Here is a 72089-nt window from a genome sequence, read left to right on the forward strand (position 1 = left end):
GAGCTGCGTCCTAGTGGAGCACAGGGCAAGCCTGGGCAGCTCGGCTCCTCGGAGGGCCATGGCCGCCCGCGCGACCTCGGGCGCCGACCCAGCGGTCAAGGTTGGGTGCAACCGGCGAGCCGTGGCAGCTGCGCATGCGCGCACACCGGCGACGGGAAGGGGCGGGGCTCCGCGAGTGACTGGCGTCTGGGCGGTCAAGGGGCAGAGGCGGGCGTGGTGGCTCTCAGCCTCTGACTGTGCGGGTTGGGCCGCCCTCGGCAAGTGCAGTGTCAGAGGCCATGGCGAGCTTGCTGGTGAGCCGGGGAACTTCCGGTCAGAGCCGCGCGTTGCCCGGGTGGCAGCGGCTAGGGCTTGCAGGAGGGTCCCTCTTGAGTTGGGCGTAGGCGGAGACGCGCGTGCGTGGCCGCCGCCCGTCCCAGCAGTGCGCACGCGCGGGCTGTTCCTTTGGGCGTGCGGCTCTGGCGCCGGCGGTGGGTGTCCCCGGCAGGCGGCGGGCGTGGTGGAGCGCGTAGGGGACCGGAGGGTGGTCCGGCGTCGCGGGTGAGGCCAGCGCTGCGGTCGTGGCCCGCCGGACGCAGGGGGCCTTTGAGCCACCCGAGCCCTAGAGGAAAGCCCTGCGGGGCGCGGAGCGCTGCTTGTATGGAAGCAGCTTGTAGAAATTCTAGTAGCCACTCTTCATCTTGCCACCTTGGCTTGTCTGCTTTTTTGACTTGTGTTTTCTCCCTAACTAATGCAAACACCTGTTTAAAGATGTTTATTCCAAGACTGTGATAGCCAAGACAAACAGCATTTTTTACTTTACACTTTTTTTTTTTGGTATTGGGTATTAGCCTAGGGATTCTTTACCATGGAGCTACACCCCCAGCGCTTTTTATTGTTATTATTTAAAATTTTAAGATGGGGGTCCAGTTGGTGAGGCTGGCCTCGAACAAATGAGTGATTCTCTTGCCAGTGTCCTCTCATTGTCTGGGGTTACAGGACTGTGCCACTGAAATCGAAGTTTTTGATTTGTCGAAGAGTTTTAATGGAACAGGAATTTCACAGCTCTGCGAGTTCTAAATATGGTTAATTCAAATTGGTGTTTTAGTAAATGTTGGTTATGACTGCGATATGCAAGTCAGCAAAGCACTCGTTTATAAAATCAGTTATGAGCCCACCGTGGCACACGGTGTAATCCCAGCATCTCTGCAGGCTGAGGCAGGAGGATCATAGGAGTTCAAAGCCAGCCTCACCAATAGAGAGGAGCTAAGCAACTCAGATTCTGTCTCTAAATAAAATACTGGAATGTGACTCAGTAGTCAAGTTCTCCTGGGTTCGATCCCTGTACCAGGAAAAAAAAAATTCTGTTTTCAGTTTCAGTAGCCACAATCGAAGTACTCAAGATTCACATGTGTCAGGGACTACTGTATTGGGCAGTCCAGAAATAAGGTATTTGTATCATTGCCCGAAAGTCTTTTGCACAGAGCTGATTCTAACTATGTTGCCCTTTCAAGGTGATTTTCCAATGGAAATTTTTAATGAGGTAATGATAAAGTATAAGAGGTTGCAAGAAAACAATAGAGATCTTACAGGTCACCAAAGCACCTGTTTATGAGCCAGGCATGGTGGCACACACCTGTATTCCCAGTGGCTCCAGAGGCTGGGGCAGGAGGATCTCTAGTTCAGAGCCAGCCTCAGCAACAGTTAAGATGCTAAGTAACTTATTGAGACTCTGCCTTAATGAAATACAAAAAAGGGCTTTAGTCCTCAATACCAAAAAAAAGAAAGAAATTATGAAGTTTTCTGTCATTAATCAACATTCATTAAGGCCTCAGGCTGAAATCGTTTCAGAGGGACCCATATGATGGGGTCTCCTTTATGGAAGAGATCTTGATTTAGCTCATGGGACAAGCATTTCCTGAACAAAAAGCACATTAGAGAAACAGCTTACCCAAGTGTATGTTTGCATATTCAGCAGTGCAAGGGTGGTGATTGTCATCCAGCTGGAAAGTAAGACAAAGACCTGCTTTGTATTTTAGGTTGGGCACCTACACAGAAACTCCAGTTTAGTATGCAGAAGGGAAGAGGGAGAACAAGCCGGATCAGGAGGCGAAAACACCTCAGAAGTTCTGAATCAAGAGGAGGTATGGTTTTGTTTTTTTATTAGTAAAACAGAACTTCTTTTTGTCTAGCGTCCAGTGATGTACATAGCTTTTCTCAAAGCCATGTAGATAGATATTGTTCCAAAGTGCTGTTTCTTTCTCTTTTTTTTTTTAAGAGAGAGAGAGAGAGAGAATTTTTATATATATATTTATTTTTTAGTTTTTGGCGGGCACAACATCTTTGTTTTTTGTATGTGGTGCTGAGGATCGAACCCGGGCCGCACGCATGCCAGGCGAGTGTGCCACCGCTTGAACCACATCCCCAGCCCGAAAGTACTGTTTCTTAAAGAGCATTTTTTTTAATGGTGCTCTTGTATTCTTTCCAACCCTGGGTGCCGCTATGAATATATTTCAGTTATTGCTTCAGTAGTTTTCTCTGGGATGACCCAGGATCTGTGGCTTGCCATGACCTTAGTTATGTGTAGTGTATAAAAGTGGGGGTGTAAATTCATCACTCCCAATCTATGTGAAAGTGCTTGGACAACTTAAAAGTGCTGTTTAAATGTAAATCGTTTCTGTATAAAATTAGTTACACTCTTCCTAGTTGACCCCAAGCATGTCAGCACCATTTTGAGGCCCTCCATAGCCTGTGGCCAACTAAATCTTTCTTAGCTTTGTTCCCATTCTACCTTTGCCCCCTGGGATGATTTCCACTGCTCCTTTGCCTCCATCCTCTTTTGCTGTCTACTTGTCACTGTTGGTGCAGCTTTCCTGAGGGATTGTGTCTGTGTTGCCTGTTTGGTTAGGTGTGTCGTGGGATCCTCATGCCTTTTGTGTGAGATCTTACCTCCTGCCTGGCACTCGTGTCTCTCACCAGTGGAGCTCCAATTTGGCTGCTCGATATCCTGGAAATACGTCATCTCTGCTCACCTCTTCTGGGGCCCACACTTCCAGCTCTGCCGATCTCTCTCCTTAGCCTAGAACGTCTCCTTTCCTTCTCCCAGCTTGTTTGCTTTCTCTCCTGTGCTCAGAACTGAGCTGAGGTCCTATATTTTTGATAATGCTCTTTCTACTAGTCATTGACATTAGTCTTTGCAATCATCCTTATTAGGTGTACTCTTCTTTGAGGATCTAATATTTTTCCAAGCTTTCTCATGAAACTCTTGTTTCCAAACCGTACTAGTTTTTGAGGGTCAGCAATATAGTGTATGTTTTTTCATAGAGGCTACCATAAAGCTGTGTCTTTATCTGTGTGTGTTTATGTATGTAAAGTTGCTCATTAAATTCTCATTTAAGGGCTGGGGTTGTGGCTCAGCGGTAGAGCGCTCTCCTAGCAAGTGCAAGGCTCTGGGTTCGATCCTCAGCACCACATAAAAATAAATAAAATAAAGGTATTGTGTCCAACTATAACTTAAAAAATATTTTAAAAAATTTCTCATTTAACCTGACATACTGGTGGGTACCTATAGTTCCAGCTGTTGGGAGGCTGAGTGGGTAACTACTTGAGCCCAGGAGCTCTAGTGCCAGTTTAGGCAACACAGTACTACCACATTTCAAAATAAACACATAAAAAATGATTATGCTTGTTAATTTATTGCTCTTACCACAAGATCTATTTCCTTGTTGTTGATTACATACGTTGGAAGGCTTATGCCTTTGCATTTTTTTTTTAGTTGTAGTTGGACATAATCTTTATTTATTTTTATGTGGTGCTGAGGATTGAACCTGTTCCTCACACATGCGAGGCAGACGCCTTACCACCGAGCTACAGCCCCAACCATGCCTGTGCATTTTTAAAAAAGATTTTACTGAGGTATAATTCTCATAATGAATATTGTATAATTAAAGTATATAATTTGGTATGTGTATCATAAATGAAGTCATTATGCTATAAAATTTCCATTTTTTAAAAAATATTCTTAGCTGTAGATGGACATAATACCTTTATTTATGTGGTGCTGAGGATGAAACCCAGTGCCTCACGTATGCGAGGCAAATGCTCTACCACTGAGCTACAACCCAGGCCCTTCATTTTTTTTTTTAAATAATCACTTCCTACCATCCCTGGCTGAACCCTCTGTACCCCACTTCTTGAGTAACTTCTTAAATACTTGCTGTCACAATGGATTAGTTTGCATTTTATAATGTTGTGTGTCACTAGAATCACACAGTGTGTCCTGTTCTTAAAAATGTGGTTTATTTTATTTAATTTTGAAATAATTTCACATTGTTATTTGCTTTTGTTCTCTTTTATTGTTGAATGCCTTTATTGTTTGTTCATCCTGTTGATGATGGAAGGATGTATAATATATTGTATATGTGTAAGTTTTCCTTTTTTCCTTGAGTTCATTCACTTGTTGTTTAAAATCAAAGCCTCTGAGTGGTGTTCACTGGTCATGATTCTGCCCAGAAGTTTTGGAAGTTGAGAAGATTGATTCCTATCACTAGAGATGAGAACCTGGCACTGGAATGAGAAGTCACCTTAATAAGGATCATCACAAGACTATCATATTTCTCATCTCTTCTGAGGGCCTGTGTCTTTCTAAGGCCATTCATTTCCCCATAAGTGCCTTCTCCCACACCAAAGTACCCTAATGAGATGGTACAGAAGCCCCACAATTTAACCACCTCCTTGAGTTGCATTTTTCTGTGAATATCTGTGTGTACAGGTGAATAAAATTCTGTCTTTATTTTCTTGGTAGTTGTCTTTTGCCAGAGTAATTGCAGATCCCCAGACCCTTACTGTAGAGCTCAAGTTTTGCTTCCCTCAAACTGGGCACTGTAGTCATTTGTGTTGTGGGCCATTGCAAGTGAAGCTGCAGCAAACACTTGTGTGCAAGTTTTTGCATGGACTTATGCCTTTGTTTCCTTGAATAACTACGTAGGTGGGAGTGGTAGTAGGAGTTTCTTTCTAACTTGTAAGAAACTGCAGCATGGGTGAGTTTCTCAAGTGATTGTATGTTTTATGCTCCCATAGCAGTTTGTGAGAGTCCCAGTTTTCCATGTGCTTGCCAACTTTTGTTGGTCTGTAATGTGATCTATCCAGAATGCTTCTTGTGCATTTAAGAGAAATGCACTTTCTGCTGCTGTGGGTAACGTGTTTAGCAGTTCTCCTTCCATTCTGCTGGGTCCTTGTGCTCTCTGTGCTTCCTTGTTGATCCTCTGCTTAACTACCCATTATTGAAAGCAGGATCTTCAAGTCTCTAGTGATTATTGTAGAATTGTCAACTGTTCCCTCTAATTCTTCCAGTTTTTGCTTCAATATTTGGGGCTCTGCTGTTTGGTTTCTATCTGTGTGTAATTGTTATGTCTTCCTGATGGATGAACCCCTTCCTTGTTATAAATGTCTCTCTCTACTGACTTTTGCTTGAAAGTCTTGCTGGTCTTTTGTTGGAGTAGTCACTTCTGCTTCCTAGGTGCTGAGCATCCTCTGGGGCTTTCTATCCTTTACTTGCATTATCTGAATGTCTCTGTTGACAGGATATACTTGAATTTTGTTTTTAATCTAGCCTACCAAACTCTGCTTTTCCCCAAATTTCCTAATCCACTGACATTTGCCACTTTGCATTTTGTTTTCTGTGTGTCTCCTATCTTTGCTTTTGTTCCAGTACTTCTTCTATACTGTTTTCTTTTGTATGAAATCAGCATTTTCTGGTGAACTGTTTTCATTTCTTTATTGTTTTTTCATTTTGTTGTTCTGGATTATTTCCTTAGTTATTGTTCTAGGGTGTACCATATGTGTCTTAACTTGATTAGAATCTATTTCATTCTTGGTCTTCATCAGCTTGGGTTACCATAACAACATACCATAGAATGGGCTTCAGCTATATAAATTTATATCTTAGTAGTAGAGGCTGGGAAACCTCAGGTGAAGGTGTTGCTGATTTGGTTCCTGGTGAGTGCTGTCTTCCTGGCTGGTGACCATTGCATCACCACTGTCTGCACATGGCAGACCATCTCTCTCCCTCCTTTTTAGTGTTGGGGGATGGAACCCATAGCCTCACACATGGTAAACGCACTCTGCCACTGAGCTACACCCTCAGTCCTCTTTCTTTGCTTCTTGTAAGAGCAGGGATCCCTTGGTAAAGGCCCCACCCTCACGACTTCCTGACCTCATAACCTGAACTCCCTAAGGCTCATCTTCAAATACTGTTGGACTAGGACTTTAACATACTCATTTTGGGAGGCCAATAATATTCAATTTATAAGAATCTATTTATTTATATATTTTTAATTGTAATATTTTGAAGTTCTTATTGTGCAGGTCTACATTTTTTTAGATTTATCTGTTTTTTAGGTTCTTGAATTATATATTTTTTGATGCTATTTCATATGATATTTTTAATATTCATTTTTGTTTATTGCTCATATGTAGAGATACCATTGAATTTTTATGAATTGATTTGATATGCTGCAACATAATATTTTGGTATTTGTATTTTATTATATTTCATAGTTTTGAGATTGTATCTCTTTGTATTGCCTAGGATGGCCTCAAACTTGCAATCCTCCCATCTCAGCCTCGATAGTAGCTGGGATTTTGGGTGTATGCTACCATGCCTGGCTGGTTGGTTGCTTTTTTGTAGACTCCCCTTAGATTTTTTCTATGGGTGCTCATGTCTTCTGAGAATAAGGAAAGGTTTACTACTTCTTTCCTGTTTCATTCCTTCGGTTTGTTTTTCTTATGTTTACTGGTGTTGATGAAAAGGGAGAGGTGAGATACACTTCTCTTGGTCTTGAAAGCACTGAGTTTGTCACCATTGTGTCCTTGTTAGATATTATTTCCTGGGCTGAGGAAGTTTCCTTGTGTTAGTTTGCTTAGAATTTTTATCAGGATGGATGTTGGACTTGATGAAATGCTTTTATGCATCTATGGAAATGATCATATAATGAATAGTCTTTCTGTTTTAGTTGATGTTAAACCTTTTATGATCAGTCCGTCTGATATTCTTGATTATAGGTGTTCTTAGTATACAGTAATTTTAATGAGCATGTTTTTTCCTCTCCCAACCAGTGAATGAGAGCTACAAGTCTGAATTTATAGAGCTAAAGAAGTGGCTGAAAAACAGGAAGTTTGAAGATAGGAACTTAACTCCTGCTCGTTTTCCAGGTAAGAGTTGTGCTTCAGCTCTGCTGACCTCTCTCAGATGGGAGTGGGTGGAGCGCTCTCTGACAGTACATCTGTTGCTGGGTGGTGGGCTTCTTGACTTGTCTACACTGTTTGTGCTTCACCTTGTTGTAAATATAAATGTACATGGTAGGTGAAGGGAAATGACAGAATGATGAAATCAAAAGGAAAAGGAGAATGAGAATATAAAAATAAGATGAAGTCTTGGACAGGGACATAAAAGACACATTACGATATGTTACACACCTGTGGGAGGGGAGCTACGAATTCAACTGAGCCAGATTCTCTGGTATTGACAGGACCAGTACCGTGACTCTGGGTCTCCTATGCACTAAATTTAGTTGTCTGTTCAGTGGAAGTGCAGGTGCCCTGGACCCCAACCTGCAGGGAATGCCTAGCTAGGCATCATAGGAAAGATACTGGGTGACCTGTGTGCTGGTCACCTTGCCTGTGGTGGTTTCCTGGGATTTTTCAAGCATGCAGGCTAATGGGATTGTCCCTGGCCCCAGTGAGTTGGCATAGTTTTCTGTAGGCGAGGGAGGGCCCTCAGTTCATATTGTCCCTCAGCTTGGTGTCAGGTGTGTAGTTCAGTGTCTTGGAGAAGGAGCTGATCAGTGCTACAGGCTGCACAGTCACCTGAGCTGAGGCATTTTAACCTCTGATATGGGAATTGAAGAGCTCATTGTAGAGGTTAGGTTGTAATTTTCTTCTGGAACATTCTGTCACAGAAGTTGGATAGCTTGCTATTAGTACACACCTGCATACAAGGATACCCTGCTGTGCCCATGGGTGGGCTAGAAATAATGGTAGAATACACCAGGATGCCCTTCAAAGGGACTTGGGGTCTGCCACAGTACAGAGAAGGAGTTGTGTGATAGAAGGGCCCTGAAATTCTATATCACAGGGCAGGATACAGACATTTTACCTTATAGAAAATGTAAAAGTATATGTTACTGAATGCTTCCTCTGGCCATTAACATTATCATTCAGTTTTAATTTGACTTTGAGCAAAATGAGTTCCTCCGTGTGTCCCAAGATAGATGATTTCCATGTGTGCCTCTGGCCAAGTGAAATGATATGTTATTCCCCAAGAATCAGCTACATGTGGTGAGTTTGGACTAAATTGCTTGATTTGAGTTAATAACAACAGAGAGGGGCTCCAAAACAGTGTACTCAGGAATGGCAGGCCATAGTGAACTACTGGCATGTCCAGGGAGGCAGAGGAAGATAAGGGTTTTTAAAGGTGAATGAGAAGGTTTGGGTAAGATAAATGAACAATGTTTGTTGGCTGTAAGGATCAATAACAAGGGTGGCATCATTCCAAGGTTGAACAGACAATTGCTGGCAATTATCCTCACAGAAGTATTTTTGTTTTAGATTGTGGTTGTGGCAGAATCTTTTGTGACAGTTGTTATTGTCAGGCAATCAAGTGTGAGGACCCTTCCTTCACGGCACAAGTTAACTCCATTTTGGTTCTGACAACTTTGACCTAGTTGTTTTGTATCAGGGTTTCTGCTAGCTCTAACAGAATGTTTAATTTTCTGTTTTTGGGAGTCAAAGAATGATCTGTGAAAGCCACATTATCAGATTGATTTTAATATAATAAGGAGTTCATGATGTTTTCTAGAACAGCTTCCTGACCTCCTCTCCCTTGGGAGTGGAGGGCTAAGGACACACATCTTCAGCTTTTTGTAATTTTGGAGCTCATTCACATTTTTCTTTCAAAATGGGCTCTCTAGGACCTTGAAGATACAGTTGAAGATATTCACCTCTTTTCCATGTTTGCTTTCTTAGGTACAGGAAGAGGGCTGATGAGCAGAACACCCCTGCGGGTGAGAACTTCTCTTTTGTCCTTGAAACCTAACACAGATTTTGGTGCTTTGTTTTTGTGGTTCAAATAAAGTGAATCAAAAGTACTTTACTTATAACTATTTCTCTTACGATTCCGTCAAGTAGGGTTAAGTTTGCTTCATATAAAAGACAAAACCGAGTGTCTCAGTGCTTAAAAACAGTGCAGAAGTGTATTTTGCTGTCATTTAATAAAGCCTAGAGGGGCCAGACCTGTGGCCTTCAGAGGCTCAGACTCCTTCTAGCTCTCTGTCCCTCCCTAAGCCTGTCTAGGCTCCTGGAGCAAAAGGAGGGAGCAAGGGGAAAAGGCAGTGCAGGGACCCTCCCTGGAAGGATGTTCCCAGTTCCGCCCCCATTGGCCAGTGTTCTGTTGCTCGGCCTGGCGGCTACTTGGGAGGCAAAAACCTGCTGCCTTTTCTTTGGCCCCTTGCTCTTTAAATGGGACTTTGTTAGGAGAAGAAAGAGAGAAGTCATTTTGGTGTAGGCCTCTTCCTAACGCTTCACCACATCAAGGTTTAAAAATCAGGTCATATTGTAGATGCGTGAGGGGTGCTGTTCGTGGTACGGGAGGAGAGCCTGAGCAAGTTGGGGACAAGGCCTGATCCAGGGGTTGCTGCCAACTCTGGGATTGGCAACGAGATTCCAGTCCTTCCTGCTTCTGTTTCCTTACCTGGTAAATAAGGAGATGATCTTTAGGTCCCTTTTAGTTTTTCTCTGTGGTATTTTAGAGCATTATGTGATGCATACTTTTCTTTAAAGTTAGAAATTAATTGCTTCCTTTACCTTAAGTTTATCTAAACTTTTTTTTTTGGTGTTGTGTATTTTTATATGCAAAGCCTCCCTCAACCCCTGAGCTACACCTTCCGACCCTAAATTTATTTTTAATTCCTTTATTTAATTTGTTTTAAACTCAGCTAAGAAAATGATACCTTTTGATGTTGTATTCTATTGTGCTGCTTTTATATTTTTATTAGTTTTCAATTTTAATGGTGGTAAGATACATAAAACTTAGTTTGCCATTTGGACCATTTTTTCATGTACAGTTCAGTAGTGTTAAGTATATTCACATTGTTGTGCAATATTTTGTATATTTTCAGAAAGGCATAATAAGTCAATTATGCCTTGACTTATTTGAAGCAGAATTTGAGTAGAAGAAATAGACCTCTCATATATATAGCAGTATCTATAAGTAGTTTTTGTTGAAATTATTAAACGATAATTGGTAGTTGCTTCACTTGTACTTTCAACTGTGACTTCTTAATTAAACTTTTTGAAAGTAGAGACATTTTACATGTAGTGAAATGCACAGATCTTAACTGTATAGCCTGGAGAATTTATTTGTTAAAGAGATATTTACCAATCAAGTTATAGGATGTTTTATTTATTTATTTTTTTAAAGTAGAAGATCATGGGATGTCTACACTGATCACCTGCTTTATAGATTCAGAAACCATAAATTGAACCTCAAAGAGCTTTGAGATAATTTGTTGACTGGTTAAATTACTGATGCTGGTTAAAATGAAGGCAGGTTCTTCTATCTGCTTCTTAGTGCTCTATTTGGTGATTGTTACTGGTTCCATAATGTTGTACACTACCAGTGTCTCCAGTGTCCAGTGCCTGTTTGTTACTTTTTGTCATAGTTTTTTCCTCTCCGTGGTTGTATCTTAGTAAGAGAAACGAAAATGTACACTTTTGCAAGTGGTATAATGAGAATCTGTGTGCTGGGCTGCCCTCTCTGGCACAGATCTCAGAGATTAGGCCATTGCCTGCTCACTTGGATTTCACTGGATAGTTTTTTTTTTTTAAGAGAAAGGGGTCTCATTATGTTGCACAGGCTGGTGCCAGACTCCTGGGCTCAGTTGATCCTTCTGTCTCTGCCTCCTGAATAGTTGAAACTAAGCAGCATGCTGCTGTGCCAGGCTTTGTTGGATGGAACTTTTTTGAGTGGTTTGTGCCTATGCCCCCAGGTATCACTGGTTCCTCAGATAAGAAATTAGAAGAACTATATGGTTTCAAGTGTTTCCATGTTTCCTTCCTGTGCTGGTTTGACGGGTGGGAGTCATTCCCATTCTGAATCTTTAATTCTGTGTGGTTGTTGAACCTAGTGTTGGAGAGAACTCATCTGCTGACTCAGGGAATTGGGAGTGAGCCTACTGTTGGGCTCATGTGGCAAGTAGTAGGGACTTTTGGGTAGATGATTGCAGGATCAGTGACTTCACAATATGTAAGTCCATCCCAAAATGCTGGCGTCCTAAACTTTACTTTTTTTTTGGCAAGGAGGGACAGATGATTATTTCGTTGCCTGAGAGTTGCCTGCTCACCACGGAAACAGTGATTCGAAGCTACTTAGGGGTGTACATTACTAAGTAAGTGGCCACATCATGTTGATCTGGTGCCAGTGTTTCTCCTGAATGCCTTTGTCATGGCAAATGTGTTATCCAAGGCACAATTCAGTAGAATCCAGATGCTTGTCTAGTAGATAAATATCTGACCTCAATTGAATGCAAATTGAAAGGTATATTCTGTCCTAGAAGTTTATTCTTCATGCACATAAACTGCATTTTGAAGTCTTTAATAGACTGCAGGGGACACAGGTGTGAGTCCTGACCCATCACCTAACTAGAAAGTGGAGGTTAAGTGGGACCATATATGTAAATCACAGCCAAGTGCCTTAATAGGTAGCAGTTGTTCCCTTGGTCATAGTAGGTACCCATGGGGGTTAGTTAACCCTTTTTTTAGTTTAACCCTTATTTTTATGTGCTTGAATTCTTCCTCAACTATGAAGAGCTTTAATATTTTGAAAGAATTAATTCTCTTTAGGTAGAGAGAGGAGGTGAAGTGGGAGTTAAGAAAGCTGAGAGTATTTTTGGCTTATTTCTGGTGGGCATTGGTTTGGGTGTACCTCAGCAGAAGGAGTTTCTACATTATGGGGTTGAAAGGTTGTGCTGTTGCTTAATCCCAAGGACAGCTCTGGGCACCCGCCCTTGCATCTTTGTATTGGCTGATTGGGGGCAAGGTTGCCCTTATGGTTAATCTTTTCTCATTCATTCTTTAGTTTTAGGTGGAATGCATCTCAGTATAAGAATCTGGATATTTGGATATTAAAAGATTAATGATAACTTTTTCTAAACACATTCATGCCACATGAGATATTTTATCAGTAATTATTTAACCAAAATTATGTAATTTCTAACAGAGCACGTAAGTTTAGTGAGTGTATTATGATTTCACTCAGTTTCCTGTCCAGGTTAGTACCGTTCTGTAGAATGTTGGGCAATGACAGAGGTGTTTTATTTTGCATTGTCTAAAATGGTAGCCACTGGCAGAAATGGCTTTTGAGTACTTGAAATGTGACTTACCATACTAAGGAACTGACTTTTAAATATTAATTTAATTCTAAATAAACAGCTACATATACTTAGTGGTCCGTATATTGGATGGTATACGTCTAGGTTTTTTTCCCACCAATTTTTTCCCCCACTGTATTTTATACCCTTATCCAGGTGAAACCAATGGCTTATGACAAAAGCTTTCAAACAGGAGAACAAAGTTGAAAGCAAAGAGGTGTTTTATTGATTTTTGTTTTCAAAAACATGTAAAAAATCTTGTAAACAGTCCTGGAATCTGTAGAGTCAGCTTTTCTGACACATAAATGTGGCTTTTTGAGGTCCCTGATCGGGATGTGCTTTGGAGAAGAGCCTTAAGGAAGGAGACAGTTCTCTTGGTATGTTAAGTCAACGTAGGGTGTGTTGACCATTTGAGCAAAATTCTTCCTGCAGCAAACCAAAGTACTTAGCTTATTCCATATTTCAAGTCAGAGTAACTCCTTCAATCTGACCTTAATTTTTCAAGGTGGAAGCCTCGTCCATCTCCTCTGCTGGCTCTGTGCACCTTTTTAGTGTCAGAAAGGCATGCTGGGGACCGGTCTCTCTGGAAGCTTTACTTGCAGATTTTACCCAAGACCTACACCTGCCCTGTTTGTTTGGAGCCAGAAGTGGTGAATCTTCTACCCAATGTGTTAAAAGCAAAGACTGGAGAGCAGCCAGCCCATGTGCAGAAGCTTTTCACCTCCTCCAGAGACTTTTTCTTTTCCCTGCAGCCTCTGTTTGCAGAGCCCATTGACAGCATCTTCAGCTACAGTGCCCTCCTGTGGGCCTGGTGCACTGTCAACACCAGAGCTGTGTACCTGAGGCCTAGGAAGCAGGAATGCCTTTCCGCAGAGCCGGATACCTGTGCGCTTGCTCCATACCTGGATTTGTTGAATCACAGCCCTCATGTCCAGGTGAGAAGCTGATGTGGTGACACATGTTCTGTTTTGATAGAAAGATTTCAATGTGTAGAATCTGTGACTTTGAATAGTGAGTGAGACCAATGGGGAAAGTGTAGCTGACTTCGGGTAAATCAATGGGACCCATCTGTCTTTCGTGCATTCTGGGTTTTTCTTTTTGACTCCATTGTCCTTCTGGAATGCTTTTTCTTTGCCCCATTTCTCCGTTTTGCTGTCCAGGCCTCAGGAGCCCCGGGCTCCATCCTCTAGGCTACCTTTACCAGCAGCTTGAGTCCTCCTTCCTTCATGCTCCTTCTAGACCGGGGCCAAGGTCTAGCTTCTTTCCTGTCCCATCCCTTTTGCACTTGGTGGCATGGCTGTCAGAGCATTAACCTTTGCTCTGATCACTGAGGGATTCCTCCTTCCTGAATTAAGCAGCAAAATCTTTGTGGATGGGGACTTTTTGTTCTCTTTGGAACCCCAGGGCTTAGGGCAGAGTTTGGCATATAATAGATGTTTGGTAAACTTTTATTAATTGGATGAATATTTGTGGGGAGAGGAGTCAGGAAATCATGAAGAATCCTGCTTTGGGAGATAGCCACAGAGTTACAGATACCCTCTTTCCCTGCCCTTTCTTTTGGTGGCAGGTATGGAAGATGGGTGTGTCTGCAGGGTAAATGGGTATGCTGAGGTAAAGGGCTGACTTTCAGGGTGGAGAGGAGTTCCCATCAGTGGGCTTGTCTGTGGGTGAGGGGTGCACGAGGGATGCGCTGTGCAGGCGAATGGCTGGCTCTGCTTGTGCTCTTCCCTTTATGTGACATGTGCCACGAGAACATCAGAGGTGCCAGTGAGAGGAGATTGGGGAGGCCTGCTGTGCTTGCTTAGGCCCAGGACAATGCCTGGCCTGTCCAATTATTCCTGCTACAGAAAGATGCCTTTTCCACAGTGTGACCCACAGAGGTCAGGGGTCAGAGGGGTATTTCTGTTGATACATACGAATAATGCCAGGGTGTGCAGTGCCGTAGGATGCAGTGATTTTTATAGACTACTGTAGGAAGATCACGAACTGCGGCCTGTGGGTGTGTGGCCTGGGTTCCTGAGCTTCTAAGAATGGTTAGTACAGTCTTAAAGAATTACCCAAAAATAACTTATGACAGAGGCCACAGCTCAGCTTTTTAGTTTTATATTTAAAATAATCTCTAACAAATTTCCATTCTAGGTAAAAGCAGCATTTAATGAGAAGACTCGTTGTTATGAAATTAGAACAGCTTCTGGTTGTAGAAAGCACGAGGAGGTATTCATCTGCTATGGTCCGCATGACAACCAGCGGCTGCTGCTGGAGTATGGCTTTGTTTCCCCCTGCAATCCTCATGCTTGTGTTTATGTCTCAAGAGGTTGGAATCAATTTTGCTTTTCTTATTAAGACAATTTCTTGTCCCACTTGGATATGTTGTTATTTTGAATTTTATTAAAAATAGTAAAACCTTGAAACATACCTATACATCATTTACTTCATCCTAGATAGAGCTAGCCTTATTGTTTCTAACTGTGCAGTTTCAATATTGAACTCAAAACAGCAAAGCTTTGGTTGATAAAGTGGATAAGAAGAACTGAGCAGAGTTTTATTGCACTAGATCAGAGGCCTATACTGGAAGAAACCTAGACCTACACTGTCCATACAGTGACCATTGGGTGCATGGAGCTGTTTCAATTTAAATTGCTTACAATTAAATTAATATTTAAAATTCATTCCTTAGTAAGGCAAGTCACATCTCAAGTGGTTGAAAGCCATTTCTGACTAGTGGCCACCATATTGGACAATGCAAAAGGAAAGGAAGATTGCTAAGGAGATAAGTATAGTATTATTAGATCTAAGGAAATGGAAATATTTGTACTGAAGCCTTGTTACTGAAGATAGGATTAGAAAGCAGGGAATGAAAATGTTAAGACATCTTTAAGACACAGTGCTAATCAAAGAGGTAAGTGTAATATGTAATCCTATGTTTGGAGATTAATGCCATGGTTTAAAAAAAAATTGATTTCGCTTGTGTTCTTTTGTGGTCTGCTAACTAGCCATGTCATTGATGATAATATTTTAAAATAATAATTTAGTCATTAAATTTATGATGTGAAAATTCCAAATTTAGTATTAGAAATAGTACATAGAAGGCTGATTTTTGTTTTTCTTCTGAAGTAGTAGAGGTGGTTTGGAGGTCATGAAGAAATGTCTAGAGATTTCCCCAGTGTATAATTTGAAGTGGTCATGTGTAAGTTGAAAGGGACATACAAATGGTCAAGGTTATATATTCATCCTTTACACAGACTAATAATACTCCTCAAAATATAAATAAAACGACTAAAATTGGGCCTTACAGAGTCTCTTGGAAAACTTGCTTTGAGATTGGCTCATGCTTCAGAATTCTGATAACTTTAATATTGATGGTTATGAAATGATAGTTGTCAAATAAATTAATTTGAAGAAAAGTCACCCTTTTGTTAAAAAATAAAGAAGGGGCTTTGGGTACAGTCCAGTAGTAGAGCACTTGCCTAATATGTGCTAGGCCCTACCACCATAGAAAGAAAAAACCCTTCTTACCCTGTCCTATTCTCCAAATAACTGTCAATTTTTACATATTTGCTTTTTTTTTTGTAATCGCAACTAGTCATTATTATGCTATTTGAATTCTGCCTTTTAAAAACTCTTGTTACAAGACTTCTCTGATGTTTTTAGAAGACTGTGTTTTGTTGGTTGTGGTTTTCCAAGTTATTATCATGCCTTAATGACCTGGTTTTGTTCATTGATTGACTTAATGGGAACATGAACTCAGCTTGTGGGTGTTCTGTCCTGAGGCCTTGGAATTCTTAGTTTTTCAGGGACTAAATAATGATCTCAGTGAATTGGACTTGAAGAGTAGATTTCCTTCGTGTGACTTAGGAAAAACTGTTTATACTTGATCCTAATGGGAAGGAAAGTAAGTGCAGATGGAGAGGGAAGATAACTTTTGTGTGAATTATACCCTAAATCTCTGTATGAATTTTTTTTTAATGCAGATACACTTGTTAAATATCTTCCATCAACTGATAAACAGATGAACAAAAAGATTTCCATTCTAAAAGATCATGGCTTTATAGAGTAAGTGTTTCCCTTTCCCTTTTGAAATTACTCTTTTAGGAAGTTTTCATGAAAAAATTGAGGGCTGGATTTTCCATGAGACACCTCCTAACTCCATCCGTCACTGGTAGGTGTTAGTTGAGCACTTACTGTGTGCAGAAAAGTGGTGCTCACTGTTGTGGAGGAGAGGACACAGGACTAAGACACTTTAAAGAAACTTATTTGAGGGGCTGGGATTGTGGCTCAGTGGTAGAGCGTTCGTCTAGCATGTGAGCGGCTCTGGGTTCGATCCTCAGCACCACGAAAAAATAATAAAATAAAGGTATTTCATCCAACTACAACTAAAAAGAAAAGAATAAAAAAAATAAAAAAAAACAAACTTGAACTATTCAATACTGTATTAAAAGAGAATCCCCTGCCTTTGCCATGTGGCAAGGTGGGATGGCCTTCAGGAAAACCAGTCACCAGCATCATGGTACAGGCTCTGGGGAAGGGGTGGTTGGTGGTTCCACACTACACGGGTAGATAGGCCTTTGGGTTTTCCCTTCCAAATTTTCTTTGAGGATAAAATTAAGATTTAAAATTAAGAGAGCTCTCACATAGCAATTGAGTGAGAGCTGTCTGGCTGTGGTAGCATCCAGATTCTTCCATCATTCATCACTATGAACTTTGTCCTGTGCCCCTTTGCTGTGTATCTCTTAACCAAGTTTTGCTTCTTACTAAAATTGATTGGAAGATAGCTTTTTATTCTCTTTCTCTTTTTTTTGTACCAGGGATTAAACCCAGGGGTGCTTAACCACTGAGCCACATCCCTGGACCTTTTATTTTTTATTTTGAAACAAGGTCTCACTAAGTTGCTTACGGCTTGGCTAAATTGCTCAGACTAGCCACAAACTTTCGATCTACCTGACTCAACCTCCTGAGCTGCTAGGAATACAGATGAGCGCCACCACACCCGGCAGCTTTTTATTCTTTAAAAAAATTTAAAAAGAGAATTTTCTGTTTCTTAGACTTTATTCTTAAGTATTATTAAGTATTTATTCTTAAGTATTGTTTTGACCAACATCATAGAGGTAACAATGTTCTGTGTGACCTCATTTTAAAAAAGTTTGGCTTATCAAACATTTGTCATGGTGTCATGAAATACTGAAATGACAGAAATGTCTTTGTTTTTCTACTTTTAGAAATTTGACATTTGGATGGGATGGGCCGTCTTGGAGGTTACTCACAGCTCTTAAGTTGTTATGTCTGGAAGCTGAAAAATTGTAAGTTCCACGTGTATTGGTCTGAATTTGTAGCCACAACCTAGACACAATTTGGGGGGGTTTTGGCTTTTATTTAAATAGCCAAACAGAGAAAAAAGAAAGGCCATTCTGTATGTAACTGACTCATCCAGGGCGTGTTTTACTGTTTCAACCGTTTCTGGCATTCTGGTTTTAGAGTCATAATCACGTACATGGCTCTGGAAGTTTTCATTCTCAACTCTTGGGTTTCTGTGCTGGTGACCTGATGGCTTTTGTGAGCAGTGTCACCATTCAGCATCAAGACTCAGAGTAGTTCTGCTTTTCCTGGGAGCAGCAGAGCTCCTCACACAACCCTGCCTGTCAGTTGCCAGGGCAGACCCAGAAGCTGTGTTAAGAGCCCTAGAGTTTTCCATGGGGAGACAGGTGGAGGAGCCCCGGCAGGCTCCCTCGCATTCCTGTGAAGCTGTCAGTGCCACTCGCAGCAGCCGCCTGTCAGCACCTTTGGGCATGTTCTGCCCAGCACAGGGCTGCTGCAGCCTGGGGCCTCCTCAGGGAAGCAGCCTTCATCTTGCTGCTGTCCAGCATGGAGGAAGGACTTCTTGAAGACGGTGAGGCCTGAGGAGTAAATGAATAATGCTTAGAAATTGCTCTTAGCACGGTGCTGGATGTAGTTGGTGCTCACACAGTGCTGCCTGCTGTGCATGATGCTGCCTTCTTCTCTTCCTTTAGGAACTTGGGAAATAGATGATCTCAACCATGGGCAGCACAGATTTGCACTGTGCGGGTCCTTATACATGGATTTTTTTGGAAATTTGCAGTAATTTGAAAAATCTTACAGATGAACTGCATCGCCTACAACTACTTTAAAAATTAAGAAAAAGTTAGCTATGTTATGAAAACATCAAATATGTATAGATAATAGTCTATTTTATCATTTGCCACCATAAATATACAGAAAGTTAAATTTTATCAAAATTTATGCACAAACACATCAGAAAGATGCAGTTTTAAATCGTTAACTGCATAAAAATTCAGTGAGTGAATGTTGTGTTACTATAATACTTTTGTACCCCTCCTGTTGATGTTTGGTGTTTAGAATGTCTGCTTAAAACTCTGCTGATCATCTCTGCCTGAGCATTTGTTTCTGCAGTAAGTTATATATCACAGTAAAAGCCATTTCTCGCAGCCTTTGTGTGTTTTTCGGCATGTATGATACACACAGCACACAACATATGTATTAATCGACTATATTATTGTTAAGGCTTCCAGTCACCAGAAGGCTAGTAATAGTTGAATTTTGGGGGAGTCAGCAGTTATCTGTGGCTGGGACAGTGGCACCTGTAATCCCAGCAACTAAACACAACCACACTTAGTAACCTTGCAAAACTGCATTTTATAGAACTTAGAGATTATCTTTAGAAATATACTTTCTTTATTTTATTTTTGGTATGTTGATAAGTAACCACAGGGCATCAATTCCTCTTATTCAATTTTTACAACAAGGCCATTGTGTTAGATACGATGCCTGTGGTGGAAAAACAGAGTAACCTCAAAGAGCACCACTCTTTATCCGACCTTTGTATATATTTTTAATTAGTTTTTATTGAGATAATTATAGTTTCACATGCAACTTAAGAATTAATACAGAGATCCCTTGCACATTTTGTCCAGTATCACCCAATTAGTAAAGTTTTCTATAAAGTTTATTTTAATATCACAACCAGAATGTCGACATTGATTCAGTCGACTGATCGTGTTCATATTTCCTTATTTTCACTTGCACAAATTTATCACCTGCGTGGATTCTTGGATTTACCACCAGATCAACATACTGAATGTTTCCAACAACCCAAGAATCTCTCATATTCCCTTTTTATAACCACATTCTCTTTCCAGCTCCCCCCTCCTCCGAGGCAGGTCTCTGAACACCAACAATGACTGACCTAGCCTTGGTGCCTAAAATGTTATTTCAGAATGCTATATAAATGGAATTAAACTTTCAAAACAGTGTGGAACTTTTTGAATGGTTTTATTTCACCCAACATAATTTCCTAGAGATTTATCTGAGTGACTGTATGTATAAATAGTTTATTTCTTTTTTATTACTGAGTAATAGATCACAATTTATTTAACCATTTACTTATTGAAGAACATGGGGGCTGATTCTAGATTTGAGATATTATAAAGAAAGCTGCTATGAAATTTGTACAGGATTTTTTTGTGAACCTAGATTCTCATTTCACTGGCATAAATGCCCAAGAGTGCAATTGCTGGGTATGGTAATTACATATTCAGCTTTGTATGAAACTGCTAAGCTGTTTTCCAGAGAGAACGTAACATATCTCATTCCCTCCAGCAATGTATGAATGGTCAAGTTTTTTCATATCCTCTTCAGCATTTGGTGTCACCAAATAGGTATGTCACTGTCAGGTATGCAATATTGTCTCCTTGTAGTTTTAATTTGCATTTCTCTGAATATCCCCTTCAATGTAATGTTTATTATCTACTTTTTACTTGGACTGTTTTTGTTGTTGTTGTTGTTGTTTGTTTGTTTGTTTTTTTACTGTTGAGTTTTAAGAGGTTTTTTTTGTTGTTGTTGTTGTTGTTGTTGTTTAATATTCTAGTCTTGTCAGATACATGATTGCAAATCCCCTGCACCCCACCACGGCCTCTGTCGCTTGTCTTTTCGTCCTCTTGACGTGGTTGTTGGCAGAACAAAGAGCTCTTGATTTAGAGGATGTCCCGTTTATCAGCATTTCCTTTTGTGCACTGTCCTACTGATGTCAAGTCTAAGAAATTTTTGTCTAGCCCTAGAGCCCAAGATTCTCTCCCCACACCCACCCACGGCTTTTTACTTTCACATTTAAGTGTCTGATCCATTTTATATACAGGTGTAAAGGTTAGGTTCTAGTTCATTTTTTTTGCTGGTGGTTGGTTCGTTGTCCCGGCACCACTTGTTCAAAAGGCCATTCTTTCATTGAATTGGTTTTGCACTTTTGTTACAAATAAGTTGGGCATATTTCTGGGTTTCACTGACCTTTGTATGTATCCTTGTATCCGTACTCTGTGATCTTTTTTACAGAAGCTGTGTAAGTCTTGACATCTGGTGGATAGAATCCTTCCATTTTATTTTTATTTTTTTCAAAGTCATTTTACCTAATTCTAATTTCTTTGCCACTCTCTGTAAACTTTAAAATAACCTTGTCTGTATCTACAAATATTTTGTTGGGCTTTTGATTCTCAATACTTTTTAAAATGTTTGCAAGAATATATTGGTGGGGACCCTGGTTGTGTGTTTGGGATTCAGATATTGCTCAAGACCATTCCGGTTGGAATAACAAGTGAATTTTGATTGCTGTGGTAGCCACCCTGTGTGGCCTGGTTGGGAGCCAGGGCTCTCATGGAAATGACTGGGATTTTTTTCAAGAGTGGGAATGTCGTATTCAGAAGGCAATGTTTCTATACCAGTAGGAGCAAAATACTGGCAGTGGGGAACTGCTAGGCTCCATCTTTTATCATTTATCAGGGTAGAAGTCTGTGGAAGAAGTGTCTGCCCCCAGAATGTCCCCAGGAAGCAAAATGAGCACTTTCAGCACCCCTTGCTAGGATTGCTTGCTTAGAACCCCACTCCTCAAAGGGGGAGCTGCAGACAGTAGCATCAAAGGCACTCAGAGCTTCCTACAATGCAGGTTCTCAGGCCCCCCGAGTCCACCCAATCAGAATCTGCTTGGGAACAATTTTCCATGAACATGAAAGTTAGAAAAGCTGAGCCTGAGGTGTGTGGTGAGATACTGCCACACAGTGAGTGGGTCCTCTGTCCACAGGTTCCACCTGTAGTGGATCAAAATATTTGAAAAAAAAAAATTGTGCCTGTACTGAACATCTACAAACCTTTCTCTTGTTAGTGTTCCCTAAACCATACACAATAGCAGCTATTTACACGGTGCTTACATTGTACTAGGTGTCGTGAGTATCTACAGATGATACATGTGGTTATATGAAGGTACTGTGCCATTTTATGTAAGGGACTTGAGCATCTGTGGATCTTGGTGTCCATGGGGTGGGTCCTGTGTCCAATCCCCGGCAGATACTGAGGGACCACCATACTAGTATCTTGGCCATTTAGTGAGACGATTAGCAATCTGCATGGCCCCACTGGGAATGCCTCCCTTGACAGAAGGGGCTGCTGGAGATGGCTGCTCTTAAGGGTGACACAGGCCTGTGCTCTGGTCAAAGGACCCACGAGGCCTGAATTTCAGAGATGTGACTGGTTTGCCCCTTAGGGATGTGACTGTTCCCGACAATCTCTGGCAGTGCCAGGTAAGGTGGTGGGACCTGGCATGCCGGGAGCCTCAGGGGTGTTGGGCTACCGAACCCACTTCTGCCCAACACACACTTATGAGTTTCACAGGCATCGGGAAGAAGCAGATCTGCAGGTGCAGGGTGGGTAGAAAGCCTTGGGGCTGCTGCAGGTGTCAGCACGGCCAAACCCTGGCTGCAGGGCCCCAGGCGCCAGCAGGCCCGGCTGTGGTGTTTACTTGGCAGTGCCAGCACAGTCCCCAATGCCTACCATCCAGCAGTTGATTCCATCCTCTGGCTACACGGCTGTCCTCCCAGTAGATGAGAAAAGTCCAGGTCAGTTGGTCAGTAGGCAAAGCCTCTTGTTTGCCCAATGCCACTGGCTGGAAGGAGGCAGACCTGCTCTGAGTCCTGGGCATTCTGTTCCCACCCAGACATTTCCACATCGGCTCTCTGAACCCCCATGGCCCTGAGGCCGAGTCTAGGGAGGAGTTTCCCTGGAGTCTAGGGTGCGAGGTGTGGGGAAGGAAGCTGGGAACGCAGTGGCAGCAGGGACCCGACTCTGCCTCTGCTTTGGGCATCTGGGGTTCAGGAACGGGAGGGCCTCAGGAAAGGAGGGAACCTGGGATGTGGGGGGCAGACAACTGACTGGCACCGCCGGCTGGGCCTTCTCTTTCTTGTGACTTTGGTTCCCACAGCTAGTTCTGACCTGCCCACGGCTCACACAGAGGCCAGGGAGCTGCGGGCAGCTGCAGCGGGCTGGCTGGCCGATTTCACAGACCCGTGTTCACCCATTAGCTCATCTTCTGCAGAATGATGGGGAACAGGACCCGGTGTCCCTTCCTTTGTTTATGTACATTTTTTCTTTGTGAAGGGGGAAGAGACGTGAAAACTGAGTTTTGTCTCTCCTTCCTGTTACTGTCAAACAAAAGTCACCTTAGAAGTCCAGATCGCATGGGCTCAGCACTGTCAGGAAGCCGGGCCTTCCCTCCTGCACGTGTAACTTGCAGTCAGTTCTCAGCAGACCAAAAGAAAAAAAAATCCCTTTCATCCTGCTCTGTTTTCCCCACTGTTTTATTTCTTACAACCACTCACACCCACGTGGTGCTTGTCAGGGGGCTGTGCTGAGGCTGCCCAAATGCAAACTCTCAAAGCAGTTGTCTGTGTTGAAAGAAGATCTTACATTTGATCTTTGAAAAAATGATTCTTGCAGACATGATATGTCTGCATTCTTTAGCCTTCCAACCCCTTTCTGTTTGGGGGAGGGGGGGGTCCCTGCAGGAAGTAGAACTTCACGGGGAAGTTAGACTGCACCTGAGAAGTAACCACAGCACATGAATAACCATTTTCTTTTTTCTTAATATTTATTTTTTGGTTTTAGGTGGACCCAATATCTTTATATGGTGCTGAGGATCGAACCTAGTGCCTCATGCATGCCAGGCAAGCACCGTACCACTGAACCACAACCCCAGCCCATGAATCGCCATTTTCAAAACATGGCCGTAATTTATTTTATTGGCTCTCTGATAAATTTTCATGGGTTTTCAGGTTGTTGTCTATTGAGTTATGACTTCAAGCTTAGCATTTTATGTGCATTTCTATGACAATATTTATTATTCTGAGCAACCAATAAAAAAATACTTATTTTTCTGGGTGGAAATATGCCTGAGGATGGTGGTAACCAGTGCAATGCCCTCTCCTGCCATCTCCATTGCAAGCTACCTGCTTTTGTGGTGCAGACACCATATAGCCAGCAGGTTAGACTCATCTGATTCCACTGAGGCCCAGAGAGCAGGAAGAATTAGACATCATGCAGTAAGTGAGGACTGGACTCCTATAGCAGCGGCCTTACACTCTACTGGGCAGCTCCTGTTGTCTGCTTGGGGCCAGAGCACAGCCATTGGAGAGCTCCTTCTCTTGGTCTCTGGGTTGGACCCAACTGGTCTTTGCCTGTGTTTGGTGGCTACAGGTGAGTACACTGGGCATGCTCCAAGTGGCCAACAACCTCTTTTGGATCATGGCGTGGATGTGCTTGGCTGCTGCTCAAGAGATCCTGCCCTTTGGTTCTCGTGAAACCCAGATCAAGTATGACCTACACCAGGAGGCACTTTTCTCTCTGCCCCAACACGCATATATTAGTTTCCTAGGGCTGTCTAAGAAACCCCCACAAACTTGATGGCTTAAAGCAAGAGAATCCTATTCTCTCACAATCTCGGCAGCCAGAAGTCTGAAATGCAGATGTGGGCAGGGACACTCTCCCTCTGGAAGCTCGGGGGGAATCTGTTCTGTGCCCGTCTTGGAGCTGCTGGTGGTCGCCGGAATCAGCCCTTAGTGTTCCTTGGCTGGTTGGTACGTCACCCCCGTTTCTCCTTCTGTGGTCGCATCACCTTCTCTCTGTCTCTGTATCTGTTTCTCCTTCTTTTTTCCTGTAACAGCTTGTCACTGGGTTGGGGTTTACTCAGGAGGACGGTCTCACTTTAAGGTCTATTAGTTACATCTGCAAAGACGCTGTTTCCAAAAGAACTTGTATTCACAGGTACTAGGGGTTAGGACTTAGATTATCTTTTTTTTTTTCAGGGTGAGGGGAGGGAAATAAAGGAAATGACACTGCCTTTTGCCAGTTAACATTCATGAACACATTTATCCCCACTTTGAGTAAGGCAGCCATGTAATGATGTAAAAAACTAGTCCTTTTTAGGCAAAGGCTGATGTTGCTAATGTCATCATTGAAAATTATTTTAAAAATGTATTTAAGGAATGTTTTTTTAAAATATTGATTATTTTAAAACATGTTGTTATTTTTTTTAAAAAAATATTGGAAAGCTCTGTGTGGTGGTACCTGACTTTAATCCCAGTTACTTAGGAGGCTGAGGCAAGATGATCCCAAGTTTGAGGCCAGATGGGCAAGTTAGAAAGACCCTGCCTCAAAATAAAAAATAAAATGGATGGGGTGTGGGTCAGTGGTAGAACATCCTTGCGTTCAATAACTAGTACACACACACACCCTCTCACACACACATACACACACACTCACACACATACACTCACACCCTGAGAAATGGAGAGTGCTAGGGTGAGGATAGTTCTGCAGTCCACAGATAATGAAGCAAGCATGCACTCCAATAAATATTACCCAGTAATTATCACAACAGGCGGAATTCACAGATTTTTCAGGTTTATGAGAATGAAGAGACACAGTAGGACACCTTGATTCTCCAGAGCTGCAGATGGCTGCCCTGGCTCAAAAGGAACATTGACAAATTGAAACTGTCTGACTTTTCTTGTGATGTTTGTATGAAAGGAAATCTAAATAGTGATTTTGGGAAAAAATGAAGAGTTGTGAGAGTCTGAGATTTTCCCACCTCATGGCTACGTTTGGATCTGGAATGGCCCCAGTGGGCCCATGACCTAAAGCCTGGATGTTGGTGTGATCAGACCTGGAGGTGGTGTAACAGTGAAGAGGTGGGTCTAGTGGGAGGTGTGAGTTCTTTGGTGGTGTGTCGTGGAAGCGACTATAGGACACCAGTTCTCTTTCTGTCATTTGAGTCCTGCCATGAGGAGAACAGTTTACTCTGCCATGCATTTCCCCCCACGATGTTCTGCCTCACACAGCCTCAACAGCAATGGTGCCAAATGACTATGGATTGAAACTGTGAGCCTACACAAACCTTTCCTCTTTTTAAGTTGACTATCTCAGGCATTTATTTATAGTAATAGAAAGCTGACTGACACACATGCTGATTTTGCTCAGGAGTGATACAGTATTTACACATTCTTTGTCCATTCCTTGATGTCTTTCTTATTAAGAATGTATCTTAGAGGGGCTGAGGCTGTAGCTCAGTGGCAGTGCACTTGCCTAACACTTGTGAGGCACTGGGTTCAATCCTTAGAACCCCATTTTAAAAAAAGATAAAATAAAGGCATTATGTCCATCTATAACTACAAAAAAATTTTTAAAAAGAATGTATCTCAGAATAAATCTAAAAGGCAAACAGCATCAATGATAAAAGCTCACTTCATAAGCAGTGAACAACTTGTAGCTCCCACCCTTATTATCTGTGTATCAAGGATTTTGGGGCTGGGAAGAAAAGGAAGGAAAGGTGGCTAACTATTTCCTCATTCTAACCCAAATTTTCTTTTTATAACTCAAGAAAGCTTGTCAGGAGTGACATTATCTTGGAGATAATATTTAATCCAATCTAAGATACAGAAGGAAAAATTTGATTTTATATCAGTGATGTTAAATTTTTATCATAACACATTGTTTTGTGCTACACATATCATAGATACCCAGGATGGTGTTATGATCCATCTCAATTTGCAAGATTATTTCCATGTTGAAAATTTAGGGCCTTCCACAGTCAGAGCCTGGTGGTGACGGCCCCCAGTGGAAACAGGGCCATGGCTGCACTTTCTGGAGAAGAGATGTCAGAGAGGCAGATGAGGCCGAGAGGGCCTTTCCTGTGACAGCTTGTGGTGTAGACAGCAGTTCTGGGGTCTACCAGGTCTGTGCAGGTAGAAGTGGGGCAGCTTGCACCCTCTTGGTCTTTTGAGGTGAGTTTTCTGTAGTGGCCCGTTGAGAAATGGAGAATGTGCTAGAATTAGGATGGGAAGCCATCATGGAAACAAGAGAACAGGGAGCCCCACTGGCACTGAACACTGGGGAGGAGGAGTGGGGACACACCAAAGGCCATCTGCAGACAGGGAGAGGCCTGTGACCTGTTACCTCCCTGGGGTCCTCCCTTGGCCTCCCTATCAACAGCACACCCAGTTTCAGAACATACCTCCCAAAATCTCACCATGCGAAATGGCTCTCCAAATGGAGATGGAGAAAGGAAGAAGACGAGTGTGGGTGAGAAGCAGAGGGCTTTTATTATCACCCAAACATTCTCATTCTGCGGTCTCCCACTCACTTTGTCTCGAAGGACTCAATCCTGGAGGCCATGGTGTAGTGCTGGGGAGACTCGGAGCGATGGACCTTTGTCTCTCATTAAAACATGGCATCTCATGGCATGACACCGCTATGTACTTTAGTAGTGAACAAAGTGAAAAGAGATGATTTGTCTGATGTAGGATAAATACAAAATATAATCATTCGTGCAACAGCTATCTAAGTTGTAAAGTGTGAATTGTGGCCCTACTGATTCTAGTATAGCATAAACCAGGCAAATTACACTCTTGGTTCCAATTTGGCCTGGTGCCATTTCTTAAAAATAAGGTTTTATGGGAACATAGTCACCTACATTTATTTGTATATTGTCTATGACTGCTTTGTGTTTACCAAAACAGAGTTGAGAGTTGCAAGAGAGACCCTATGACCTGCAAAGCTGAATATTTTTACTATGAATAAATAGAAAAATGTTGCCAATAATCAATAGTAGTAGGCTGCAAGTCAAACAAAGTAGCATTCCTTGGGAAATGATAGTATCCTATGATGGTGGCCTTCCCTTTGTCTTGTTTATAAGTAGGAGAATTTTACAAAAAAACATGCTTTGATGGGGAAAAAATAGAATTGACCAAAAAGAAAAAAAAAATCCAACTAAGAAAAAAATATACTTATCTCAATTAAAAAATCAAGATGGAAGCCAAGAAAAGTTGAACTATGGGCATGAGCTAACTGCTGATCTTCCATTATCATGTTAGGTTGTGTTTCTTTCCCTCCTAGTCCTACCTTAGCATGTATTTTCTTTCTGAGGCAGTTCTAGATAAAAGTGAAGCGCTAACAGGTAAATGCCAAAGACGTTAAGTAGGTGGCCCAACGTTCTTGCTTATTGCCCTCTTCCCCAAGCATCTATTAGTTGTCTTCACTGTTGAGTTCACAGCACAAGTAGTTTTTCTGTCTTCCCCAAACACCAATTCACTTTGTCCCTAAGATGTTGATAAAACTGACTAATAAATGTTCCCAACGTTTGTAATGTTTTTGAAAAGCAAATAGTAACACACAGTCATGACGTCATTCATCAGATATGACAAGTCTCTGTACATACAATCATGAATTCTCATGGCTTCCACATCCATGAAATAGCATCACAGTTTTTTTTCCATATGAAGCATAAGGCTTCATATTTTGACAACAGAAGAAAAACTCAATGTCCTGTATCTTCTTTAAGTTGATGTTGAAGGTATATGACGTGGAGTCTTTTGGGATGTGTAAGAGTTGTATCTGACATTTTTTCAGCAACTGTAAAGAAACAATGAATTGAAACAAAATGCAGTTAGGATTGAGAAGTAATGGATTCGTTTCCATTCTGGCCCACGAGGAACTCATTCCACCTGTCTTTTTTGTGCTGTTTTGTCCACCTGACACATCTGGGAAGTCAGATTGTTTTCTTGCCCTTGTAGTGGGTTAGGTAAGGCGCATCCGGGAGTTTTGCCTTCAAATCTTTGATGCAGTGTGACTCATTGGGCAGCAGTGCACTGTGAGGGAGCTCAGTGCCAACAGGGTTTCCATCTTTACGAGAGTTTTGTTTTACTTTGAGGTGCTGGGGAGGGGACCCAGGGCCTTGCACATAGGCAAGGGCTCCACCACCGAGCTCTCTTCCCCAAGAGTATTAAAGGGACCCAAGAATGTGCTGTGAAATGACATTTCAGTCAATGACAGCATGTAGATGAGGATCCCATAAGATGCTGCTGCCTAGTGACATCTTAGTTTGTTTGTGCATTCTATGATGTTCACAAAGTGACTAAATTGCCCAATGACACTTTTCTCAGAACACATCCCTGTCTTTTTTTTTTCTTCAATTGTAGTTGAACACAATACCTTTATCTTATTTATTTATATGTGGTGTTGAGGATCAAACCCAGGCCTCCCACGTGCTAGGCGACTGCTTTACTGCTGAGCCACAACCCCAGCCCCTACATCCCTGTCTTTATGTGGCTATACTTCATGGTGGTGTGTGGAGAATGGTGATTTGAATCATGGCTTCTGACTGTCTCATGGCTGTGTTGCATTGGGAACTTCCTGTGTAAAAGTACAGGTTAAGATAGCCCAGTTGCTATGGTGATGTCAGCCTGAGAAGGCTGTGTGCAAAGGCGTGCAGCTGTGTCAGTTAAGCCCTTGAGCTCAGGCACCCAGCTTCCAGGGATAGAGGATTCTGGGCATAACAAGATGACCTCGATGTCTCCCAAGTTTCACTTTGGCCTTCAAGTCTGTCTACTTTTTTGAAACTTTCTCACAAATAACCTTTTGATGACAAAACCTGTATAATAAACGTGCTGAGCTGGCTCTGAGTCAGTCAAATTCCACCAGGGTTTGACTACCCACCTGGCCTTAGCTTTTTCTCTCTTTGTGTGTCTGTCTGTCTTTTCTTCATCCCCCATCATCCCTGTGGGTTTCTGAATTAACGGCCGTCCTGTTTGTGGCAGTGATGTGTACAGGAAGTCTGCTTCTTGTGCTCTCTTGCCCAGAACTGTCTTCCTCCAGCCTGTCTTTCCATCAGTCTGTGTCTCTCTGGCCACAACCTCTCCCCAGGTCCCTCTCCCTCTGCGGAGTCCTGATCACTTCTTTCTCCTGTCTTCTGGGTCTCAGTTCCTATTAAGCCTCTATGCTCCTCCCGTGTTCTGCAAGGGCCCCTCTCAGCTGCCCCTTGGCCCCACCTGTGATGGGAGATTCCTTCCCATGATCGTCCTTCCATCCCCTCCACCCCTCGCAACTGCGGAGTTCAGAGGAACGTCTGATGCTTGTGTGCTGGAGAAGCACTGGCGGGACATCATTCCACGTCTCCTCGCAGGTCCTATGACCCCGTGTCTCTAAGGCTTTATGCTGCCAAGGGTGTTAAGGCCTGGGTAGCCTCCTGTGACATGCCTCACACTAAGGGCTGATATTCTTCCCTGCAGGTTTGATGGCTGCAGGCTCCCTCATGTCCCCTGAGCTTGTTGGGTCTTCAGTCTCATGATGGGAATGGCAGGGACCCCTTTAAGCTGCATCAGCCTAAAATTGTGGCTCTGTGTTCAGGTTCTTTGGATCCTTGTGAAACTGCGCCTCCCTGGGAGTCCCTGCTTCTCACCCCTTTGCCTCTTCTCGCTGTCCCCTCTCATACCCACCATTTCCTTTTGAGACCATTCTTGGGAACTTCAAATCTCATTGGATTTTCAAATATTGGGATATAATTCACATGTCACGAAATCTACCATTTAAAAGTGTCCAACTAGGTAGTTTTTAGAATATTCACCAATTGTCCCATTCTCTCTGCTATCAAATCCCAGGACATTTTCATCAGCCCCAAAGAAATGGCCTTACCCTGAGCCGCCTTGACCCACTGCACCCTCCTTCAGCCCCTGGAAAGCACAGATCTACTTTCCGTCTCTCTGGGTTGGCCTGTTCTGGATCTTTCATAGAAATGCAATCACACAGCGTATGGCCCCCTGTGGCTGGACCCTCCTGCTCAGCATAGTGTTTATTGCAAACTATACCAGAACTTCACTAATGTTTCTGTGGGACAGTATTCTATGACATGGGCAATGCCATCTTTTATTTACTCATGGTGGACATTTGGGTTGTGTCTATTTTTAGTTGTGAATAACGCTGCTATGAACATTTCTACGACAGTTTTTGTGTGAATGTGTGTCTTCAGTCCTCTTGGGTGTAAACTAGGGGTGGCGTTCTGAGGAGCTGACACATTGTTTTTAAAAGCAGCTGATCTTCATCTGTCCTCTCCTGCAGTATGCGTGGGTCCCAGTGTGTGCACGACCTCACTGCACTCGTTTGTCATCACCCCTTCTTAGTGGGTGTGAAGTGCCACCTCACTGAGGTTTTGATTTGCACTTCCCTGATGATTAATGATAACCTGCACATTTTTATTTGCTTATCAGCCATTTGTGTATCATCCTTAGAGAAATGTCTAAGTCATTTGCTCATTTAAAAATTGGATAACTTGTCTTTTTGTTCTTCAGTTGCAAGAGTTGAACCCGTGTTCTGAGTGATAGACACGTAGAATGCGGATGTGTGAGTATCTTCTCCATTCGGTGGGTTAACTTTGCGCTTTCCTGAGAGTGTCCTTTTGAAGCACAAAAGGTTTTGATTTTGATGAAGTTCAATTTATCTATTTTTCCTTGATTACTTGTTTTTTGGTGTCATGTCAAAGATACCATTGCCTAATTGGAGGTCACAAAAGTTTACATCTATGCTTTCTTTTAGAGTTTCACTGTAATAATGTGTACATTTAGGACTTTTGATCCATTTTGAATTGATTTTTGGATTTGACCCCAACAACTCTGGCAACAAAAGCAAAAATAGACAAATGTCATTCCATCAATTAATTAAAAAAACAATGAACAGAGTGAGGAGACAATGTCAAGTTTGGGAGAAAATATCTGCAAGTCACACATTTGGTAAGGGGTTAATATGCAAAATACATAAAGAACTCAAAACAGGTAAACAGCCCTGTTAAAACTGGGCAATGAACTGGATAGACCTCCTGAAAGAAGACATTCAAGTGGCCAGAAGATAGATAAAAAAGGCTCTGCATCAGTAGTCATTAGAGAAATGCAAGTTAAAACCACCATGAAATGTCACCTCACTTCTGTCAGAGGGGCGGTCCTCAAAAGGTGAAAAGTGACTAGGGGTGGCCAGGAGGTGGGAAGAGGGAACCCTGGCACACCATGTTGGGACTGTGTTAGTGCAGCCATTTTCAGCCTCGGATTATAGAGTCCCCCCAAACTATACACAGCTATCATGGAATCGGCAATCCTGGGTGAACATCCCAAGGATCCAAAGTCAGCATGTCAAAGGGACATCTGCACTTCCACGTTTCCTGTAGCACCATGCACAATAGCCAGGTAGCAGACAACCTAAGTGTCCACCAGTGGACGGGCAGATTAAGAAAATGTGGGAGATACACACAGTGGAATACTGTTCAGTTTTAAAACAGAGGGAAGTTCCATCATTTGCAGCAGCAGGGAGGACATTATGCTAAGTGAAAGAAGCCAGGCACAGAAAGACAAAGGCCACAGGTCCTGCCTTGATGTGGACTCCAAAACCATTGGCTTCCTTGAAGCAAGACTAGGATGGCTGTTAGCAGGGTCTGGAGGGGTGGGGCGTGTAGGTGAGGGTGCAGAGCTTCAGTTAGATGGGAGGAATAGGTTCTGGATTGTACAACACGGCAAACTGGTTAACGGAATATTGTATATTTTAAAATTGCTAAGAGTAAATTTCAAATATTCTTACCATAAAAATAAGTATTTGAGATGATGGATATGATAATTAGCTTGATTTAATCATCCTACATTTTATATACATATCATAACATTGCTTTGTATCCATAGATAAATACACTTGTAATTTGTCTCTTGTAATTTCAGTGTCTCTATCATGAAAGAGTGTTGGATTTTGTTAAGTGTTTTATCTGTGTCTGACCATGTGGTTTGGGTACTTTACGCTGTTAATAGGTGTTTTACATTGACTGACTTTGCTGTTAATCAGCCCTGTGCTCCTGGGGTAAATTCACTTGGTCATGGTGCCTAATCCTTTATATATACTGCTTTGGATTCAGTTTGCTGGTATTTTGTTGAGTATTTAAAAATCTATATTCATAAGAGGTATTGGTTGTATAATTTTCTTTTCTGGCAATATTTTTTGTCTTGATATCAGGGAAATACTGACCTTAGCCTAGATTTGGAAGTGTTTCCTCTTCTTTTTTTGTGCAATTTGTGAAATACTAGTGTTTTTCACTATAGTTTGCAGAACAATTTAACTAAAATATAAAGAGGCAAGTGAGAAGGAGCTTTTCTCATCTGTTCTTCTCGATGTTGTTCTCCTCATGTGATGCCTAGATTTGTGGCAGCCTCCTTGGGCATAGGAGGGCAGAGATTCCAAGTCAATAACAGAAGGATGGCAAAGCAGAAAGAAGGAAAGAACCCGTGTTCTTTGTGAGAAATTCAATAACCCTTCAACCTTTCTGACTCCAAACTTCTTATTCTTCGTCCATCTCTCCTCACTCCTCCTCCTCCTCCCGTTTTTTCTTCTCTTCTTCTTCCTCCTTTCTTCTTTCATCTTTTTTTGAGGTCTGGAGATTGAACCTAGGGGTACTTTAGCACTGAGTTACATCCCCAGTCCTTTTTATTTATTTTTAAACTCTGAAACAGGGTCTCATCTAGTTGCTGAGGGTGGCCTTGAACTTGCGATCTTCCTGCCTTAGCCTCTTCAGTCACTGGGATGACAGGTGTAGGCCACCATGCCTGGCTCCAGACTTCTTTTGGGAGGTACTGTGCCTCTTTATTGCTTGAACACTCTTTGGTTAGGTTTTCAGGTACATGCAGCTGAAGGCAGACGTCTGATGGTTGTCGTCATCAACTCCTTTGCCGTGGAAGCACTCCTGTTGTCTTCATCCTCCTCTCTTTTCATGGTATTCGGCCTGAGGTCACCAATTGTGCCTGCGGAAAAGCATCCTGCAGGGGCTCGATGGCTGCTAGTGCCTGTGTAAAGTAAACCAAGCACAGCCTCAAGGTGACAAGGGACACAGCCTGCTGGTGCCCTTCAGGCTGCCCCAAGCGCTGAAAACCCTCTGTGGGTTAATGTCTTGGCCCTGTGTAGGTGGCTAAAATGAAGGACAGACGGGGACAGAGAGCCTGAATATAACTGACACTGAAACCTTGTGGATTAGTCCAGGGTCTCCAGAGGGACAGGACCAGTAGGATTCTGAGATGGCTCCCTATTTCTGCTCTCGTGGGCACACCCTCCATAGTCCTCCCTTGCTCTCTGCAAGAAATTGGTTCCAGGACACCCCGTGAACACCAAAATCCTGCACGCTCAAGTCTCTTCTATAAGATGGTGAGGTACTTGCATATTGTGTATCCTCCTGTATACTTTAAGTCATCTCTAGATGATTTATAATATTTTATACCATGTAAATGCTGTGTAAATATTTGTTATGCTGTATCATTTAGGAAATAACGACAAGAAAAGATCTGTCTATATTCAGTACAGATGCACTTTTTGTTTCAAATACTTTGATGCATGTTTATCTGGATCCTTGTATGTAGAACTCACAGATCCTGAGGGCCAACTGTATAATCCCCCTCTCATCTTAAGTGTGGATGGAACTATGAATATATTGTAGGATAAAAATAAAGCAGTTTTTCAGGTATGATTAAGGTTCTAAGTCCCTGACTTTAAACAAGAGAAAGATGATCCTGCACGGGCCTGGCCTACCAGGTGGGCCCTTAGCTGGACTCAATCTTCCCTGCAGATAGACTTGAAGTTTGAGGGGCCTGCTGAGCGGACCAGGAGCCAGGCACTTGAGAGCAACCTCTAGGAACTGAGTGTGGTCTCTGGCTGACCAGGGTCCCAAGCTACCAGCTTGGTTTCAGGGAAGTGGATTTTGCCAACAACCAGAGGGAGCTTGGAAATGGATCTGTCCCGAGTTGAGCCTCCAAATGAAGATGCACCTGGATGGTGAGTTGGTTTCAGCCCTTTGAGATTCTGAGCAGAGAACCCAGTTCAAATGTGCTGGATCCTGGCCTACAGAAACGGGGAGGGAACAATGGGGGTTGCTTTAAGCTGCTAGTAGAAAATGAATGCAGTAATATTTCAAGTATTGCTCCTTTATATTAGAAAAATATGATAATAATTAGAAAAGAAATTGTGAGAAGTCATGTTTGATAGCTCAGGAAATGACAGATCAAATGCCCCCAGCAAATTGCCTTTTCTTTTTTTCCCATGAGAGCTACATTCCCAACTTTTTGTTGCTGCTGTTGGTTTTGTTTTTGTGACCCTCCTGCCTCAGCCTCTCAAGTAGCTGGAATTACAGGTGTAAACCATTGTTCCCTGCTACATTTCGACACTTCAGATGGAACACTTTCTCTTGGACAAGTGCTGGATTGGGAGAGTTAAGGGATGCACGTTCGTCTTCCTCCTGACAGTTGGCCACATGTGGTCAGCCCTTGGGAGGCCAGTGCATGTCTCATGGGTCCTTGTTCTGGACCTGGGACAAGCTTGGTTAGAGGAAACCACAGTTGCCCCTGCCTAGTATGGATTCTGAGTTCCTTCTGTTGAAACATCTATTCCAGACAACATCAAGTTAAGGAGAGCCATGGTGTTGGGAGAGATTGCTTTGAAAAATGAAACTTATATCTTTTTGGTATTTTTTTCTTCTACGGCATGTGTTGTAACTATTTCTTGAAACCCTATTGCTCCAGGAAAGGATTCAGGCAGATCCTGTCTGCTGGGTAGAGCCTCCTGTCCTGTTAGAAGTTTGAACATAATTCAAGTTGTTAGTATAGAGATCATGTCTTATCTATAGATTATTAAACAATTTTTACAAAGTGATTTAAAAAATGTTCTAAACTGCTGACCTCTTATTAACCTTATTTAAGAAGTTTCTGAGCTGTTTTTTAATGTTACTGATTTATACAGAACAATTTTATTTTTCTTTCTTTGACTTTGATGGAATCAAAGATAGTTGATTATGTTTCTAGCTTGGGAGACAAAGAAAAACAAGATGCACTTTTTTGGTTGTTGTTGCTTTGACAACGAAAATGTGAATCAGATGGAGTTTTTTTTTTTTCAAATAAAAAAAAAATGTCCAGTCATTTGTACAAATGGTTTAAAAGCCTTGAGATTTTAGGAATATGTACTTGCAATTATTCTCCTTTAATAATTAATTACTAATATGTTTTAATCACTGAGAACATTGTTTTGATCATTAAGAATTTACAATGTAAAGATTATTTCAAGGTCAAATTTCAAATGTTAATCATTTTAACCTAATGCATGTAAATCTCTACTGAATTCAGCTTAAAAATAAAAAGTAAATCATTAATTCAAACTGGCATTCTTACTGGAAATTGTCTTTTATTATTCTCTGCTGTGGTTCAAGGTCATTTCTTTAATCAAACCTCAGAGATGGATATAGTCATTGGAAGCAAAATCATTCTTCTCCTTCTCTTTCTTTCCCTAAAAATACAACTCCCATGGGAGATCTCTTCCAATTTTCTTTTTCTCTTAATAGTTCTCATCTCATCTTTAATTATTGCTGCTGCTCTTAGGCATTTTTAAAATCGTTTTTAGTATTGAGGGCAGTTTGTGTTGCTGGGCACAAGCCACTTAGAAATCAGGCAGCTTCACTTGCTGTGGAAATCTTCACGGGCATCTTCCTTTGATGCGATGGGCATCCTGGGAGGACCCCAGCCTTTCCCATGGCTGTGTCTGACCAGGGCCGTGAGAAGTGTGGATGGCAAGCATGGGTCTAGAGTGGTCCCCTGGCCTTGAGTCCTGGTGCCCCACTTATTAGTTCTGTCCATGGAGAGTCAATATGCACCCTGTGCCCCGACCTCATCATCTGTAGAGCAGGGACATACAGAGCAGTGGTGACAGAGTCCTGTAGTGGGGACCGCAGGGAGATCAGTGCCCAGCCGATGCTGACAGCTTTGCAGGGTCCTCGGTTTAACCCACACTAATGAGAAAATGTAATTCCCATTGGGGAATGGAGGAATATGTGGCTTTTAGTCTCATCCAATTTAAATTTTAGTCTTATTCAATTTAAGTTAAAAAACCCAACAGAATTAGATTCGTTCCTTCAGATGAATTTAAAGAGAAATTTGCTCCGATGGCCTCACCTGGTGTCATCCCTGGGTGGCTTCTGGGGGTGTGAGCAGCGGGTTGTGTGTTTGCTCGTCTTCCCCAGGCTGCCTCCCCTGCCTCCCCTGCCGCAGCCGCCTCCCCTTTTCCTCGGGGCCTGTTCTCTCAGATCCCCAGTGGAGGCCTGAAGCACATGGCTGAACCCCACCTGCATGTGCTGTTTTTCTTATACATATATACCCATGTTAAAGTCTGCTTCATCAATTAGGTACAGCAAAAGAGAACAATTATAACAATATCCTGGAGTAAGTTATGTGAATGTGTTCTCTCTTCCATTATTAGGTAAAATGAGGTCCTTTGAACAGAAGCACTGCTGCAGATGCTGCAAAAGTCGAGATATCTACTAACTGAGTAATAGCCAGACAGTGTGGCTACTCTGGACAGGGGACGGTTCATGTCCTGGGTAGGACAGAGTGGGATGTTAAGAGACTGCATCATACACTAGGATTGGTGTACCATTTAAAACTTACAAATTGTTTATTTCTGGAATTTTCCATTTATTATTTCTGGACTGTGACTGATGACGGGATGCAGGATGCAAAACCTTGGCTAAGAGGGACGCTGCTGTAGTTGGTTCTTTGGGTTTAGGGAATATTTCTGGGTCATGTCTGCTATCTCTCCCTTGGTGCTGTTTGCTACCAGAATACCTCTGAACCTCCTTCTCACCTGGCCCCAGGCCAGGGAGCCACACTGTTGGCAAGTTAGCTAAAGCCCCCTCTTTCTTCCATCAATCTCCTTTGATCTCCAGGAGATTCCCCGCCTCCCCAACCTTTCTTTGCCTGTTTCCTCTCTAGCTTCCACATAGGAGAGAAACACTCAGCCCTTGGCCTCCTGAGTTTGGTCTAGTTTGCTTAACAGAAGGATCACAAGTTCCATCCATTTTCCTGCAGATAACATAATTTGCAGGGAAAAAAGCTCATTTTTCTTATGGCTGAATAAAACTCCATTGTGTGTATGCACCACATTTTTTTTTAAAATCTTTTCATCAATGGATGGGTACACAGGCTGGCCCCACGGTTTGGCTGTTGTGAATGGTGCTGCTATAAACAGGTCTGCATGCATCACTCTAGTGTGATGATTGTGATTCTCTGACAGAGCTTCCCCTTGAGCCACCTTCAAATTTCCCCCATGGTCCAGCTGTTTCCAGGCTCTATGCTTTGGTGGCTGTGTGTGACAGGGAGTTTTTTTTCCTTCCTAGAGGGTCCTCCGGGAACTGCTGCCCACCCCTGAGCCTCATCTTCAACTGCCTGGCATCTCCCTCAGGGAGCCTTTTCCGAGTCTCTGCAGGGAGGTCAGGCCCAGGTGGACTCTCATCTGCGGAGAGCGCTGTCCCTAATACGTGTCTGTGTACTGGGGCACCTGTCTGGCATATGGGAGTATGTTCTGGGCAGGGGGGGGTCTGTTCATGTTTGAATTCTCCAAGTCCTGGCCTAGGATCAGGCACACAGCAGCCTCAGGAGGCTGACTGAATGGGTACGGGAAACACTGTGGCCGTGACCTCCACCTGCGACTGCCTCCCTGTTTCTCACCACCATGAACTTCATGCAGCCACACCCTGGAGGGCACTGTGGATCCCACCCCGCCCCCATCCCTGGTTTTAACTGTCGGAACATGAGTCAGACCAGCAGGTTCTTCCACACTCTGTGGTCACAGCTGGCTTCCTGTGTTCCCTCTTGATTGAAGACACCTGGCTCGCAGGTCGGCTCACCCTTGGATGAGTGGGAATGAACCGTCACAGCCTCCCACTGGGGTGCTCTACGTGGGGCTTTTATAGGTGGATGGGGATCTGCCCGAGCATTTTTCCATTCTCTAAAATGGTCAAGAACGTGCTCCAGGCAGAGCCCAGACACAGTGATCATGTCCAAGGGAGTGCCCCGGTACTCGGGACAGAACAGAGTCAGCCATGGGTTGGAAATTCGGACCTGATCCTTCCTCCCCTGGATCAGAGCCTGGGTGCCTGGTGGGGGACCAGAGGGTTTTGGGGAGGAAGATGCATTCCTGTGAAGAGGCCCTTAATCCTGGTGCCCTGTCCTCTGCCTGGTGCATGGACGCCCTGGCAGGATCCTGGAGCTCCTTGGGTCCACCTCCTCTCCTCTGCCCTCGTGCAGCCTGGATGCTCTGCCTCCCCCGGACCCTCTGCTCTTGTCACACTGCACTGAAAATGTCTGTGTGCTTGTTCTCCAATGTAAGCCCTTTAAGTTTTTTTTCTCAGTTTTTAAATTTGTTTTAATGATTTACATGATAGTAGAATGCATTTATGCACTTGGGTATATCATACAGAGATGGGATATAATTTCTCATTTTTCTGAGTGTACATGTTGCAGAATCATGTTGGTCATGCAGTCACATTTATACACACAGTGATAATGACTGTTTCATTCTACTATCTTTCCTATCCCCACATCCCCTCCCCTCCCCTCCCTTCATTTCCTTCTACCTAATCTAAGGTAACACTACTCTTCTCTAGTGCCTCCCACCTTATTGTGAATTAGCATCCGTATATTAGAGAAAACATTCAGCCTTTGGTTTTGTGGGATTGGCTTATTTAGCTTAGCATGATATTTTCCAACGCCAACCATTTACTGGCAAATGCCATAATTTCATCCTTCTTTAAAGCTGAGTAATATACCATTGAATATATATACCACATTTTCTTTATCCATTCATCTATAAGGACACCTAGGTTGGTTCCATAGTTTAGCGACTGTGAATTGAGCTGCTACAAACACTGACATGGCTGTGTCACCGTACTATGCTAATTTTAAGTCCTTTGGGTACAAACTGAGGAGTGGGATAGCGGGTCAAATGGTTATTCCATTCCAAGTTTTCTGAGGAACTTCCATATTTCTTTTCAGAATAGTTGCACCAATTTGCAGTCCCACCAGCAATGTATGAGTGTGCCTTTTCCCCCCACATCTTTGCCAACATTTATTGTTGCCTTTATTCTTGATGATCACCATTCTGACAGGAGTGAGATGAAATCTTAGTGTAGTTTTGATTTGTATTTCTCTAATTGTTAGAGATTAGATGTTGAACACTTTTTTATATTCTAGTTGATCAGTTCTATTTCTTCTGTGAAGGGTCTGTTCAATTCCTTAGTCCACTTATTGATTGAGTTGTTTGTTATTTTGGTGTTAAGTTTTTTCAGTTCTTTATATATCCTGGAGATTAATGCATTATTGGAGGTACATGTGGTAAAGATTTACTCCCAATCTGTAGGCTCTCTCCTCACATTATTGATTGTTTCCTTTGCTGAGGAGAAACTTTTAAATTTGAATCCATCCCATTTATTGATTCTTGATTTTACTTCTTGCACTTTATGAGTCTTGTTAAGGAAATCAGATCCTGTGACGACATGGTGAAGATTGGGGCCTACTTTTTCTTCTGTTAGGCACAGGGTCTCTGTTCTAGTGCCTAAGTCTTTGATCCACTTTGATTTGATTTTTGTGCAGCATGAGAGATAGAGGTTTAATTTCACTTTGCTACATATGAATTTCCACGTTTGTCAGCAGCATTTGTTAAAGAGGCTATCTTTTCTCCAATATATGTTTTTGGCACCTTTGTCTAGTAAGACATAACCATATTTATGTGGGTTAGTCTCTGTGTCTCTATTCTGTGCCATTGGTCTACAAGTCTATTTTGGTACCAGTACCATGCCATTTTGTTACTATAGCTTTGTAGTATAGTTTAAGGTGGTATTGTGATGCCTCTTGCTTCACTTTTCTTGCTAAGAATTGCTTTAGCTATTCTGGGTCTTTTATTATTCCAAATAAATTTTATGATTGCTTTTTCTATTTTATGAAGAATGTCATTGGGATTTTAATAGGAATTGTATTAAATCTGTATAACGCTTTTGTTAGTACAGCCATTTTGACAGTATTAATTCTACTTATCCAGGAGCATGGGAGATCTTTCCATCTTCTGAGGTTTTCTTTAATTTCTTTCTTTAGTATTTTGTAGTTTTCATTGTAGAGGTCTTTCACTTCTTTTGTTAGATTGATTCCCAGGTATTTTATTTTATTTTTTTTGAGGTTATTGTGAATGGGGTAGTTTTCCTAATTTGTCTTTCAGTAGATTTATCGGTGATGTATAGGAATGTTTTGATTTATGGAAGTTGATTTTATATCCTGCTACTTTGCTGAATTCATTTATTAATTCTAGATGTTTTCTGGTGGAATTTTAAGTATCTTCTAGATATAGAATCACATTATCATCAAATAGGGATAGTTTGAGTTCTTCTTTACCTATTTGTATTCCTTTAATTTCTATCTTTTGCCTAATTGCTCTAGCTAGAGTTTCAAGGATGGTGTTGAATAGAAGGGGTGAAAGAGGACATTCTTGTCTTGTTCCAGTTTTTAGCAGGAGTTCTTTCAGTTTTTCTTTATTTAGAATGATGCTGGCCTAGGGCTTAGCATATATAGCTTTTACAAATGTTAAGGTATGTTACTACTACCCCTAGTTTTTCTAGTGTTTTAAACTTGAAGGTGTGATGTATTCTGTCAAATGCTTTTCTGCATCTGTTGAGATGATCATATAATTCTTGCTTTTAAATCTATTAATATGATGAATTACATTTATTGATTTCTGTATGTTGAACCAACCCTGTATCCTTATGATGAATCCCACTTGTCGTGGTGCACTATCTTTCTAATATGTTTTTGTATGTGATTTGCCAGAATTTTATTGAGATTTTTGCATCTATGTTCATCAGGGATATTGGTCTGAAGTTTTCTTTCCTTGGTGTCTTTGTCTAGTTTTGGTTTTAGGGTGATAGTAGCCTCACAGAATGAGTTTGGAAGGGATCCGTTCTTTCCTATTTCATGGAATATTTTGAGGAGTATTGGTGTTATTTCTTCTTTGAAGGTCTTGTAGAACTCAGCTTAGAATCCATCTGGTCCTGGGTTTTTCTTGGTTGGTACGCCTTTGATGGTGTTTTCTATTTCATTCCTTGAAATGGATCTATTTAAACCGTGTCTGACCTCCTCATTCAATTTGGGTAGGTCATATGTCTCTAGAAATTTGTCAGTGATCTGCAATATTTCCTATTTTATTGCAATATAAAATTTTAAAATACTTTCTAATTATCTTCTGTATTTCAGACATGTCGTGGTATTTCCTTCTTCATTTTGTATTTTAGTAATTGGAATTTTCTCTGTTTAGGGTTTTTCTATTTTATTTTATTTTATTTTTTCAAAGAACCAAGTTGTTTTGTCAATTTTTTTTCAATTGTTTCTTTTGTTTTGATTTCATTGATTTCAGCTCTGATTTTAATTTTTTCCTGTCTTCTGCTTTTGATGTGATTTGTTTTTTTCTACGGTTTTGATATGTAGTGTTAGGTCATTTATTTGTTGACTTCTAATTCTTTTAATGAATACATTCAATGCAATAAACTTTCATGTTAGTACTGCCTTCATAGTGTCCCAAAGATTTTGATACATTGTATCAGTGTTTTCATTTACCTCTAAGAATTTTTATTTCATTCTTGATTTCTTCTATCCATTCATCATTCAATAGTGTATTATTTAGTCTCCATTTGTTATAGTAGCTTGTATTTTTTATTTTATCATTGATTTATAATTTCATTCCATTGTGGTCTGATAGAATGCAGGGTATTATCTCTCTCTCTCTCTCTCTCTCTCTCTGTATTTACTAAAAGTTGCCATGTGGCATAAGATATGGTCTATTTTAGAGAAGGAGCCATGTGCTGCTGAGAAGAAAGTGCTTGTTGCTGGATGAAATACTCTATATATTTTTGTTAAGTCTAAATTACTGATTGTATTATTTAGTTCTGTAGTTTCCTTGTTTAGTTTTTGTTTGGAAGATCTGTCCAGTAGTGAGAGAGGTGTGTTAAAGTAACCCGGTATTATTGTATTGTGGTCTATTTGACTCTAGAAATTGAGAAGAGTTTGTTTGATATATATAGATGCTCCAGTGTTTGGGGAAAAATATTTATAAATGTTATGTCCTGTATATATATATATATAATTTCCCTTAAGATATAGGAAATGTCCTTCTTTGTCTCTTCTGATTAACTTTGGTTTGAAGTCTACTTTATCTGAGATGAGGATGGAAACCCCTGCTTGTGTATACAATCCATATGAGTGATAAGTTTTCTCCCATTCTTTCACCTTCAGCCTGTGGATGTCTTTGCCCATAAGGTGAGTCTCTTAAAGACAGCATTTTGTTGGGTTTTGCTTTTTAATCCAATCTGCTAATCTGTGTCTTTTGATTGATGAGTTTGGGCCGTTAACATTTAAGGTTATTATTGAGATATGATTTGTATTCCCTGTCATTTTGATTTGTCTTAGTTTCTCCTTTGGTTGAATGATGCTCCCTTTGCTGGTTTTCACTTTTTTTCACTCATCCTGATGGAATATTTTGTTGAGACTGCTCTGTAGTGTAGGCTTTCTAGTTGTGTATTCTTTTAATTTTTGTTTATCATGGAAGTTTTTAATTTCATCTTCAAATCTGAAACTTAATTTTTTGGATATAAAATTCTTGGTTGGCATCATTTTGTTTCAGAGCTTGAAATATATTAATCCAGGACCTCCTAGCTTTGAGGGTCTGTATTGAGAAATCAGTTGCAATCTGAACTGGATTCCCCCTATACATAATTTGAATTTTTTCTCTCACAATTTTAAGATTTTACCTTTAGTCTCTGTGTCATTCATTCTCATTATAATGTGTCTTGGTGTGAGTCTGCTGTAATTTTGTACATTTGGGGTCCTGTAATCCTCGTGGATTTGATTTTCCATTCCATTCTTTAGGTTTGGAAAATTTTCTACTATTATATCATTGAAAAGATTGTGCATTCCTTTGGTTTGTTTCTCTACTCCTTCATCTATTCTGATAACTCTTAAACTTGATCTTTTCATGTTATCCCATGATTCTTGGATGTTCATGGTTTCTTACCATCTTCTCTGCATGGTCAAATCTACTTTCAAGATTATATATTTTGTCTTCATTGTCTGAGGTTCTGTCTTCCAAGTGGTCTAGTCTGTTGGCAATACTTTTTATTGGATTTATAATTTGGTTTACTGATTCCTTCATTTCGAGGATTTCTGCCTATTTTTTTTCATAATCTCTTTATTGAAGTCATCTTTCACTTCCTATATTTTTTATTTGATTTAACTCCTTATACGATCTTTTACTTCACATATCAATTCAACTATATATATCCTGAACTCCTTATTGGACATTTCTTATACTGTGTTATTAGTGACTTCTGTTGTTAAAGCATCTTGGTTTATTTGGGGCGCTTTATTCCCTTGTTTTTCATGTTGTTAGTGTGTTTTCCCATCTAAATGTATGGCTTTAAGGCAGGATAAATTCTGTCCTGTAGACCTATAGTGTCCCTGAAGGTTTCCAATGCTTTTATTTTAATAGTGAGTCCAATATCAACAGCACCCAGGGTACACAATATATAGCCTTAAACCTAATAGCTCCCACTAAGGTGTCTACTGCTTTCTCTCGTTAAACCACAATGATGAGTTCAATAACTATCTAAAGGATAAATAGAGAATTTGTTAAAACGGTTTACAATTTCAAATGGTGGACAAGAGAACAGAGGTAGTATAGAATGCAATGCTCACAAGGGAGGAAGAGAGAAGCTAGAAGCAAAAATTCACAGGAAGAGTGGACGACAAAGATTGGCTGTTGGAAAGAAAATCCAAGAAAACAGACAAGAAAGAGGAAGAATATGAACAAAGAGAAAAAAAAAAGACATATGAATACAACAAAAATGTAAAACACCTACCATACATCATTGTCCTCTACACACTGATGCATAAAAAAACACCCCGTTCCAAATATGGTAGGGATATTAGTGAATCAAAAAATAAAATAAATCTTGCTGGAAAATCGAACTGTCTCTGTCAGTGTTCAAAAGTTTCTCAGCCTGTCTCTGATGTCTTCTGGGATCACCAGGCCCAAATCAGCCCTGGCAGACCTAGTCCCTGTTCCACCAACCTGGGCTTCAGGTACCTTAGGCTTGGCCACCTGCAGTGCCAAGATCTCAGTGCTGTCCTACTTGCAGAGAGACCACCCGGGATACACTCATGCAAAGGAGCAGCCCCGAGCGGCAGCAGCAAGACATGGGCCAGAGGCACTCCCAGCAGGAAGACCCCAGGTGCCTCCAAACCTGCAGGCACCCCCACACTGGACCTGCAGATCCCAGCCAGAGCCCCCAGACAGAGGTTCTTGTGGTGGTAAACTTGCTGGCACCCAGGCCCCAGACCCTGGCTGGTGTCCCCAGATGGGTGCAGCCTCATGCAGCCAAACCTGGAGTCTCCCCCAGAACAGTCCTCTAGGCGGTGGTAGCAGCGGTAGTAGTGGTGGTGGTTGGCAGCCGCAGCGGGTCAGCAGCTACAGACGGCTGCAGCTGTAGGGGCAGCGTCACCAGGCCATCTCGGGGGGTCAGCAGCAGTGTCAGCATCAGTTGCATCCGGGGCAGCAGTGTCTTCTGTGGCAACAAGAGGTGGCTGCAGATGCAAAGGCAGCAGCACCCAGAAAGGAGATCTCCAGGCGACCTCGGGATGGCAATAGCGGCATCAGAGGTAGTGGTGGGGGCGCTGATTGGACAGGAGACCTCTGATTGTCAGCAGCATCGACCTCAGAGGTAGCGTCAGAGGTAGAAGAGGCTGTGCCCAGAGAAGAGACCTCCTGCATGGCAACGGCATCTGCCCTTTAAGTTTTTTATTTTAAAAATATGTCATTTGTGTCACATGTGCTAGCCATTATTCAAATGACATGACACCTAATAGCTCATTTGATCTTCATAATGACCCAATGGAGCAGGGATCCTTGGGGTCCCCGTTGCATATTTGAGAGCAAGGGACACATCATTCCATTTTTGTCTCCCAAATCAGGACAGAGTGTGGCACAGAGTGAGGTGTGGGGGTTCAGAGTTGGATGAGGGCTGAGAAGGGGACATCATATCTATGTAGCACAAGGGACGGGAGCTTTCCCTCAGGGTCTTCTCTACTTTCTTTCTTTCCTGCCATCAGTTCTCTGTCCTTCCTCCAGAATCTCCAAGACACAGATTTAACCCTGCTGATGTCAAGTAGTCATTAAAAAACAGCCTCTTAATTTGCTAACATTACATTTTTTCCTGTTGCCTTTCTGCGGTTTGGTGAAAGAACCCGGTTGGTGTAATTGTCTGTTAGAAGTGCCCTTTGAGAACAAGGACAGTTAATGACTGCTTCCCACTGAGTCCCAGAGTTGGTGCCAAGTACCCTGCGGGCACAGAGAAAATGTTAATTGATGTGATTTCCTGACTTATCATTTAAATATGCTAAATGGCCCCCAGAAGCTTCCAAGGAGTTAATACGTCACCCCAAATCTGTGACTTATCCAAGGAGCATTTTATGCAGGTGGTTTTTAGTGGCTCGGTTTGTGATGCCCATTCATTTTGTAAACTTGGCAAATGTACACAGGAAGACGCCAGATATGATTTGGTTATAAAATGACAGGAAATACTGCTCAAGGGGAATTTGCTTGTGTTTGAAACCAATGCATGGATCCACATGGATTTGAAAATTTAATGACATCGATTTTACCAATGTTACTTATTAAAAATTATTTAAAAGTTGAAATACCCTAAGTTTAATTATTTTCCCCATTTCCCCACATCCCGAGTACCTCAGCATATATGTGAAAGGTTAGATTATTCTACATTTTTGATGCTTATGACATTGAGAAATAATTTTCTTTGAAATCAAATCACAGCAACTTATCACTATTCATTTTAAAGTAGAAAGTATTTTGGAAATATCTCTGTCATATATTCTTGAGAGATTCTAGAATATAGTAGGCAGATGCATATTTAAAGTAGTAGAATTCAGATTTCATTTGTCATCACTATTGTAGGCCAAGATCCTGAGCACATCTTTGTGAATTTCCTAACAAGCCGCTGATGACCACCAAAAATGATTTTCCTGGACTAATTTTTCTAAGAATTTGTCAGGTGATTAACACTGAAGTCAGATCAAACTTGGGGGTATATGTGGCTTGTGATCATGGGGGCTGTCTCCAGAAAGGGATTTTAATGATGTTAGATAATAATGTGACAGTAAAATGAGACAGAATATAGGTCTGCATCAATCTCTTGAACCAGTGAACCAGATTAGTTTTAAAATTGGAAGGTTTACAAAGTTTGGATGATTCCATGTCACACCTTGTGTGATAGCCTGCAATGATTCACAGTACCTTTCTATAACCAGATTTGTTAGTATTTCTTAAGTCAAATATGTCAGTAGTCCCATTAGGGGGATAAGGACCATAAACAGCTGTATGTCACTTTAGGACAGGTTTTGTCCCTAGTGAATCAGCACAAAAATTTAGGTTTCCAGAAATTTTTAGATCTTGATAATGTTATATGGAATTGTGGGTATGCATAATTAAGATCGAATATGCTTCTGTTACCAACGGAAACTACAAGTTTGAGTCAAATCAGATAACCACAGTATTTGATGAAATGCCACACAATTCTGTCCTGTGAAGGATTTTATACATGACTGGCTAAAGTATTTGGGATCTCTGTCCAGAACATCAGCTTCCATTTTTTTTTGTCTTGTAATGTGTTCCTAACTATACCAAATCTTAAGTTTTATTTGAATCAGTAATATGGCACTAGTGAAAATTTGAAAACCAATACTCTAACAGAACAATTTTTACGAATTCCTTCAGACTTCATGTGTCCGTGCAATTTACCCAGTATAGGCACATGTCTTTCTTTTTCATTTTAAGTTATAACAGATGTTTTTCTATACATTTTACTTCTTTAAATTTTAGAGAACTATTGTGGAGGGAGATTTAATAGCACTCCACTGCTACCTTGGAAAGAGGAGGCAAAAATGTAGGTAAAATGACAGAATTTGGTTCTCTTGCTCCAGGAGCCAGCAGTTATGAGAGGGCTGGGCGTGTGGCTGGGCGGGGAGCTCTGCCTGGCCTGCCCAGGGCCTTGAGTCCACACTGCAGCACCACCCAACCCAACCAACTGACAAACATAAAACAAAATGAAGCTGAAAAGCAGCTGTTAATAACGTAGGCACAGCAGTTGACGAAGGCTTAGTCAGGAGTTCTTGTGCCATGATGTATGCAGGTTTATCAAAGAAAATAATGACATCAAAATGAGTTCCATTTCAGCAATGCATTTACTTCAAGAAATGCCCTGGAACCTAAAATAAGTCATGTAACCTTGTAAGAACTTGACTTTTTCATTTGCAAATTTTTGAGAAAAATTCTGAGAAACTTTTGAGAAATTTTATAACATATTTCTGTTATATAAATTTTTATATGTTACTTAAGCAGTTTTGCAAATTTTTTTATTAAATAGATAGTGTTGCTATGACAACTAACATTGCTTGAAGAAATATAGTATTAGAATTTATTGATTATAGTCTTGTTATTTGTAACTTTAAGCAAATAATGATTGATACATTTCTGTGAGAACTCAGCCAGGCAGTTTGTCTGTGCAGGTTTCAGGTCCATGTGGACTTAGCTACATCCTTTCCAGGTGCTTTATAATTGTCAGCTACTGAATGATCTGAAGAAAAGAAACTACAGTTTCTAGAGACATTGGTGTGAAAGACGTAACTCCAGCCAAAAAAGGAAGTGATGTCGTGCTGCTAAAATGCTGCAGTTGTTTTTATTTTTAATCAACAGATTTGACAATTTGGGGCTTGTGCTGAAATTTTATCAACCAAGGAATTCTACTAGTGGCATATATAAAAATGACATCTTTCATATGTAGGCAAGGAGAGTTCCTTGTAGAATTTACGATTGTGAAATAAATCCATGGGAAATTAACAGAATCGTGTATCTCTTAATTGCTTGAATATCTAAGAGACCTTGGGATTTCTTGCCTTTCTTTCTTGTAACCGTTGTAGCTTGTCTTTTCTCACTGTCACGGGAAGAATCCATCTGCTGTCATCGAGAAGCCACTTAGATTTTCCTACTGCCCAGCGTGCTTTGCAACCTGGTGCATGTTGGCTTTGAGGTGAAGTGTTGCTCAGGAGCATGTTGTCCTCCATCCTGTCCTCACGGGATTTTCCACACTGACGATGGTCCCCTACCCAGTGATGGAATCCCTCCATTTCCTTTCTCCCATTTCGGTTGCGTACGGCACATTAGTAATACTCCATCATTGAAATGCAAGTGCAGGGCTTACGATACTAAGGCCAAGCAGGGCCAATGCAGGCTTGGAGATCCTTCTCAAATTTTTGGCCCTTGTGGCTGCCCTTATTTCTTAACAGGTACTCATGAACCATTCACTGTTCTAATGTGGTGCTAGACTGTGATGTTGGGGAAGTAAAGGTGTTTGCCAAGCAGACTTTATAGTCAACTAAAAGATACCAAGATTATTGTACTCTCATGTGTAACTAATTAAAACAAATAAAAAAAGAATAATGCAAAAAAATAAATAAATAAAATAAAATAAATTTGCAAAAAAAAAAAAGACAAGCATTCCACAAATAAGTGGTGAATGAAAGTATAGATAAAATAAATAGATACAGTAAACAATTGGTCTAGTTGTCCTGGGCTTTCTGGAAGATGGGAGGTAAGACTTCCTCCTCTCTGAACTCTGACCCACTTTAGATATTAGGGTAATTTTTCTTAGTACTCACCAGGTTTTCTCTGGGAAATTTCCTGAGCAGAACTTGTTGAGGAAGGCTGTTCAGTTTTTATTCTGCCAAAGTCCCTCTTTCCTTGCTTCAGGTGCTGGCTTGGGAGTTATTTGTTCGTTTTGGAGAATAGGAGGGGGTAAAAAAAAAATGAGATGCACTTCTAGGTCTGTGGTCTCATCTTGCTCTGCTAATTTTTATCCAACCGAAGATGCTTTGACATAAAGATAAATTGTCTCAGACTAAGGGGTGGTGGGTGTGGGTTGGGGGGATCCTGAAGAGGAGTCTGTTTAAGCTTGGGTCTAGCAGTTTAGGCATAGCTTGCTGCTGTGTGCACTCTAATGAACTTTTAGTAAAATATTTAAAAGTCAGAAGACTTGCAGGTTAGGATTCTTAACAAACCTCTCCATTGTAGTTCCTCAATTATTTCTAAAACGAAGGAAAAACCTCTGGATTGGTGGTCTGTGCTCCCTTTCTGCTACTAACCCTTAAAATCCTGTGAGGGTCATGCTACTTCGATGGATCAAAGGACTTCAAATTCATGTATAAAATGAAGCTGGTAGGCTAGAAAACCTCCAAGACACTTTGCAACTTCAAGTCTAAAGTTCTAATGAATGTCCTGAAGTTTTTTAAAGAGAGTGGCATGACTGAAGCTTAAATGTGTCCATTGAAGCCACTGGAAGCCACCGCTGTTCTTGGTTCATCTTCCTCTGTAGGCTAAAATGCCCTGGGAGGATTGCCCCTCACACACACGCCTGGTTTCTGACATCTCTCTTCACTGGTGCCATTGCCATTTGTATTAGACATTTTATGTTCATATAAGAGATCAGAAATACCCTCTAAAATTAAAACTGGGATGTCTACCCATAGACATCCGGTAGAGATCTGCAGTAAAAATTATAAGTGCTACAAAAAAAAATGACTTAGGAAATAACAAAATTTTCAATTTGTAAAGAAAAACACACTTTGTAACATAAGCGAAGAGTGAAAATGGGGACCATAATGTCAATTTTTATGTCCTCTGCAAAATCAGGATTTCTTCTGAAAATTCGAGAGCAGCGGCTTCCTCCCTTGAAGCTGACAATATTCCCCAAAAGCCTTTGTTTGCCCTAATATTCCATAATGTTATGCTTTTACAGTCAATAAGCCATTAGTAATCAAGAGATGTATAATTTATTAATTAAACTCCACATTAATATTTAATCTTTTTGGTCGCTGAGTATATTTCTAAATCTACTTTTTAATTACATTTTAGGGATATAAATCTTCCAGGCAACCATTAGAAAAGTCATTTTTCTGCACATTATGATGCCAATTACTTTAAAGCAGCTGCTGGTGAACTCGTGTGATGATACTTGGTAAATGGCAATCTTGGTGCCCAGGTAGCATGCCCTCCTTTGAAAGCTAATTGAATAGTAGTGAGAAAGAAGCGTGATGAAGAATCTGCAAAGACACAGAGTAGCTGGGGGAGAAAAAGAAAGAAGAGTGTCCCCCAGAGCAGCCCCCTTGCCTTCTCCAAGTGGCCAGGAGCTGCGGTCAGTGGTGACCCCCTCCCATCTCCTACAGACCTTGGGCTTTGGCTCTGGTTTTCAGTTTCCAGGACAGAAACAAGCAGGGCTCTTCTGCTGGGACTCTGGTCCAAGCAGTGGCATTTTAAAGCCATAAACAGGACTCCTCTCCCTGCCCCAATAGTTGTGTCAGATGCCAGTGGTATAGATCTTGTCTTTCTGTTTTCTTGGAATCCTCTGAGCTGCCTACCAGCATTGCTTTACCTGACTTGAAAAAAAAATTATATTCTTGTGCTTTTGACAACTTTAGTCAGATATTTTATTTATTTATGTTACTTTTGATTTGCTGGTGCTTTAATTTTTTTTAATTGCCTCTCTTCTGGGAAAGTTTTTGAACTTTCCCTGCAAAGTTTTTGAAATTTCCCTAAAATTTTCCCTGCACTCAAGATTTGGTGGCAGTTACAGTGACTGCTGCAGGAGGTAGACAGAGGCACTGACTTGTATTTGGGAAATTATCTGATTATTTGTAAAAAGCTGTCCCTTTTGATAACTCTGCATTTCCAAAAACATCTTCCCCATGGTTTTCTACTGGGTCTGAGGTTTCTACTATAAAATCCACTTCTTGTTATTGGATAAAGCATGATAGGTGTGTGTGTGTGTGTGTGTGTGTGTGTGTGTGTGTGTGTGTGTGTGTATGCATGCACAGTAGGGATGGAACCCCAGGGGCATTTTACCATCGAGTCACAGCCCCAGCCCTTTTTATTTTAAGATAGGTTCTCACTAAGTTGCTGAGGCTGGCCTCAAATTTGAGTTCCTCCTGCTTTAGCCTCCCAAATTGCTGGAACTTCAGGCAGAGCTGAGCGGTTGTTTTGAAGAGGCCATTGTTAAAATTTCTGTGGTGGCTTCCTTGGAATGAATAGCAGGCACACATCCTGGTGTCCTCCTTGCAGCCTGTGTGCATGAACTCGTTATTTAGCTCGGCTCCTGTGGCCTTCTGAACTTCTTTTCTCCCTCATTCTCAGCGTCATGGTTATTTTTAAGACCTATTTATTTGAAGGCTTATTTTCTTCATAGTCTTTGAAATATGAAATACGTCACAAATACAAGAATGTACAAAACGTGAATGCATACAAACCATTTTAAAAACACTCTCCCTTCCTCCCGGCTTGTGGATTCACGAGATCAGAGGTATCGCATGTTCGTGGCTAGACCTCCAGGGCCTGGACACCCTTCTTCAGACACTGAAAGGTGGGATGTTCTTTTTATTCATGGCAGGAAGCATCTTTGGAAATTTTAAAGGAAATTTGGGGAGAAGATAAGAACCCTTTACTTCTAAAAGAATGTGTAGGTTAACTTGAGAGGGAGGGGACTTTCTTCATTCTCACATGTTGTTTTTCTGTTTTGTTTTAGGTCTTGTTTTCCTCATTCTCAAGAAGGAGAATGACCTGAATTATGGTATAAATTCCTCCCCCCCCCCCGACTTTTTAATTCCTATTTAGGTAAGAACATTTTTGCTGAAACTAGAACTTTTAATTTCTTCCTGAGTCTAGAACATAGGCTATTCCAATTACCCGGGGAATTGTTTTCCTTCTACAAAAGTAAATTTCTGTTTTTAAAAGCCAAAAGGCAGGAGTCTAAAAGCTGCTTTGATAAGCCCAAATAGATTGTGTCCATCTGCCTGCTGGTGCCCTCGGTGTGGGCGACACGCAGAGAGGTTGGTTTACTTACCTTCTCCTGGGCCACAGCACTAGGACGAGAGAACGTGGAACACCTCCTGGGAACTAGTGTTTGAGATAGTTCATTAATAACTGTGCTTAAAACAAGCTTTTCTCCTTTTTGGCTTGCAGGACTTTCCTTTATGGAGCCACATAATGGTCATTTACATGGATCTCCTTCCTGGCACCTCCTCTTGGCACAGCCAGGAAGTGGGGTCATGGAGAGGAGAGCTGCGGGAGCCAGATGACCCTTGGTCATGGTCCTGAGCTGTTCTCAGGGGAGGTTTAAAATTGGGGAAGAAAGAGAAAGAGCAGAGGTAGCAGAAATTAAAAAAAAATGGTCACCCCGTACCTGTGGCCCAGGAGGATGAAGAGAAAAGGTCTAAATTAAGACCTTTTTATATAAAGAAAAGAAAAAAGAAAAAAGTTAAGTAGAATTTCAATAACTATCCTAAAGAAGACAGTTCTCACTTCTGAATTCATCTTAAGAGAGGGAGGTAGCTTGATGGTTGAGTATGTGACTTTCAAACTCCTGTGCAGGGAAATGACACCTGCAGGTGGCTAAAAGGTCATAATTCTATCCACCTCTGGTGAGGTCAAGGGAGCACTGAGACCCCTCCATTGTCCTGTGGTGGCTAAGATACAAACCTGAATAGTCCTCAGAATGTAAAATAAATAAAAATAAAGGAAGAAATAGTAGAAGACGAGCCCTGGTGACGTCGGTGTGCCTCCTCGGAATCACTCGTCCCTACTGCAGGGGCGTCAGTGTTCGTGGACAGAACTCTGTTTTCTCGCTGTCTCCTATGATTGGCCGTTCAACACAGTGAATGGCTTTGCCTTGGTTTCCGCTCTATTTCTGCCGCCAGTATCCCTGCAGTGATGTCTGCAGCTGATTTGCTTTCTCCCTGAAAGTTTCTCTCCTTCTATTTCTTCATTTTTCTTCTGTCAGTCTCCATCTGTTTTCTTTTCCCAAGTCTCGTGTGGTTCTGAGGCTGCCCCGTCTGCCTTTCCTGCCACTTATCCCATCCAGCCCTGAACTAACCAGGGATAGCCGAGGCCCAGGAGAGAGGGAGGGGCTGTCCCTGAAAGGACTTATCTCAGCAGCGATGCTCTGTGCACACACCATACCCTCCCCGTGTTCTCACTGTCCCTTGTTGATTTTCTTGGTGGCCTTTGGAAGTTATGAATGAATGTGAATTTAATCCAGTGAGTTCCAATATAAGTTCTGCATGGTCGAGCAAGAGGAAGGATAACCAATTAGATCTTAAGGTTTGACATTATAAGGGGCTGAGTTCCCTGTGTTCATGTGTGACTCAGAGGACAGGCTTGCAGAAGAACAGCAGTGACAGACCACACACAACCACAGCAGCTGTGACATATTGCCATGGATGCTTCCTCTAGGCCAGACTCCTTACGGACCTTATTTCTTGGTTGCAACTGTTCTGTTTACTGGTGGGCACTATTATCTCCGTTTGGAAGTGAACATCTTGGATAGAGAGGTTCAGGAACAGTCCCAGGTGTCTCAGGTCAGGTGCTCTTTGCTTTGCATTTCCCACCCCTAGAGAACTCTGGGGAGTATTTGTTTCAGGGCGCCATTCAAGGGAATGGAGAGAGCCATCTTGCCATTTAAATGGCCACAAATGTTCAAGGCCATATAAATTCTCAATGCTGGTCCTTTGTAAAACTAGATTTTTATATTCTTAAAGCCCAACTTATCAGATCTGTATGTTTTTCTGTTTTTATACAAAGGACTTTGAAGCCAAATATTTCTGAGCAAAGGACATAGCAATAATCCCACAGTGGTCAGAGCCCAATCTGGAGATGAGGCCCTTAACTCCACAGCAACTGGAGGTGTCCCCTGGTTGAGTTCCTCACCAGTCTGTGCCTCGTGTCATAGGTATTAGAACAGAGCTTACTTTACTAGTTACTGGGAGAATAAACTGCGTGGCTACCTCTACAGCCCAATGTGCATCACACACCTGTTGTAGTAAGAGCTCTGATTTTATGTTATTTTTGTTTTTATCAGTTGTTATAAGACTATGTAACAATAGGATAAAATCATGAGGGACAAATTTAGAGCAGTGGAAATCAAATCTATTATCTTTCACGATGATTCAAAAGATACTGGTTTCCATTCCTTGGGTATAGTTGACCAAATAAAAATGAAAAAAGGGACTTCTTATAAAGCAAAGTACCCTGCAGTCAAGTTGTTACTTAAACAAGCCCCTTCAGATCAGAGCCTTGCACAGCGGGGTGTGGAGTGCCCTAAAATGCAGCATAGACCATGAGGACCAGGTTTGGAGAAACCAGGTTAAAGGTGAAGTCCAAGGCCGGGGGATTCTGACTTATTGTTAACTTCTCTCAGCACCACCACACTCCCACTAAAGCCGGCCTTCCCCTTGGAAAGTTTCCACGTTCCTAAATTCTCATTTACTCTTCCAATTTACCTTTGCTCTTCTTGGATTCTTTAGCTTACTCCTCCAAATTGCTGATTGGATTATCAGTTTTGACAATTCAACCAGTCTCCTTTCCATCAGTGAGAAAATTAAAAAGTTTCAAAGTGCCTAGACTTCATGACTGAATGTTCTTATGCAACTTTCTGAAAATAACTGTTAATGCTCTTCTATTGTCTCAGGGATTAGTTCCTCTGTCCTTTCAGTTTGGTAATTCTCAAGGTTCTGGTTTCTTCCACTGTTTGGTGACTTATACTGTCCACTTACGTTTGTCCTGGAGAACATCTATTTTCCTCCTGTGGCATCTACTGTACCTGCCTTCAGTGGCTCTGGCAGAGAGATAGCATGGGGTACTGGGGGGTCTGTGAGGAAACTTCTTTGGGTTAGCAGGATTCAGTAGCTCCTTGGGAACAGCCCTGGCTCTGGCCTGGTGCCCACCGTCAATATTTAAGGAGGTGAGAAAGCAGCACCACTATGCTCTACTTGTCACAAACAGTGAGGATCAGGGGCTGAGCCAACCCAGCATATCACATGCAATTCATTTCCCAAGTGTCCCCATCTGCTGTCCGTTGATGTTTATTCAAGCTATCCACCCCACCTTTGCAAGGGTCTCCTGGGCATGCTCTGGACAGTGATTCTGCAAGGTTTTCTCTCAGTCCACCTACCTCTATCTACTAGCTACATTTCAGAATTCTCAAAAATGCAGGTCCACCCGGAGTAGTCGCACACACCCTAATCCCAGCAGCCTGGGGGGCTGACACAGGATTGTGAGTTCAAAGCCAGCCTCAGCAAAAGTAAGGTGCTAAGCAACTCAGTGAGACTCTGTCTCTAAATAGAATATAAAATAGGGTTGGGGATGTGGCTCAGTGGTCGAGTGCCCCTGAGTTCAATCCCCAGTAACCCCCATCCCCCCCAAAAAAATGCAGGCCCACAGAAGCATTCTTTACCTTCATTTAGACCATCATTAATTTTGCTGAAGCTTTTTAATTAACTTTTTTTATTTAATTGAATTTTCTCACTTTGATTCAGATCCCAAAGTAGAAATTTAATGCTACCTTTTTCATGATTCTCAATATAAAAAGAAGCACACTTTACAACCCTATTTTCCTTTCTGCAGAGTTAAAAGCTTCCACAAAAACAATAAAGAACTTTATTCAAAGGGAAACGCTTCAGGACATTGGAATGGGCAAAGAATTTTTGGACAAGACTCCAAAAGTACAGGAAACAAAATAAAAAAATAAACAAATGGGATACATCAAACTAAAAACTTTCTGTACAGGAAAAGAAATGATCAAGGAGTAAAGAGACTACCCACAGATGGGAGAAAAATATCTGTACAGCATACATCTGACAAGGAGTTAATATCTAGAATGTATAGAGAACTCCCAAAACTCAAGAGCAAACAAACAAACAAATAAATGGCCCAATTTAAAAGATGGGTGTGGTGTTGTACACCCCAATGCCAACTTCTGGGGAGGCTGAGGCAGGAGACTGCTAAAGCCAACAAGTTCAAGATCAGCTTGGGCAGTGCAATGAGACCCCTCCTCAAAAAACACAAACAAAATAGAACGGACAGTAGACCTAAATAGAAAATTTTCTGGAAAAAAAAAAAAAAACATACCAAATGGCCAACAGATACATGAAAAAAAATGTTCAACATTTTGTTTGTCAGAGAAATGCAATCATGACCTCATCCCAGTAAGAAAGGCTGTGATCAAAACGACTGAAGATAACAAGCGCTGGCAATGATGTGGAGAACAGGGAACCCCTGCATGTTCTTGGTGGGAATGCAAATTAATACAGCCATTATGGAAAACACTATGGAGGTTCTTAAAAAAAATTTAAATACAACTACCATATGATCCAGTAATCCCACTTCTGGGTATATATTCAAAAGAAATGAAATCAGTATGTTGAAGAGACAGCTGCCCTCCCATGCTCATGGCAGCACTATTCACAATAGTCAGGGAAGGGAAACTATATAATGTTCACCAACCCATGGACAAAGGAAATGTGTAAGGTACATAACGGAATACCACTCAGCCATAAAAAAAGAATGAAAGCTTGTTATCTGAAACAACATAGATACAAGATCATTAGGTGAAGTAAGCCAGACACAGAAAGATAAGCTCCACATGATCTCACACTGCAATATAAAATGTTGATCTCATAGAAATTGAGAACAGTATGGTCGTTACCAGAGGGTGAGGAGAGTAGGGGCAAGGAGCAACGGGGAAAGGTTGATCAACAGGCACTAAGGTTCACAAGTCTTAATGTGCACAGCAGAGTGACTAAAGGTAACAACCATGTACTGTATATTTCAAAAAGAAGCTAGAATAAAGGATTTTGAATGTTTTCACCATAAATAAATAATAAATGTTTAAGGAGATCAAAATGTTTAATTTGATTTGACATTATACAGCATATACATGTAACAGAACATCATATGATATTTTATAAATATGTGCAATTTTAAGTTTTTATAGATAAATTAAAATAAACTTAAATTTTTAAATGAGATTATTCAAAAGAGGACATATTGGAAATAATTATAAAACAATATATGTGTCAATTTTTTTCTTTATTTCTTCTCTCTCACTTTATTTTGATAGCACTGGTTAAATCATATGGTCATATTTTAGGAAGTGAATACAAACATAATGTTCACTTTTTTGATGAAATCATCTGGCTAATATTTTTCATAAGATTTTCTTTCATCTGATTTAAATAGGCATCACTATTTTCCCTTTTCTTCAAACCTATAAGCTTAAAACCTAGAGCTTACACCAAATTTTACAAATGGCAGGCAGCCAAGACATTTATCAGAATAAACTCAATATAATATTAAATCCAATGACAAGGCTAAAAAATCACAAATATAACTAGAAGAATGGACCAAACCCTTTCCCACCAGGATCATAATAAAAGTATTTAATGACCAGATGAGCAGAATGGATAAATACCAGGTGAAGATCACTCTGGACCCACCTGCCTATAGTCCCCCAAAGAGGATGGAATTGGTTAAGGCTCCTACACAGTAGTATCATTCATTCATAAGCTTTGACCAAGTCTCTTTGAAGGTGAAAGGCCAACTGTTAAAAAGCATGGCTCAGTAATGACCAGCTCCCTTTCCTCGGTGGGGAATAAAGAAAAGAATAAACATTGATCCAGATAACTGTGGAGAATGTCAACTCCAGCTTAAGAAATGATCTTATAGGTTTAGTAGAATTTAAGGTTTTGCTTCTCCTTTGTTGATTACTGTCTTTGAAAAGAGGGGTCCTGGGGAGATCAACATGTTTACTTCGATTTGACATTATACAACAGGTTTTTGTTGGACACTCACGGAATACAGGGGCATATCTACAACTCAGGCAAGAAGAACTGTACTTGGTTACAGAAAGCCACCAAGGACAGTTCCCCCAGATGTACAATAGGAGTTTTCTAATCCCAAGGGATCACCCTCCCCCATCCCTGATGGTATGAATTTGAACTGAATAACAGCCTTTGGGGATAGTTCCCCAAATATTTCAGGGAATGACCTTTAATGTCAGGGAATCACGTTTAGGAACTGAGTTATAAGCACCTTATATTTTCTCTTGAATTAAGGGGAAATTAATACTTAGCTTACAGTGAAGTGTTCTAAATTCTTCATTTCACTTTATCATCCATAAAGGGATGTTGGGGAGAAAATGTCTCTCTCTCTCTCTCTCTCTCTCTCTCTCTCTCTCTCTCCACTCTCTTCCTATGTTTCTCATGGGACCATGTTTTACTGGTGGGCCAGGCCAATGTGCCCATAAGGTAAAAATCCAGGGTCCACCCTCTCATCTCACTTCCTGCTTCCACAGAATAAACATGTCCTGGTAAGGCTCACCCCAGGAGTCGGGTCTCCTTTTGCTCATTTCCCTTCTCCTTGCCTGACATTATTAGGTCAGGGTCCACCCTCTTAGCTTCTGAGAGAAGAGAGGACCATCCCCTCTTGGGCTTGAAGGGCAATCTGCTTCAGCATGGCTTCCTGGAAGGTCCTCATGTGGGTGATAAATGGCACCTGCCCAGATATTAACAACCCAGTAAATTGTTTACCACTTAGTTCTTGTTCCTTGTGTGTACATCCCCCATTTCGAGGACACTAGGGGAAGGTAAACACGAATCCAACCCCATCAATCATGTCACACCTACACTTGCAAACGCCTGGCTCATTGCTGGCTGCCATCCAGATACAGACTGTTAAATCTTCAATACAGCATTGCAAAGCCCTTGAAACCCAACAGAAATCTAAAAAATTCACTCATCCAAAATACACAGCACACAACTCCTTACATTCTGCAACCATCCCTCCCAGACTCTCCCTCTGCTGGAATGCCCTCCTGCTTCCCATCCTTGCAAAGCCGATGCCCAAGGGGAGTATTAGGTATCCTTGTATTTATGTATTCCTTCTATTCCATTTCAAATTTCCAGTAGAAAATAATTCAAAAACAACAAAAAATGGGGCAAAAATAAATCAGCAAGATGGTAAAAATGAAGAAGTTATGCAAGAACCAAACTATTCGTAAAGTGGCAGTGCTTCTATAAGATATGAAGTTTAAATTATCAGCAGGTGACAGACACCACCAACTCAAGACAATGCTGATGAGTGACAGCAAAGCATCCTTCCCCAAAGAGAGGAATCCCAAACAACAGTGTGAGAACAAGAGCATTGGCATACTGCTAAGAACAGAAGTGCAGCTGACTTTAAAAGGACACTGACTCCTTCTAAGGACACTTTCATAGAAGGTAGCAATATGCTAACTTTTGTTTTTTAAGTATCAGACTTCAGAAACCTTAATGATTCACTTATTAGATTAATAGCAAATAGTCTTTAGTTGCACTTGTAAATAATAATAAGTGTAATCATCTATAATTTGCTCATTATGAAACTACAAAAAGACTTGGATATTAGAGCCCTTCACATCCCAGCAGGCAGACCTGTGTGACACATGAGTGGTCCATATAACACCCATGCAGAAACTAATACTACTGGGTCCTTACACCTATTTTCAGCTATTCTCTCCTCCTACAATATCATCTTCCTGCTCCATTGTCTTTTAATCCAATAACCAGCATAAAACCTCCTGACTCTGGGCAAGTCAATAAACTTATTTGTAGACTGGGAAAATACAGCACCTACCTCACAGGGATGCTATAAGTTAAATGACAGGATGCTTGCAAAGCACCTCTATAGGTTGCTAATAATAGCTTAATGAACAGCAGCTTTGAACACTTTCAAAATCTGATTACTGGATGGCTACTTGAATCAGTACATTGATGCTGCATGGCTTTCAGTAATCACTGACTCAAATAACCACAAAAAAATCTTTTTATAAGATGAAGAAAATCAAATGACAACCCCTTCTCCTCTACCCCAGGTCAGTGTAAACACTCCTAAAAACACTTGGTACAAAAATTAAAAGACAATTGACAACCATACCATTATTATTAAAAATTTTTTTCACGTTTCAGAATAGATAGGATTATTATATGGCTCTTACCAAACCTGCTGAAGAGCAGGGTGACTGTCACCTTATTTAGAAAAAGAGACTTTGCAAATGTAATTAAGTTTGTTGCCTTCCCTCCAAAAGTGACTACTATTGGGCTTCTTTTTTTTTTTAACCCACCCTTTTCTCACTGATCAATCTTTAAAGATCTTGGATCATTAATTTCTGACACAGCAGAAATTAATTTTCCCAAATACCTAAAAGCAGCCTCCCTTCCTTTCTCTACAACCTTAGGATCAAATTAACTATGTTCAATGGAATAAAACAAAACCTTTATGAATAGCACTGACCAGTAGTTTTAATTAGTAACCATCAATAACTATCACAATTATTGGCCTCTTTTTTTCTGTAATCACCTTCCCTTTACTTATTTCTTCTGTGATAAAACCTTAAATCTTCATCTCAAGCCACTAGAATGCCTAGGTGGCCACTGGGGCTGCGATATGGCAATTTAGAAACTAACAAAATGCCATATGCAATCAGAGATAATCAACTATATAAACCAGGTCTGGTTAACTTCAAATTTTTTCATTAAGGACGTTCTTTTCCCTGTTACCTCAATAACAATTTCCAGGTCGAAGGAACCAGAAAACATGTAAATAAAATAATAGTCTCTGACAATGCAATTCTAATCTCACAATTTATTTCCCCTACCGTGGGAACAATTCATTTTTACTGTGTACTCAAGAGCAGATGGATTTTGGGAAAAACAGAGAACGTATATACAAAGATAATAAATTGGTGTCTGTATTCCAAGAAAGCCTGGCTTGAAATTTGGAGTCACAACTCGTCGGTACAGAGCTAAAAGGACAGACAGGGAGGGAGGCCTGGTCCAGTGCCAGCAACCGGCAGGTCCCTGCAGCTAGCTCGCTGCAGCGCGCAGCTCCACGTGGCGCTGGGCACCGTGAGGGTCCTGGCGGCGCTCGGCCCTGGGAGATTGAAACCGCTGCTGCACCCCGTGCTCTCGGAGCGCCGTAGGCCGGCTCACCGCGGCCTGGCCACTGCCCCGCCACGCGCGCCCCGCGCGCCCCACGCGCCCGGTACCGCTGGGGCTCTGCGCCCACGCGCCGTGCCCTCCCTCACCACAGCTTCCTTTTGAGCGGCAGGAGGCTGCCGGGGTTGGAGGGGGTGACACCAATGCCCATCTGCAGCACCGTCAGGTATTTCTGGTACTTCATCTTGTCCCCGCTCCGCTCGCGGGCAGGGCGCCGCCTCCGCAGCCGCCGCAGCAGCAGACACAGCCTTTCCAAGCGCCGCATAGATCAGCTCTAGGCCATTCGCCGTCGCCACAGCTCCCGCCGCTCCCGCCGCCGCTGCAGCCGTAGTGTGCGCCCGGCTCCTGCTCCCGCCGCCGTGGCCCTGCGTGGCCGGAATCCGGATCCCACCGCCTTGCGTGGCCAGGGCTCCCGCCGCCGCCCGCACCGCCTCCTCCTCCCCGGAAGCCGGGCTCCGGTGCTCACCCTGCGGGTTTCGGAGACAGCGGGGCGTGCATGGTGCGTGCTCCTGGAGCTATGGGCGAGGCCTGATCCCCGCGTGCCTCAGTTTCTTCTTTGGCCCCCAGGAGCTCATTTCCAGTCGTTTATACCCCAAAAGAATCTAAGAGTGAAAAAAAAAATTTAATTTAGAATTACTACTGAATGGTTTGTTGTCATCATATGTTGTCTACCCAAAACTGTTTGACGATTTTGCATATATAAAAAAAAAAAAAGAGAAAGCATGTATAGCTATCTGGTTGAAGAACCATTTCTCCCTGTGGGTGATGTTTATGTAAGAAGGTGTCTGAGATCCAAAATTAGGGTGAGGCTTTTACTGGTCCAGGCAGATGGCTATAAAAAGATAAGAATAACAACAACCAAAAAAAAAAAAAAAAAAAAAAACTATGACCAATGAAAAGTATGGGAACTTAATCATAGGCTTATCAGCCCACGACTGAGCTTCTCCGGGCCACAAACAGCCTTAATCATTTCTTATGTTATTAAGACAACAACCCCCAATTTTGCTGACAACAATTTTTGGTGCCAATATTTTGGTCTTTTGCCTCTAAGTACTAGCCTCCTAATAAAGTCAGACGGCTTTAAAATATGTATGTGTGGGTTTAAGTTTTATAAATAGAAAGATATGTGAGGATATATGAAAGGACTATTAATTTCACCAGTTAAGAATTTTAAAAATATATATTGTCTTATAATTTTTCTTAAAACATTATAAGTAGGAAAGTTGCTTTGAATTTATGAAGAATAACACAGATATAATTAATGACTTTCCACTTCTGTTTGTATTGCACTTACTTTTCTGAGGCTTAGTAAAAAGGCTATATTTAGGAGAAAACAATGTATATATATATGGAGATAATATAGACTATTAATGAGTTGAAAATAGTCTTTTGCATATATTTAGTTTGAAGATAATTGCAGATATTTCTCTACATTGGCCCACAAATTGTATGATAAGATCTTCAAAATTAAATAAATCAATGTGCTTTATGTGTACTAAAGTACAAAGCAAAACCACATAATTTTCCTAAAATATATAACAAATAGAAGACAGTTGAAATTGCAGAAATCTTTTCAAAATTGATTTTGAATCTAGAGAATGAAGGTGATTGTACAATAATGTGAATGTACTAAATGCCTCTGAATTTTACACTTAAAATGGTTAAAATGGTAAGTTTTATATGTGCACATAGTGTTTTGCCACAATAAAAACGATCTTTTAAAAGATATTTAGCTCACCTAAATATGCCAGAAAATCAAATTTGCCAGTGGCCTAAAACCTCCGGTTTGAAGAAGAAAGGATACAGCCAAGTTAAATTGTTAGAATTGCCCCTCTTTTTCTTTGTGGATAACCTACAAAGTGTCCACTAGCTTCTGGGCAGCTGTGAGTTCAGCTGGAGAATCAACAAGGAAGCAATGTTCATTTGGGCCCAGGCAGGCTTGTGGGAAGGGAGTCTTTGGACATTAGTTGGTCTGAGTTCACTGCTGAGCCAGCTGCAGACAGGAGCCGGCAGGTTCAAGAGCAGTTGATGCTCACAGTGTCCCGCTGGGTCAGCTGACAGTGCATGGGGCAGCACAAGCAGCCCTTTATGCAATCTGGAGCCCTGCTAGCTGCATGGACACACAATCCCTTTATTTATTCCTTTAGGGTGTTTGTGGTCTTGGGGCCTTTTGAATTTTTGTTGCTGCAGATGATGTGAAGTGTGGGTGGATGGTCGTTGCAAGTAGGGTTTTCTCTAGATTAGGAAAAACTCCTAGTTAAAAATAAAATTACAAACAAGAAAGATGGACAATGCCTGGCCTCATAAGTATAGCTCTTGAGGACATACTTCCAGTTTCTACCCCTTCTACAGGACATGGGTTTTGTCTGCCATTAGCTAATAGGAATAATGAATAGGAATTATTAAGATCACTTGATATTCTTGCTCTTTTTTTGTTTTTGCTTTTTAAAAAATGTTTTATCAGTGCATTATAGTTATACATAATATTGGGGTTCATTTTGACATAGTCATACATGCATGAAATATAATTTGCTCCACTTCAGTCCCTAGTATTTCTTCTTTTTCTCTTACTCTGTTTTTTAAAATTATAATATAGCCTAATTAATGTTGGAACCCAAGTTGAATAGGAATATGATGGCTCTTTGGCAGAGAGCATTCTATTTGAATTACAATGCAAAAATACAAATCAAAAGGTGCATACCACTGGGAGTTGGTATCCAAAATATTATATCACCAAGAAGGAAAATGTCTAACTATAAAACAGTTGTCATGAAATTATCCATGGTGTTCTCTGCTGTGCATGTGGATTAAATAAGGACCTTGTTCAAATTTAGCGAATTTGAACGTATGGTAAATTTTTCATCTCTATCAAACTTTCAGGGGATACTGTTGCTCTGAGGACCACACTTTAAGTAGCAAGGCTCCAGAGAACTGAGAACCAACAAAGGGGAAACTAGGTTACTAAGTATTTGACAATGTGTGGAAAAGTTCTGAACAAGAAAGAATTATCCCACCCAGAATGCCAAGAGAACCTCCATTAAGATACCTGGGCCACAGGGTGGAGATGAATGCTGTGCCCATAACTGAAGCCTCAGCCAATTAGTCTATATTACTTATAATACCTAGTATTAGGCAAAAGCTATAGTTGTTATATTGTATTGTGTAGGGAATAATGACAAGAAAATAGCCTGTACATGTTCTGTATAGATGAGATTCTTTTCAACTATATTTGATATGTGGTTGGTTGAATCTCCTATTTTTAGAATGTTGACCACCCTGGGAATATTCCAGTGGGAAGAGTGGTGCTTCTGTCTCAGGTACCATGTGTGGTACATGGTGCGACAAAATCTCCCAACAGAGAATGAGATCAGAAGCAAAGACTTCAGAAAGCCCTAAAAGTTGGGACTCATCAAAACTCCAATAGAGGAAGGAGAAGGGGGAAGGGAAGGAGGGAAAAGGGAGTATCATGAACTTAAATCGATTTCCATGCATGTATGAGTTTGTCAGGATGAGCCCATCCATTTTGTAGAATCGTAAAGTTCAAAACAAACAAACAAGAAATTCCAAATGAAAAATCAGAAATAGAATGGCAGTGCCCCCTTTGAGATGACACTCAAATGCACTTCACTCCATCATGGCTCTGTGACCAGCATCCCAAACAACTACACGGTATCGAGGTTTATCAAACTTCTATCACATTCTTTTCCACAAAAGGAAGAGTCCCACGGCCCTAGATTTGCTGACCATCATGTTGGACTCTGACCTCTGATCCCAACAGATAGTGTCAAACATTACAATGAGCATACTAAAAATTCTTATGGAAACTGAACTGAGATTAAAAAAAAAAAAGATACAGATACGAGAACAAAATAGGGTACAAAAGAGTGACCATGACAACGTTTCGGGAACATAATGCAGACAGAAACTGAAGAGATAAAAGTAGATATTGTGATAAATATAATCAATATCACATAAGGAAAATGTCATTCAGCTTCTTGAGCCTCCACATTAAGTTCAAGAGTTAAGATCCTGAAAAGGGTTTGTTTGGCAGGATTGGTGAAGTTCAGCCTGGAGAAAAGTTGCTATGCTGGCTTAGTCTTAGGAACTGCCAGGAAGATAGGAAATGTCCCCTGCATGCCATGAGAGCAGCTTCATTATGCTGCTCCCAGTCCCTTCTCACCACACTGCAGTGCCCCATCAGAGGTGCTTTGGTACTGCCAACATGACCTCAGTACATGTCAGCAACCCTAAGGACAAGAAAAAGGTTCATCTGATAAAATATTGGTTGTGTAAGTAAAATAATGTGTATATAACCCCACAATTATATGTTCACATGGAAATATTAACACTGAGGAGGGTGAACATTTTTCTAGCACCGGCTTCCTGGAAAGATGGACAATTGTTCAGGGGCCGCTGGCCACAGCAACACTATTCCACTGCATGAGAACTGGTTGTACCAGGGCCAGCATTGGTTCAAAACCCAAAAGGTGCTTGACATTTGTGAACATCTTCTTTCTCTGTTTCAATATTTACTTCTGTGAAAGTTCTGTTCCTCGGCTACCCAAACCAGGAATTCACAGCGGGGCGTGCATGTGTGCAAGTAAGTGTGTACATACTTCCTGTCAACCTGTAATTTACCTGAAACCTGCCATAACTTGAACATACAGCGAAAAATGTGGTCTCTTGTTTATACAGACATACAGCATTGATCTGTGTGGTGTCCCTGTGGCCAGTTGCATGCCTTTGATCTCATATATGACCATGGCTGTCTTGGTGCTGGGCTCCCTCCTTGATTCTGAGATTAGGCAGTGGCTACTGATTCGTGGTGAAACTTGCAGGTTCTAGAACCATTTTTGTGGGGCCACGCCCCCTGACAGATCCAGCTTCTTCATCTCACCAGCTGAGACCCCTCCAAGTGCCAGAAACACCCTCGACATGATTACTTGAGACCCTGCGGCAGCCTGACTTCTCTCCCTGACCATGGATTTGAGGTCAGCCCAGCACCTCTGGAGAACTCCTTTTCTTCTGGAATCTCACAAGGGACACTCAGCCCCTATTTTAGGCTCTGTTTTAGCCACCATCCATCAGACTGGATGAAGGAGGGTTTTCTTTATATTTCCTCTAGGATATTTTCAGCAGAGGTAGTTGGAAGGACTCTCTATCTATACTGTAGTAGATGATGGTTCAGGTTTTGAGGCAGGCCATCGAAATAATGGCAGTTAAAATAATCTACCTAAACTGTGAAGCCTGGATTTCAAGCCAGCGTCTTGCCAAAGAGGACACACACCTGCATTCAGCCCTAGGCAATAAACTCCCTGACTCTAAATGAGAGTCTGGAATACATTGTGGCTTATGGATCAAATGTGTGAGTTTTTAATTTATAAAATATTATCTCTATTATAACAATTTACACTGTTTTGGAAGAAAAATTAGACAAGGGAATAAAGAATTATATAAGTCAGTAGACGAAAAAGATAGAGAAAACTATTATAAGAACAGGCTTGGGGGCTGGGGTTTTGGCTCAGCGGTAGAGCACTTGCCTAGCACATGTGGGGCCCTGGGTTCGATCCTCAGCACCACATATATATTGATACATATAAATCACTAAAATAAAGGTATTGTGTCCAACTACAACTAAAAAATAAATATTAAAAAAAGAATAGGCTTTCCAAATTGTAAAAATTGGCTATCAATTCTTAAACGCTAGACACACGATTAATTGGCTATCAATTCCATTTTAAATCTAGACACACGATTCCTGTGTGTCTAGAATGCTGGTTGTTACTTGCACATGCAATTGTATTTGTACTTGTGTTCCTGTCCTCTTTTCAACCTCACACAACTAATCTATGTTGACCCTTACAAAAAGAAAGCAAGTACTTGAACGTCAGGGCATGTGATTTGTATTCTAGGACATATTGTAACTTCCAGAGCACTGAGTCAGCAGTCTAATGGTTTAGCCTTCATATTCCTGACAGCTGTTTATTTTAGTGTAATTTCAGAGAAAAATATCCAGAAGGGATTCACTGCCCTATTTCTATCAGAAAACATATGTAAGACATTGTGTAGTTTCAGAGCACAAAAGTCTAACACTAAATAATCACATCATATGATGGTTAAATTTCAGTTATTATTTATCTTACATCAGGCAGAAAGGTGTTTAAATCACATAGCTGATACCATGTGGAGACATAATGAGATCATGAATGGAGACTAGAGGGTGAGAAAGTTTTCCCAGTGCTACTTTAAGGCATCTCAGAGAATGATAGAATTTGAAAGACCCTTCAAGTCTCTCTGATTCAGCCCTATTTTCTGCATCTAAAAAAAGCCGACTGACTGACTCACTTCTGGCAGAAGAGAAGGGCCCCTCAAGGATCAGAAAGGGTTGGGATTATAGTTGGTCGTGCATAAAGAGGCCCAGATCAAAGCCTCAGAATGAAGCCAGGAACCTGGACGACAGGAAAAACCAAGATCCAGAGGGTCATCAAGGCAAAAGCAGTCCTCAGAGAGCATTGGTTTCTGGAAGCTGGGGGCTCCGGCCGCTTCTGGCAGATGGCAGTTTGTACTTGTGAGGTAACTCTGACTGGTCTGATCAACTCTTCACCTGTAGTGCTACCGATTTAAAGCAGCAACTAAGTCAAAACGTTAACAGGAGAATTAAAATCATACAATAGAAATGATCTACTTATTACAAAAGAAAGAAATAAAGCAGGAGCAGTTCTGACATTGACAAAAAGTCACATATAAAATCAATACCAAAATGCAAGATATAGTTTCAATCATATAAATAATAACAATAAATGTGAATAGACTAAACACTCCAAATAAAAGGCAGAGATTGCCAGACTGAATTTAAAAGACAAGATTTGACAACATGCTGTCTGCAAAAGACATTTTACATTCAAAGAGGTCGGAAGTAAGAGGGTAGTAAAGATATATTATGCAAATAGTAACTTTGTGAAATCTGGAATGCCTTCCTAATATGAAACAAAATAAACCAGACAAAGAAGTATTTAAATATAGAGAGGGGCTTTAATTTTTTGAAAAGAGTTAAGTGCATAATTTACATTAAAGAATTACTCTCAGCACTAAGGTTCTATGTCCACCATTATAACATCATACAAAACAGATTCACCACCCCTAAATGCCCTGTGCTCCACCCATTCATTCTACCTGGTGGCAACCTGGCAACCAGCAATCTTTTCTACTATCTTTATGATTTTTACCTTCTCCAAATATTGTATAGTTGGAATCAAACAACATGTTCACTTTCAGACTGTCCTCTTTTACTTAGCAAATCACATTTAAAATTTCTTCATGTCATTTTCTTTATTGCCAAATGACAATCCATTGTGTATATATACCAGTTTGTTTTTCCATTCACCTATTGAAGGATGTCTTGGTTGTTTTCAAGTTTTGGCAATTATGAATGAACTGGCCATAAATGTTCACACGTAGATTTGTGTGTAGGCCTGCATTTTCAGTTCATTTGGATAAATCCAAAGCCATATGATTGATGGATCATACGGTAAGCCTGTTTTGTTTTGTAAGAAACCTCCAAATTGTCTTCCAAAATGAGTGTGCCATTTTACATTTTTGCATGAGAAATGCATTACAGTTATAGTATATGTAATTATAGTACAGTTACAGTATTGTGAATGTTCAATAAAAGTTATAGTTGCTGTACATCCTCACTGTCATTTCTTGTTAGTGTTTTGGCTTTTGACTGTTTGGAAAGATGTGCAATGGTATTTCATAGTTGTTTTAATTTATAGTTCCCTAATAATATATCATGTTGGACATTTATTCATGTAATAATTTTCCATCTGTATATCTTCTTCATGAGGTGTCTGTTTACATCTTTTGCCCATTTTTAAAAATTGGGTTTGTAATTTTCTTATTGTTGAGTTTTAAGAATGTATATTTTGGAAAACAGCCCCTTATCAGGTAAGTCTTTTGCAAATACTTTCTTCCAGTAAGTGGCTGGATTCTAATTCTCTTGACAGTATCTTTTACAGAGCAGAAGTTTTTTTTTTTTTTTTTTTTTTTTTTTTAATTCTACTTTTTTTATTTTAATGAAGTACAGTTTTTCAATACTCTCTTTCTTTCATGGTTTGTGTCTTTGGTCTTCTGTCCAAAAAGTTGCCACCGTGACCCAAATTTTCTCATGTTGTCTTCTAGGAGTTTTATAATTTTGCATTTTAAGTCTATAATGCATTTTGAATTAATTTTCTTGTGAAAGAGTTAAGGTCTGTTGGATTGATTGATTTTCTTTTTAGTATGTGCCTGTCCATTTGTTCTAGCTTCGTTTGTTTAAAAGGCCATCTCTTCTCACTTCATTCCCTTTGCTCCCTTGTCAAGTATCAGTTGACTTATTTTTATGGGTATAATTCTAGGCTCTCTGTTTTCTTCCATTGTCCTGTTATCTATTCTCTTAGTAAAAATATACAGTCTTGACTGCTTTAGCATTATAGTAAATCTTGAAGTTAAGTAGTGGTAATTCTTCGACTTTGTTCTCCTCTTTCAGTATTGTGTTGTCTATTCTTTGGCTCTCCATATAAACTTTGAATCAGTTCATATCCATAAAATAGCTTGCTTGGATTTTTTTAAATTTATTTTTTATTTGTAGTTGGAAATAATACCTTTATTTTACTTATTTATTTTTATGTGATGCTGAGAATCGAACCCAGGATCTGGCATGTCCTGGGCAAGGGCTCTACCGCTGAGCCACAACCCAGCCTGGCTTGCTTGGATTTTGATTGAGGTTGCATTGAATCTATAGATGAAGTGTGAAAGAACTAACAATAGTGAGTTTTCCTAACTTAACAATAGTGAGTTTTCCTACTGATGAACGTGGATTATCTTTCCAAATTATTTAATTCTTTGATGTTTTTCACCAGTGTGCTGAGTTTTTCCTTATCTAGATCTTATACATATTTTGTTAGGTTTTTTAGCTAAGTATTTTATTTTTGGTAGTGCTAACATATATGGTACTGTGTGAAATTTATAATTTCACTTGTTTATTGCTATTATATGGCAAAGATATTGACATTTACATATTCTTAGTTCCTACAAACATGCTATAATTGCTTATTATTTACAGTACCTTTTCTGAGTTTTGTTTGTTTGTTTGTTTTCTTTTTGGGTAAATTCTGTGGATTTTCCATATAGACAATCAGGCCACTTGTGAATACAAGAGGTTTTATTTCTTCCTTCACAATTTTATACCTTTTATTTCCTTTCCTCATCTTATTGCATTAATTAGAATTTCCAGTGCAATAATGAATAGACTGGTGAGAGGGACAACCTTGTCTTACTCTCATTCTTAGAGAAAAACATCTACTTTCTTCACTAAGTATAATGTTAGTTGTTGGTTATTCACAGGTATCTTTTATAAAGTTTCTAGTTTGCTAGAAACTTTTTTGTGTGTGTTTATTATGAATGGATATTGGATTTTGTTAAATGCATATTATACATTCATGATATGATTATATTTTTTATTAATTGATATTTCAATGTTGAACCAGCCTGGCATACTATAATAAGTTCCACTTGATGATGGCATGTATGTTTTTCCATATTTTCATTGATGCATTATAGTTGCACATAATGGTAGAATTTGTTGCTACATATTGACTCATGCACATTATATAATGATATAATTTGGTCAATATTATTCCCCAGTATTTCCTCTTTCTCTCCCCTTCTCCCTCCCCTGGTCCCTTTCCTCTACTCAACTGATTTTCCTTTTATTTTCATGAAACATCCTCTCACACAAACACCTTTCTTTTTTTTTTCCTCTCTAGCTTCCACATATGAGAAAATATGCAAACCTTGATCTCTTGAGTTTGTCTTATTTTGTTTAACATAATGTTCTCAAGTTCCTTCCATTTTCCTGCAAATTACATAATTTTATTTTTCTTTAAGATGGAATAAAATTCCATTATATTCATATATATATATATATATATATATATATATATATATATATATATATATATATAATTTTTTCAATCCATTGATCTGTTAATGGGCACCTAGATTGGTTCACAGTTTGGCTATTGTGAATTGTGCTCCTGTAAACATGGGATATGCATGTATTGCTATAGCAATGTCTAATTCTTTAGGATAAGTATTGAGAAATGGTATAGCTGAGTCATATGGTGGCTTCATTCCTAGTCTTTTGAGAAAACTTCATACTGATTTCCATAATGGTTATACTAATTTACAACCCAATACACACACATCCTCTCCAGCATATATTATTGATTATATCCCTGATGGCTGCCATTCTAACCAGAATGAGATAAAATCTCAGGGTAGTTTTGATTTGCATTTTCCTAATTGCTAATGATGTTGAACATTTTTTTTATATATTTGTTGACCATTTGTATTTCTTCTTTTGAGAAGTGTCTGCTTAGTTCATTCATAGCAACTAGTTTTAAATACATTAATTCTATACATAATGCATATAATACATTAATAATATATATATTATATTTGTTTTACTAATATTTTGTTTGGATTTTGCATCTATGTTTATGAGAAATACTAGTTTTTAATTTTGACTTCTTATAATATTCTTTTCTAGATATTGTACAAAGGTTATTCTGGCCTCATTTAATGATTTAGGATGCATTTTCTCTGCTTTTACTTTGTGAAAGAGATTGTAAAAAAATTGATGTTATTTTTTTTCTTAAACATTTGGTAG

At 40.8% G+C, this 72089-nt stretch overlaps 1 protein-coding gene across 1 annotated transcript; it reads left to right on the forward strand.

Moving 5' to 3' along the window:
- Nucleotides 1-2032: 2032 nt before the first annotated feature.
- Nucleotides 2033-22796, forward strand: LOC143410651 (SET domain-containing protein 4-like). The gene is made up of 12 exons (XM_076871458.1): nucleotides 2033-2123; nucleotides 7096-7191; nucleotides 9004-9041; nucleotides 11335-11423; nucleotides 12910-13339; nucleotides 14544-14718; nucleotides 16376-16457; nucleotides 17621-17701; nucleotides 18104-18288; nucleotides 21995-22123; nucleotides 22226-22315; nucleotides 22678-22796. Exons 1-12 carry the CDS (start codon nucleotides 2051-2053, stop codon nucleotides 22794-22796), a joined length of 1587 nt encoding a protein of 528 aa, XP_076727573.1. The 5' UTR covers nucleotides 2033-2050.
- Nucleotides 22797-72089: the final 49293 nt, after the last annotated feature.

Source organism: Callospermophilus lateralis, chromosome 11, assembly GCF_048772815.1.
Source record: "Callospermophilus lateralis isolate mCalLat2 chromosome 11, mCalLat2.hap1, whole genome shotgun sequence".
NCBI lineage: Eukaryota > Metazoa > Chordata > Mammalia > Rodentia > Sciuridae > Callospermophilus > Callospermophilus lateralis.

Bases quoted from the DNA above. Each gene is read 5' to 3' on its own strand.
- LOC143410651 (XM_076871458.1), top strand. From the start codon at position 2,051: ATGCAGAAGGGAAGAGGGAGAACAAGCCGGATCAGGAGGCGAAAACAC. The intron at 2,124-7,095 runs GTATGGTTTTGT...TCTCCCAACCAG, and splicing joins AAGTTCTGAATCAAGAGGAG to TGAATGAGAGCTACAAGTCT. The intron at 14,719-16,375 runs GTTGGAATCAAT...TTTTTAATGCAG, and splicing joins TTGTGTTTATGTCTCAAGAG to ATACACTTGTTAAATATCTT.